The 72089-nt window shown below is 44.9% G+C and overlaps 1 protein-coding gene across 3 annotated transcripts; it reads right to left on the bottom strand.

The window, feature by feature from the left end:
- Positions 1–6694: 6694 nt before the first annotated feature.
- Positions 6695–56387, bottom strand: LOC147434972 (soluble inorganic pyrophosphatase 1-like). 3 transcript variants are annotated; one of them, XM_086491344.1, is made up of 10 exons: positions 56246–56376; positions 9924–10168; positions 9694–9846; positions 9580–9608; positions 9081–9146; positions 8297–8404; positions 8135–8200; positions 7327–7447; positions 7160–7241; positions 6695–7058 (listed from the first exon to the last, which is right to left on the bottom strand). In XM_086491344.1, the coding sequence occupies exons 3-10, from the start codon at positions 9824–9826 to the stop codon at positions 7016–7018; spliced, it is 648 nt and encodes a 215-aa protein (XP_086347470.1). In that variant the 5' UTR covers positions 9827–9846; positions 9924–10168; positions 56246–56376; the 3' UTR covers positions 6695–7015. The 3 variants fall into 3 exon arrangements, with proteins under 3 accessions (XP_086347470.1, XP_086347469.1, XP_086347468.1); XM_086491343.1 differs by having other exon boundaries at positions 9934–10168; positions 56246–56375; XM_086491342.1 differs by lacking the exon at positions 9924–10168 and having other exon boundaries at positions 56246–56387.
- Between the last annotated feature and the right edge of the window lie 15702 nt (positions 56388–72089).

A 72089-nucleotide genomic window follows, 5' to 3' on the forward strand; every position in this document is an offset into this window, starting at 1 on the left:
GAGCTGATAGCTTATGATGTTTATAGCAAGTTCTCCAAAAAAATTTGAATCTGGAACAGTTTTGACCAACCGAAGTTGAAATCTTCAGTCTGTGCAATTTTTTATAATGTTCTTTTTTTGGCAATGCTTCTTCTAGGAAAAGTGTTTGTTTAGGTCTCAGCTACCTACTGCTCAAATCTTAGCCAAAAGTCTTGATGAGATACATGGATCGCGATTCATGTTCTATTTAGATATGGAAACCAAATTTAGCATGTTGATTAGTTGCAGTGCCAGCGGTCTACTCCACCACTTAGTTTTGGATTTGGACAACTTTTCAGTCAAAAGCAAGTTTTTATGTCTGTCCTGCGATTTTTGACTATTTTCTGTGTTTGGCACTTTTGACCAACTTTTTTCAATTTTTTGCTATGGTGCCTTTTGGGAAAGTTGTTCCAAATGGTATCAGCTATCTACTAGTCGAGTGTCACCCATAGATAATCAAAGAAACATGGATTGTGATCCATGTTTGACCACATCTGAACATGAAATTTGGTCACTTGTATGTCTGCACTCTGTGGATGTCAGATTTTCACTTATTTTCAAATTTCGATCTCAAAAGGTTGAAAAGTCCCAAATTTTGATCAATTTTCAAGGTTTTTGTATCATATCTTGATTTGAGTCAGTTTTCAGTGTCAATTTCTCACCAAGTGTATGTTCAATGATGTGGAACAACTCTAGACCCAATGGTATCAGTTTTTGTTCAAAAAAAGTCACAGGGGGACATGAATCATGATCCATGTTCTTGCACCAAATCGTATGAAACTTTCCAGATTGACTATCTATGGTTTGGTTATCCTCTTTTTGCACTTAATTTTTGGTTTAGATCAGCTTTTGATCTCTGACCTTCAAATTTTCATGTTTTCAAAATTTATGGTCATTTTGTCCAAAATATGGTTTTCACCTTTCTTTTCCCTGATCTTTTCATCCCAATTTGATGGTTGTAGTTTCTACTTATCCTACTCCCAAGTATTGAAATGAAACTAGGAACAAAAAAAAAACAAAACGGTACTAAAGTCGAAATGAAAAACGGTACAGCACTCTGCCTTTGGCTATCTCACTCACAACTCTCTTTACCTCTCGAGAATAGATCTAGCAAGTTCTTGACTTCTAGACTCTATCAAGCATTAAACCTAGTGTCTAGTTGCTTCACTGCTAATGTGTAAACAGAATGAAAGACAAATCTTTTGAAAAGAATGCTCTAAAATGCGTACTAGGTCACTCACCATCTAAGGATCATTCCCCGACAACATCGTCAATGTTATCGTGCCGACGTGACAGACGTCTATAGCATAGTTATCTGGCACTAACATAATGTCAATACTCAGGAAAGTGACTCAGATGGGGCATGGAGATTCTTCGAGGTTGTCAATCTCAAGAGGTGAACCTATCAAGCTCGGCTTCGACGACCTCTATTTTTAGCTTCGATGACACACACAGGTGCATAGTGGCTCTGACGGACCATTTTGGAGCGATTTTTTCCGCGAGCGCGGCTCTTGGACGGTGATTTTGACTATAGGAAGCTAGTTGTTCTTTGCACTTGGTTTCTTATTGACGTGTATTTTTGACCGATCAGATAGTGCGTCAAATTTCCAACAGTTTTTTCTCACAAGTTGTGCGTTCTTTGTGCAGCACAGATACTGCTCATGTATGATTATGTGGGGCATTCCCTAGAGCAATTTTTTAGCATGATTTTGTATAGTCTATGCTATGTATGCATTTGCGGATACATCTTGAACTAGGTAAAGCTCGCAGGTAGCAGATTCATATGTTTATAGCATTTTTGGATAGGTACAGGTCCATAGAGCCGCTCGTCCAGGAGCGAGCTTCTTTGTCAGGTTTTTGGCATTTTATGTATACCATTTGTGGGTCTGTTTACTGAGACACTTAGTGTCTATATGCATTATGCAGTATTGGTGAGGATTTTTTGAGTTTTCAATCAGTTTTTAGGAGAAACTCTGTCGGATTTTTTTCGGATTCTCGCCATGTTCCATACATATCTACAGTTATGCTCTTTGATGTTTAGTGGTCGAATTTGACTCCCACTTTGATAGGTTTGTCAGCTTGGACACAGTTTAGTGCTCGTGTACCCACTCTTATAGGAGTGAGGATTGCATATGCTCGTGCGGCTACAGACTTTGCCAGTCACAAGTTTCACGAGTTTTTTTTGCAAATTTTTACTACAGTTTCTCTTGTGAGATGCGTTTTGAGCAAGTTTGCTCACTACTTGCATATATGGTTCTGTGTTTTACGTTCAACTCAGTTGTTTGTCCCAAATTGTATGCTTGCAGGTATAGCATATTGTGGAGCTCATTTTATGCATATGTGGGCATCAATTTTGATGCGATTGATCATGGGTTTCATGGTTGTGTAGTAATCGAGTTATATCCCACTTTGTTGTCAGTTTGACATGGTTTATGGTAGAGATTGTACTTGAGTTTTTGCTTAGTTTACAGGGAAGACTCTGTCAGATTTCTCCTAGGTTTTCTCGCCATAATTTCTTGAAATTCACTTATAGTTGCACATATGTGTGATAGTTTAGAGTCTACAGCGATGACTCGTGAGAGACGACGGTCTCATTCTTGCCGATATATATGTTGTTGGCATGTGGTCACATAGGACACATTAGGCGCCGTTGTTTCAGACTTATGATGCAACGACAGAGATCTATGCATGGTGCAAATGACGTTTTGACACATGCTAGGGTGGTGGCTTCATATGCCAGTGATGGTGATGTTATATTTTCCTTTAGCGTTCCTCTTAATTACATGTCTTTGAAAGATGAAACTTCTCCACGTTGGTTGCTAGATGAGGATGCAGCTTTCCACGTCACACAACATCGTGACTGGTTTAACACCTTCTCTAGTGAGAGCTTTGGTTGTGTGCACTTGGTCGATGGTTCGGCCTTTGACATAGAGGGTACAGGAGATGATTGCTTGCCATTGCCCAGTGGTGCATCATATACGCTATGACATGTACGTTATGTTCCTTAGCTGAGACAGAGCTTGATCTTAGTGAGATAGTTAGCAAATTTTGAGTGTCAGATACTGCTTAGAGAGCAGTCTTTCCAGATGCATTGTGGATCATTAGTGATTGCTAGAGAAGCCCATAGTGGCTTGCTATATTCTATGCATGTGTCTAAGATACAAAACGGCATGGTCTCGGTTTTGTGTTGGCATGCTTTGAGCGACAGACGACATGTGTCTCCTTCACGAGTGAGCTCCACTATGCTCACGAGATAGAGCATTTAGTTGTGTAAAACGTGCCAGTAGACTCTATAGAGACAAAGGTAGAGTGGTAGTGCTCTAGTGAGGCATAGCAAATGTTGTCAGAGTCTATGCAGGTAGAGGTAGAGCGGGTGTGCTCCCTAGAGACACAGGCAAAGATGACAGTCATGGAGTTCTTTGATATGCTCATGCTAGAGACTAATGAGTCGATGCCAGGACGCATAGTTTTGCCTATGGATGAGAGAGATGTAGCCAACCCAGTGTCGGCGTTGACACATCCATACGCAATGGATAGTCCTGTTGATGCAGTACATGCAGATAGCGCAGGGGAGGCTAGGACAACCAAGTTTGCACAGATTTTGTCAGTGTTCAGGCGTCTCATGTATGACCTACTAGTGTCGCTAGCAGCTGCAGTGGGAGCATTTGCAGCAGGGATTGTGAGTCGTACGATGACTGACAGTAGCATGATGCATAGTGGAGTTTTGCAAACCATACAGATTTGTCTGCGGGGTTTACATGCAGGCTCTAATGTGGATACGCACGCTCGTCTATCACTAGAGTCAATACGATTGTATGTAGATTGATTGAGCTAGCCAGTGGACAGAGGTTGAAAGACTCTTCCACCTGTTTTCTTGCAGATACTAGTAATTTAGCTAGTAGGACCCACTTATCGGCACATTCGTCTTTAAGTGGGAGATTTTTGGGGTAAAGGTACATGTGCCTTTCCTGACCGCTCAGGCTATGGACGCTTGCCACTAATCACCTTATTCTTGTACATATACCAATGTTAAGGAGCTCTTCACTTAGAGGCTTGCTCCATCCACACAACGGTCTATTCTCTCCTTCTCCCCTTCTCGCATGCACACACCACACCACATCCGCACCGCACACACACACTCATACGTGCACACACACTCTTCAAGGAGCACATTAACAGCGAAAAGGATGGATCTAACCAAGGACAAAACCATAGAGAAAAGGATCATAAACAACATACAAAAAGAGTGTTGTCAATTTTCTATGTACGAAAACTAGAAATTTTGTTTGTCATTGTTGTCGTGAAATTGTTGGAGGGGTTTGGATAGTTCCTCATTGTTTAAACAAAGTCGTGGTTGTTGGGTCTATGCGTTGTAACCCAACCCTTTGTCATGCTAGTTGTATTGTTGGGATTGCCTTTGTCATTGCAGACTCCTCTGGTTGTATCTGCCATCTATTATTTGAATAGCTATTGTGTTTATTGTTGGGATTGCCTTTGTCATTGCAGACTCCTCTTGTTGTATCTGCTATCTATTATTGGAATAACTATTGTGTTTATTTGGTCCTATTGTAGGGAAGAATATTATTATCCACTTTTGGGGTAGTGTGGCGTTGTTGGGTAGTCTTGTTGTGGGGAAGGATAGTGTCACCCATTGTCAAGGTAGGCTTATTTATTGGCCAATCATATTTTCAAGATGGCTATTATTTAAGGAGGAGGTTGTTGGTTAGTCTTGTTGTGCGGAAGGATAGTGTCACCCACTGTCAAGATAGACTTGTTTGTTGGCCAATCATATTTTCAAGAAGGTTGTTAATTAAGAGAACTATTGTTGAATTTCATTGTCATGCCCTTTAGCTTAGGAAAGAATTTGTTGGGGGTAAGCTCTCCTTATGGTTTCTCTTGTGTGTGTCCCCTCTACCCATGTGGTCTATCATGTGATCAAAGATTGTGATAGACCATATTTACCCATATGACGGCATGTGAATCCACGTCGAGAATAAAAGATCTCTTGTTTAAAAGGATGCCCTATTCTATCAGCAATTATATCACTAATTACCTTTTATGTGGCCTAAATAAGAAGCCTAACTATCAATCTGATGCAATCATTCACTCATTATGGCTGCATCTCAAATATATCCATCTAAAATTGGGGCATTAACCAACATTCCTAAGTGAAGCTCATGTGCCTGTTTTGTTTGTAGAACTAAATGTAAGGCTCTCTACTACAAATAGTTTCATTTTATGAGCAAAGTAGCAACCATACAAAAACCTGCAAGCTCTTAAATCATTGCATAAGGTAAAAAGAGAATCAAACATTCATATGCCATGATTTATTGTAAATTTTGGCATGAAATTTCCCATTGCTATGCCAAAGAGAGAAAACTTACAAATTGTTGCGAAGCTAAAACACAGGAAGAATTGTTTAGTCTTTTAAGGTTTTTCAATCAATGTGCCATTTTGCATTGCCTTGATGAGTGTCATTTCAATCATCCTAACAAAAATACTTTCAAGCAAGGCAAGGAGTGATAGAAAAAAGTGTTAGCTCTAGTCAACAAAGTGAATGTAGCTGGCGTAATAGACAATCAATGGTAGTGGATCAAGCAAATGAGCCATTGATGTCATGCTCAAAGCATCTGAACTTTGATAAACAATAGAAGATCAGTTAAACATACAGCTAGTTGTTTTTGTAGCAGCCAAATGGCTTGATATCTTCATCAAAAGTTAATCCAATTTCCTCTTAAGTTTTCTTAGATCATGCAAAAAGATAAAGAATTTGCACATGTTTGTGGTGTGACACTCTCAGTAACCCCACACCCCCCCACCACACAACTGCACACACACACACACACACACACACACACACACACACACACACACAGAGAGAGAGAGAGAGAGAGAGAGAGAGAGAGAGAGAGATGAAAAGTTCTTTTTCTTTTGAAAAATTATGGACAAAAGCATGTGTAAATTATTTCCAATCAATGCTAATCAAGCATGAATAGTGGTGCCTAAGAGGTTATTAACCCCTTCAAGCTTTGGTACCCCTTGCAGGGTTAGATTGGATAAAGCAAAGTAGGATTGATGTTGTAGGGTACAACTAAACTTGATTGATGAGCTAAGAAATGTGAGCACAAGGTTAACCGTTATATAGGGTATCAAGTGTGTAGTACAAAGCATATGAGTCCAAAAGACTCCTCAGTTACCTCCTAGGAAGTTGGGTTGGGCCCTCTTTGTAGGAGGCTAGGTTGGCCTCCCCTATGCGCAGCACATGACTCTTACAAGATAACTACCACATAGGCTTCGAGTAGAATACCGGGGATACACACAAAGAAGCAAAAGCATAGGCTAAAGCCAATTGAGTTTGATGCACAAGAACTACAATGAGAATCCCACGAGTACAACTAGACAAATCGCAACAAAATCGAAGGATGGGGTGGATGATTTGGTGGGAGTCTACTCTGGCCATGTCTCATAATCTTCTTGTTATAAACTTGCAATAGGTGATCATTTGGGGAGATTGGATCATGCTGAAATGTTAGGAAATCCAACATTCCATTGACACATAGCATGTGTGTTGTGTCAATACTTTTTATTGCTGATTTCTAATGTGCCTTTATGTCTTGCAAGTGATGTGAGCGCTACAGATCAATGCATGAAGCTATCCGTCTAAAAGAGTCCCTAGTCACCACAAAGAGCTATATTGCAAACTCCTTTTTTAGAAAACATTGATATCTCCTTTAAGATATTATACAGTCAACAGTGTAGGGCTCTCAACAGAATTGCTCCTGTTGCTCCTGATTTATACCTACATGATTAAAATGGAGTCCCAGAGCTTCGCTTCCTTCATCTTTTCAAGTACTCAAATTGAAGTAACTCAAATTGATGCCATATAGTATGTAACAGCATCACCTATATTATTGTGACCGTATTTGTTATCCTAGCAGCAACCGCTCCATGAGCGCCTTCCATTGTGAAGGTGTCAATTCAGTCAAGATGTACGCCCTCATCTCCTCAAACTTTCTACAATATAAGATGCATACAAGTCCCTGAAACAGCATGAGTGTAGAAAGGTCAGCTAGCAAATTCTTGAGATAGACAGAACACAATTTACACTCCGCAATTGTCGCAAGCATAGAGCACATCTTACATAGAATACTGAATGGCTTCTCGCGCTTTATCAGAGGGAAGAAACTCGTTCACAGCCACTTCCTTGTTCTCGTTCTTCTTGTCTAAGAGTGACTAGATTAAGAAAAGCATCCTCTCACATTTGAAAGTGGGCAGACTTAGTAAGCTGGAAAAAAAAATGTTGGATACAATCCTCAAAAAAACGCCTGATCTCGGCCAATCGGTGCGATGGAAGATCTGTGATGTCCTTGCATTGTCGAAATTCAGGATCATCTTCACAAACAGCTATTATTTTGTCATCTTTCTCGCCCTGCAAGATGTTGAAAGCAATAGGTGCAGTGAGTCAATTGATCACATGAAGGGCCAATTGCATAGGCAGTGTCTATCATGAACAACATCTGCAATCACAAAGCTTTGAACAAGAAAATGACCCGTTAAGCTAATATTAAGATATGAAGTAAGGAAACTACCAAAATACCCCTGAAATTTGTCGAAATTCCCAACCACCCTTGCACCAACTTTGAATGGATTAGCTTCAATATTTCTGTAATTTATCCTTTTTGACAATAAAGATCTATCTTTTATTGTCTTCGATTAAAAAGTAAGTAAAAAATTCTATTCAGCTCAAGATTAGAGGCATTTGCGTCTACATATAATTAATCATTTTCCTTCCTCTCAAGAGCCTACAACTCCATCAGGAAATTCAAAAAAATGAAGAGCATTGTGCATTTTCGGTAAAATATGAGGCAAATTTCAAAAGAAATTTGGGCATTTTGGGAATTTCAGCAAAATACAAGGGATATTCTACAATTTCAGGGTATTCTGGTAATTGTCCCTATATATAATAGCTACGATACTTTTTAAGATACAGCATAACAAAACTGCAGAAGGACGAAAGCCGAGCCACAAACCTATTAATAAATGGCAAAAAAAAAAACCAAACTTTCTGCTGGTAAAAACTTAAGAAAGCTCCCACTTTCATGAAAACAGAAAATACCTGATCAATCATAGGCATGAGACCTATTGCTCGCGCACGCAGAAAACATCCTGGAAGAACAGGCTCCTATTGGCAGGAGGGTGACATAAGTATATTTCACAGACACCATCACACCAGAGGCTTGCTAAATGAATAGCAAACTGTAACTTCGCAAATCAGTACCTGCATGATAACCAGCACGTCCATTGGATCATTATCTTCGCAAAGTGTCCGAGGAATAAAGCCGTAGTTGTGAGGATAAACCACTGAGGAATAAAGCACTCTGTCAACCTGCACAAAGTATGCTTCTCAAGTAATGTAGTTTAGAGTGGACATGATCAGACATACAAAACCGTAAAGGTCGGTGGTCGTGGGGCACCCCTTCTCCACCATACATTTACTCTGCTTTCTGAGCCAGAAAATTTGCCTACAACCGTCTGATGCTCGACACCTCAGCACCTCTGGAATTCTGCTAGTGCCCTCCAATCAGAGAGGTGCACACCTGGGCAGAAGTGATCACGGCACACCTGTACCCACCAGCTGTTGCCTGCTTATTGGCCCTCCCCCAACCTTTACATCCGGGAAAGCGGGAAAGGCTAAGGGACCTTTCCCCAATAATATTGCTCCCGCCAATGGCTCGCTGCCTTCCCACCGCTCGCCATGCGGTCACAGTAATACTGGAAAAGGTCACTAAAGGACCTTTCCCTACACCGTCAATAATTCATATTCACAGCACATGTTCAAAGAGGGGACTTGCTGATTACTGAATAAAAGAATCTATGATGTATATGCCGCCTTGGGAGGGCTACGTAGCTGAACCTTCAGGTCATGAAATATCTAATATCCCCCCTTACTCCTGCAAGGGCTTTGATGTAACATTTCTGTTTTCTTTCTAATATAATTTCTCCGCACTCTTATGGTAAAAACAAAGAGGTTAGAAGTAAAAATATGCATGTTCCAACTTTACCTTGATTAAACCTGTGTTCTTATCCAACTCATACTTGACTTTACTCCCTTTGCTAATCTCAACAACCTGAAAACAAGAATATGATCCACGAGATTCTAAAAACACTAGCCATTATCATAATTTTAAACTGCCGTCATGGCAAAATATCACAAATCAAGACATCAATACTCCAGAATGCCCAACTTTTGTCATTTATATACACCACATGAATTAGACCGCATCTCTAGCACATGACAGAGAGAAACGCTTCTAACAACATCTACAAAGAGCTCTCTTGTAAAATCGGTTAAGAGAGAAATAAGATGGAAGTTTAAATCAAACGTTTGTGATTGGTAAGGCATCACAGTACCAAAATTGTGGAGACCTAATTGGTTGTATGTTCAAAAATCTACAAATTGCGACTAAATGTTCTTCTTGGATTCTGCGAGTAGCAGACACCAAGGTGGATAACCTAATTTCATGTAGTCAAACAGTGAGTTTCAAGGAGAAAATAACTAACACAATTGAAGATATTGGGAGCTCCGCGTCCTGCAAGGTCAAAAACAAGAATTAATTGATCTAGGAACACCCAATTAGCACAGATAGTCAATCTGTCGGCTCATTAAAAGATCACCAATTTCCAGGTCATGCCAAGGATGGGCAGCAACCGCGCGGCGGGTCATGGAGGACAAGATGCGCTCATTTAAGACAGGATGAGAGGCATTGTTTTCCGGTCGGCTGGAATTACCTCCGTTTCCTGCACTCATCTTTCAGTGATGTAAAACTCCTGAAACAAGTAGATAGTATTAAACTCCAGAGCAAAGTCGACTGTATTGCAAAGCCCTTCTATTAGTGAGTGCTTACAAGTTCAAACCTTGGATGTCATTAGTAAAAAAGATCAAGATAGAGGACTTCATCAAACTTTGCCATGTCCAATAGACTTAAGTGCCGGTCAGATCAGCGGCCTTCAAAATAATTATGCATAGATAGGAAACTGGCGCTCGTTCTATCAAAATCTTCACGTGCTTTTTCGACTAGACAAGATCCCTTTTTTTTTGGCTTCTTAGACAACTTCAAGAGAGAGAGCACATGCCTAGGTGACGGATACACTACAAAATGAACATATGAGCAAAATATCAAATATACATACAAGAACATACCGATTAAATGTACAGCTTGAATCCAAAAGTACAAGTATCACACCCAAGCGTAAGTGAATGAGACTTTTCGCTATTAATGGTTCCTTTCTTATAAAGGATAGAGAACTTGATGGAGAGATAGATCTCTAATGTAGATAGGCACATCTATACAGAGAGATGGAGATCCGTTATAGAGAATGACCGATCTACATCAAAGAGATGGAGAGAGAGAAGAAGAAGAAGAAGATTGTTTTAACGTCGTAGGAAACTATCCCGAGAGAGAGAGAAATGAAATGAAATGAAATGTTATATTAACGTCTTCAAAAGGCCATAGTGACCTATGAGACCAGAAAGTTACAAGGTGGTGGATCTGATACAAAGTCGGAGTAACAAAATAACAACAGTACAAAACAAAGATATATACTATGGGATCCTAGATTGGTCGATGTGAACTAAGCAAAAAACTAAGCAAAAATGGGCGGCTTGCTGGGATAGCTGAATCACAAGAGATCTAGCATCGGTCGTTGGCGGATCTCATCAATCTCCTCCATGGTTAGTAGTCTGACCGGGCGTCGTGCATGCCTGGCCAGCGTGCTCCGAATCTTCTGACGTAGCCTCCGTCGATGCTGTGTAGTCCTCCGCAGTCGTGGGCGCCTGGATTTCCCCAGTTCAATCGCTCGGTCGATCAGTGTGCCTCTGGTGTGAGACGAGGGGGAGCTCTGCTGTGGGAGTGGCTCTTGCGGCTGTCCCGTGTCTGCTCTGAAGAAGTCTGTGATCCGTCTTTGAGACTGGCTAGCCTCGCCATTCATCAAGCTATCTCTGTGTCTGCGCAGCTCGAGCAAAAACAAACCTAGGCATCTCTGATCTTCGTATCCCATGACTCTTGAGAGTGGTCCAAAACCCTCTCTGAACAAGCAATGGAAGCGGCCTCGTATCTCGTAGTAGACGGGGCAACGGCATGTATAATGCAGCTCTGTCTCAGGCTCCATGTCACACAAGGGGCATGTCCTGGCCTCTGCTGGTACTCCGCTATATCTCCCAGTCTCAATCCGCAGCTGGTGAGAAGATGTGCGTAACTGGCCAATAGCACATCGTATCCCATGAGACAAGTGGGTGTCCATGTAACTGGGTCTCGTCACAAAACCATCTTCCGTAAGCTAGAGAAGGTGGTCTCTGTAGAAAGCCATCTTCGTGCCCAATTCCTGTGCTGGTTGTATCCATGTCCTCCTGGTGTCTAGCTGGGTCAGGTCTTGGCGGATGAGCTTGGTGACCTCTGACTGCGTAAGAGTGAGAGATGGTGCATCCAATGAGCACTGGAATGGTGGCAACCTATCTATGCTGAACCCATGCGCCTGAAACCATGATGCTATCTCCCCATACCAGCATGTTGTATCTCCTTGTATGGCTAACTGTCGAGAGGACTCAAGTGCTATGCGAGCATATCTGTCTCTAGGAAGTTCCCATGTGCGGTTTATGAAGGAGACTGATCTGGTGAGCGCCTCCACCACTAGTGGGGGGGCCGCTAGCTCTGCTCGGATAATGGCCCGTGGTATTGATGCCTTGGCTCTAATGAGCCGCGAGATCATAGAGACGAGAGGTTTCTCCATGTTCCCCCATCCATCTGTGCGACCCGGCCTCCTGTGGTGATCCAATGAAGTTCCCCATATCTCAGCCACCAAAGTGTCAAAGAGCAAGAGCTTCGTCCGGGGCTCCTGAAACTGAACCTGCGAACACATCTTCTCTAATCTACCCAGTGTTGCGTGGGCTCTAAGTCAGTCTGGTCTCTGCTGCTCTTCTGAGTGAGAATGCAGGTCCGCTAAAAACCACTCCAAGGTAAGTGTAAGCATCTGTGTACTCCACAGTCTCTGGCCGTATGTGAATGTAGGTGCTGACCTCCTGATCCACTGTGGGGTGGTATTAAATACCCTAACCTTGGTTTTACCAAGGTTGACAGACAAACCACTTTCGTAGGCAAACCTATGCAAAGCATCCAGTTGACGTTGCATTCCCTCTGGAGATTCGGAGATCAACACTACATCATCAGCATATAACAAAAGTGGAATCCATGTCCCTGCCAACTGTGCACCTCTATCACCATTGCTCTCAATGTAGTCAGAAACCTCATCCACATACATACCGAAAAGAGTAGGAGAGAGCGGGCAACCCTGCTTCACCCCAATAGTGGAGTGAACCGGTGTAGAAAGTCCCTCAGGGGTGCGTACATGCCCTACTACTGATCTGGATTCTGTACAATGCCATGATCCCCCAAATGAGCTCTGTGGGTACTCCCATTTCTTGTAATCTGCGCATCAATCTAGCTCTGGTTACTGTGTCAAAAGCTTTGCGGAAGTCCACATAGCTACAATAGATCCGTCTCCCATGAGATCTGCCTTCCTCGATGATGGCCCTGAGTGTCAAGATATGGTCAAGAGTAGAGAAGCCTCTCCTGAACCCTGCCTGCCCAGCTGCACGCATTCCTTCCTTCTCTGCCCATCTACTCAGTTGTTGCTCAAGAATGGATGCATACAATTGTGCCAGTGTGTGTCCAATCATGATAGTGCGATAATTCCCAGGCTCCATGGGGTCTCCTGACTTGAAGATAGGTACGATCATAGATAGGCTCCAAGAGTCCGATAGGCCCTCACACATGGCACGGTTAAACATAACTGCTAGAAGCTCTGCTAGTAGGTCTTTGGCATGCATGAAATGCTCAGCGACTAAGCCATCATGATCATATGCTCTCCCAGTCCTCATCCTATCAATAGCTTTCTTCACCATCTCAGCGATGAAAAAAGCACATGTGTGTGGGCATGGATCGGGGGGGGGGGAGGGGTGGCTGTCTAGGTACTGTGTACAAAGGTGATGCGTACTGACCCCAGGTCTCTGTGGAGGAAATAGCGGGGGGTAGGGGGGGGGGGGGGGGGGGGGGGGGGGGAGGGACTGCTCATGAAAGAGCCGCCATGCCTCACACGAGTCCTGACTCAAGAATAGCTGGTATAGATCCTGCTCGAGTCGAGCCAAAAAAGCCCTCTTCTTCCGCCGCACCAGGTGTCGAAAGTCAATCTGTGACTGTCTGTGAGTGACGTCCCCCAAAAGCACCTCCCTCTGAAATCTGGCTCTAGTCTGGCAGCACTCCTCATCGTACCAGCTGTTCTGAGGCATGCTCCCTGATCGGCGGCTCTACTCAGGCTGGGTGTGTGGGTATGCCTCTACTGCTGCATCATGTAATGTCTGTGTCAGTATAGTAGTTAGCTCCTCCAGAGGTCGCCCCGGGTCCTCAGTGCATAGGCGTCTGTAGATCCCGTCCATGTATACAGAATCCGTCTCCCGTGTGAAGGTGTAGCGAGTAGGGGCTGCTACCCGTGGCCTGTGTGCTACACTGAACTGGAAGGAGATGGTCATCGACACCAGAGCATGATCCACTGCCACCCCGACTGGTCCGGGCCCAACTGTGAGATACTGGATACTAGACATGAGATTCGGTTGTGCCATGACATAGTCCACTGTGCTGGCTCCATGTCTATGTGGGAAGCATGTAAAACCTCCCGCAGCAGGAAATCTCTGTAGGCCGTTCAAGATGGCCAATCCATGTGCAGTGCCCATGTCTATCAGGTGTCGCCCATACTCAGTATATTCCACATCGTGTGTAGTCTGGACAGGCCCGTCTCTACAACATCTAGCTCTCTTAGCATCTCCTTTGAAGTATCATAAAACACTGCCTGGTGATGGGCAGTCCTAGCGTTGAAGTCCCCTAGGATGATAATGTCACCATCCCTAGAGAACTCCCATATGTCATCATCCAAAATAGAGAAAGGGGACTGTCCTCTGGGTGATGCATAAACTGATGTACTCGGGGGAAGTAGCAAATAGAAAGGTAGAGACATCTACCTTTCTCTGCTTTCAGTCTCACCCACATGTACCTAGCCTGCTCATCCCTGCGGGCTATATGTATCAATGGCTGCAGATCCTCTCTAAATAACACTGCCACTCCCGCCGAGCCCCGTCCTCTGTGCTCTGAGCGTGTCTCCTGTCTGCAAGCTGTCTCCCACCTGTATCCACTGATGTGAGGCATGGATTGCCCAGGGGCCTGATGTGTCTCAGAGTAAAAGATGATGTCTCTTCCAGTAAAGCTATCCTCAAAAGCACCCACATCAAGACGCATAGATCCATTACAATTCCAGGCAGCCACTTTGAGTGTGGTCCCATAAGTCTCGCACCGTCATGTGGAGCGTCGCTCTAGTATTACCACTTTTCCATCTCGGTAAAAGGCAATCTTGCCTTTTCCCCTTGCCGCTCTAATCTCCGGCATTACTTCCTGCATATGAGCGATCTGCGAGAGGGTGAGATCATCCCCGAGAAAGATGCCAGTCTCTTTAAGAGTTGGTCTTTTCTTCAAGAAGGACTTCTTCGCTTCCATGGAGGGAAAACGGAGGATGAGAGCTCTTTCTTTTGAGGTTTCTCCACTGCTTCCATTTTTCTTTATGTTGCCCACTCTCCATGCCCTTGTGTGCGTCGGCTCATGAACCCCCATCAAAGCTGTGAGTTCTTTTACTTCTTCGTCCACATTGCCTTTGTCTTTAAGACCGCAAATTCTCACATGTAAAGCGCGCACCCGTCTTCTTTGCTCCTCCTCTAGTGTCTGATTAATGATAGTGGGTGTGGACGTGGGCGTTATCTCCTTGCCTTTTCCTTTCTTGGCCACCTTGATCCATTTCTCGGCTTCATCCGCCTTCTGTTGAGTTTTGGTAAGAACATCCACCCAAGAAGTCGTCATTTCTTTGTGTTGCTCTTCCCACTCTTTGATGGCCCGTACTTGCTTCTTGATCGTGTTGATTTCTTCGATAACTGAGGGTTGCAGTTCGCCCTCTTCCAGTGTGTTTCTTGATCGTGCTTCGGCGAGATCTTTCTTGAGTGACGCAATCTCTTCATCTTGAGTTGTCACTCGGTCTTCCAGCGTATTTATCTTGCTCTCTTGGATCAGCACGCGTCCTTCGAGCATGTTTATTGTACCCAAGAGATTGTGGTTCATCTTGGTAATGGTCTCCATCATTTCCTCTTTGCACTTTTGAATGGCATCCTCTAGGGGGTCGGCTTTATCGTTCAGCTTCCTCATGCTTGATCGCTGTCCGAAAAAGAATCACTAAACGCACGTGTGCACCCACACTAGCAGCGGGCGTGGCATCTGGGCTAGTGGGGGAACACGAGGAGGTATGGCAAGGGAGGGGCAGCGATAGAGTACGGACGAGAGAGAGAGAGAGAGAGAGAGAGAGAGAGAGAGAGAGAGAGAGAGAGAGAGAGAGAGAAGCGATAGAGTACGGGCGAGAGAGAGGGGGGGGGGGGGGGGGGGGGAGGAGAGAGAGAGAGAGAGAGAGAGAGAGAGAGATGAATGAAATGAAGTGATGTATTAACATCTTCAAAAGGCCAAAATGACCTATGAGACCAATCCGTTACAAACTGGTGAATCTGATACAATGTCTGGACACATTAAAAAAAAGGGATTAAAATGAATCTAGAAGTGCTACTAGCTGGAACTGTGTGAGTTGAGCTTTGCAGTGGTGGTTGCTCCTCTAGTGTCTGGTGTGAAGAAATCACTAATCTCTCTGGGACTGTCTCTCTCCAAATCTCCCAAGTAAACCTATCTCTGTGTCGTTGTAACTCAAGCATAGTCACAAGGGACGCCCACTTTTGGGCTTCCCATCCCCACTTTTCCGTCCGCTTGCCGTCCCGCCCTCTTTTTTACACTAAAAATCCATTTGAGCCCTGTCCCCCATCCCCACTCCTCGGGACACGTCTCCTGTGACTATTAACTCAAGTAGATACAATCCAAGACATCTCTCATCTTGATAGCTCATGACTCTGGAGAGGGTTTGAAGCCTTCTCTGAATAGACAGTGAAAGCAACCCCGTGTCTCGTCATACAGTATGCACTGACATATATAATGCATCTCCGTCTCTCGCTCTGTATGGCATAAGCGGCATATCCTGCTAGCTGTTGGTATCCCTCTGAATCTACCAGTCTCAATCTCAAGCTGGTGTGAAGATGTCCGTGACCAATGGCACACCGTAACCCATGAGTTAGATGTGTATCCATATAGCTGGGTCGAATCACAAACCCATCCCCTATGAGTTGGAGAAGATGCTCTTATTAGAAAGCCATCTTCGTGCCCAACTCCTGTGTCGGCTCTATCCATGTCCTCGCGGTGTCCAACTGGGTCAAGACTGAGAGAATGAGTCTAGTAATCTCCACCCGTGTAAGATACATCAATAGTCCATCAAGGGAGGCAAGCAATCCATGTTGAAGCCGTGTATTCCGAACCATGATGACACCTGTGCATACCAGCATGATGTGTCCCCCTGTAAACCTAACTGTTTGGAGGACTCAAGGACCAATTTGGCATCTCTCTCTCTAGTAGTGAAACCGTTTGGCTCTCACCCGAAACTTTACTTAAAACTTTAAAACACAGAGAAACTTTGCAGATAAAACCTGTAACGGGAATTGACACTTCAACACACACAGCTTGGAAGCTGGAGCGCTCCAAGCATACGCCGACAACCTGTTGGCCCCAAAGACTGGCGCCCCTTTCGGTATTTCTTTTTTCTTTAAGAGGGTAAAAAGTTACAAAGCTGAGTTGTCACAAACTGGTGACGTGGCAGGCCCCCAGATACACTCCTTGCGGCAGGACGTGCCACGTGGCAGCAAGCTCGGAAATTGCGCCGCAAAACGCGCTGACTGGCTGACGTGGCAATACCGTATAGTCCTCCGCAAAACGCGCTGAGCTGATGACGTGGCAGTCCGTACAATTTGCGGAAATTACGCTGGCTGATTATTGACAGCTTTTGGGCATAAAGCTTTAGAGTTTGAGATTTTGGGGCTCTCCTTTTTGGGCAACCCTTGTAACAATAAAAAAGTCTTTTGGGCCTCATTACTCAAAGCATCTGGACGGAGAGTCTGAGTGTGAGTTCCCAGGGACTTCCTTGTACTTTGCACACAAATAAATATAAAAAGAAATACCGAAAGAGGCGCCAGTCTTTGGGGGCCAATACCTCTTGGCACGGAACTACGCCGGGCCATGTCGTCTTTTGTGAACTGTTTTAAAGTGAATCTCTGCTGTGTCGCGGTAGAATCTAGACTTGGGGTGTCCAAGTTTGTTACAGTGGTACCAATCAGAGGGCGGCCGATTTCTCTTCTACCGGGAGATCCGATCCTTTTCTCGTGACACTTATGGATTCCAACAAGAATCAATCGACTTCTTCTACATCTGCTAATGCGGGAGGAAATCACGAAGAAGATTTTGATGATTTAACAGAGGGAAAAATACGGGCCACCTCGGCCTACTCAGTACGAACTTCAAGAGATGGAACGTTGACAGCACGCTGACGAGTGCACAAAGTAGGTGATTAAATTTGCGAAGGATCCGCAGTTTGCAAAAAAAAAATCTCAACAATCCATCGCAGAAGTGCACACGAAGTGGCAGAAAGCCACATAACCACCCATCAAACCGGCCATCAAGAAACCTCCTTCTCCGAGGATGTTTACAGAGCAAAAATTACAACAGGTGGTTCAGACACAGATCGATCAGCTTTTGGACGTGAACAACCAATCCAAAAAACAAGTGAAAAAGCACAAGAAGGGGACTAACTACCCTGGTTATGTGGGCCGTCAATCTTCTTTTGCATCTACAAGAAAGCAAAAGAAGCGTGTACGATTTGAAGGACTACCCAGTTCTTCTTCTGTTCTTCTAGCTCTTCTGATTCGAGCAAGGAGGACAGAAAAGGCAAAAGGCAAAGCTTTGAAAAGGGCAAGAAAAGGGCAAAGAAACCCAGATTTCGCCCAGTTTCTGAGAGCTCTACAGAGGAGTCATCCTCTGACAATTCTGACTCCGACGACCATATATTTTATGCAAAGAAGAAGCATTTTTACAGAGCCAACCAATATGACTTCCTCGAAGACAAAAGTAAGAAAGTAAAAGAATTCAAAGAAGCTGGACAATCGATTAAGTTTGAATCCTTTTCTGGGTTCCGAGATGCTCCGAGGGCTTTGGCCTTCATTCAACAATTTGACATAGCCTTCTCTGGAGGGCATTACTCAGAGCACTCCAAAATTAGGAGGACTGCATCTTTCTTCAAAGGAAATGCTCGAACATGGTGGTCCACTCTTCTTCTTAGGAAGAAAGCTCCAGTCAAATGGTTGAAATTCAAAAGGCTCTTTATTTCTTCTTCGCCGACTCGGAAGTACAAACGAGATATACGAACCGCTTGGAATCATCTTCGGATCACCAAGGGAGATTCTTTGAACGCTTATTGCGAGAGATTTTGGAACTCTTTTCTACCAACCTGTTCATTTTAAGATCTCTTTGAGGAACAGATTGAGCGGTTTTGTTGCGGACTCCCTACAGAAATCCGAGACTACGGCCTGGAACAAAAGTCGAATTCTATTCAAGAATTGATGGGCCATGCGAAATGGGGTTTTGCGATACATTCGGGAAATTTGACTTACCCACTGATGAGATCTTGACTCGGAGAACCCAACAAACCTCTAACAATGAAAGTAGAAAGAGAAAGAGTTTCCAAGAAAAGAAAGACAAGGATACACAACCCGGCTCACTCTTCGAGAGAGGGCCAAATACATCAAATACGGAAAGTGTTTTGGATGCGGGGAACATGGGCACATCTCCGCAAAGTGCCCCAAAAGGGCACAACAAGAACAACATGAAGACAGGCCAAAGAGTTCGAGAGCAGCAGAGTAACGTGGCAGAAAAGGCAAGATGGAGTGGTTCCAGATTGCATGGGTACTGACCCAAGCATGATTGATGAAAGTACAGAAATTTGCCGAGCTTGGGGCAAAGTGAAAGATCAAGGAGCCCTGATTTTCTTCGATGGAGGAGCCAAGGCCAACTTCATTTCACCCGAATTGGCGGCGCGGCTCGAGATTACACCCGATAGGATGGGACCACGCAGAGGCAGTTCTACCAGCACCTGGACAGGACATAGCCATTACACTTGTCATTGGCAAACTTCAGTTGCATTGTCAGGGGTATTTGGGGCAGGGGGACTTTTACATAATGCCCTTGGAAGGTTGTGACGTCCTCCTAGGAGTCAATTGGTACCATAAGAACAACGCCGTGGTCGATTATCGAGCAAAGAAAGCAACTCTGACGAACGAAAAGGGCCGAAAAATTATACTTGATGTAAAACTGAAGGGCGAGTTTGTCCATATTATATCGGCTTCGGCCATTTCCAAATTAATGAAATCCAGTCTCTTTGTTTACTTGATTTACTTGAAAGAGTTAAATGATGAACACAGAACGAACATGTCTAAACTTGATAAAGAATGCCAAGATTTTCTCCACACTCATGCCGATTGCTTCCCTGAGGGCCTGCCAGGCAAGTTGATCATCTCCTCTTGAGGATCACACTATTGATCTGATATCTGGAAGCACACGACCGAACCAGCTACCTTACCTTGTTAGCCGAGCCCAGAATGAAGAGATTATGAACCAAGTGAGAGGCCTTCTGGAAAACGGTCTTATCCAACCGAGTACTTCACCCTATTGCTCTCCGGTGTTGTTGGTTTTAAAGAAAGAGGAATCTTGGAGAATGTACATTGATTACAGAGCTCTCAATAAAATCACCATCAAGGACAGATTTTCGATTCCAAGGATTAATGATATTCTTGAGCGATTACATGGATTATTCATGATCGTTTCCTGTATTTTAGTCAGCGTCTTTATGTGATCCCTTTTCCTAGGCATGACATATTGTACGTTGAGCACGTTTCACTCATGAATGAGCACGGATGTATGCGGATTGTTCATGAAAAGCTGAAAAGTATCTATGCAAGGAAGTCACATTCCATGTCTCTTCCTTGGCACGACACAGTTGCAGAAAGAGCACATGAAAGTATGAGCACCAAGCATGGGCATTTCCGTTGTGAATTGCCACAATTGATTGCTTTAGATCAAAAGAGAAAGATTCGATCTCATTGTTTGAGTGTGTGTGGTGAACGGTTTGGCACATTGTCGCTTTGTTCATCTACATTGCATGCACAGTCTTTGAGGAAGACAAGATTTTTCCACTCACTTTACATGGAATAGGTATGTTCATGGTTTTCTGTTGGAAATGGGTTCAGGAATTTTCAGCCATGGAGATTCTTGAAGAAGAAAGGAGCATGACTCTCGACAAAGTTGAAGCATTGAAGGAGCCACAGAAGACTTTGTGTCGCTTTCGGTGCGGCCCAAAGAAGCAAGCGTTGCAGACCTCTATGAAGTTCAAGTATCGCACGACCCACGCATCAGAGTGGGCAGGCGAAGAGTCCTTCCCAAGATTCCAGACCCTGTTTGCGATCTCCCTCGACGCCATACAGTTCGGTACCAGTACCTCACATTGAAAAGGAGGGGATGTCACGTGACACATCCAACCCTATGTGTCTGTGGACAAGCTACAGCATGATCAGCGTTCAGTTCAATCAAGTCAGTCTAGAATAGAAAGTGATCTGGCACTTTTGTGAGTCTGTTCGAACTTCGCAGACCGTGCATGACCACCGTGCATGACCAGTCACTTAGATTAGATGCATATCCTCCGGTTGCACACAGCATGATCATAAGCATTCCCATCAGAATCCTTCAAGGGAATTTTCCAGTGCATTTAGCCTATTTTCCCTATTTTTGACATTTTTCACTTATTAATTTAAGTGACTTTTGTTGGAAAGTAGGTAGGGCAAATTGAGTAAGTTTGTATATAAGCAAACCTAGGCTAGCACTTTCTAGCAGAAGAGGCAGCAGGAGTACCTTGCTCAACAAGCAACTTCTCAGCAAGGCCAACCCCTGCGACTACTCTGGCGTTTTCTCCACAGAAGACCTAGCGTTTTTGCATCAGATCAGCCTTGGCGATTTCTGTACAGCTGATCAGCCCCGGCGTCGTCAAGACACAGCAGATCAGCCTAGCGTTTTGCATTTGCAGAACAACCGGCGACAGCAATAGATTTTCAGCCCTAGCATTTTTGCATCTGCATTATACCCCAGCGTTTGTAGCGCAGATAGTGTGTCGTGCTCTCTACAGTGGGTGCTCCTCAGTGCAATTTGCGTGACAATCTCACTCAAAACAAACTGAAAACAAGGAACACGAGACAACAACTGAGCTCACAGAGACACAACAGCAACAGTAGACCACAACAAATGACTCGACTATCTCAAAGAACTGATACAGACTCTGGCGTGGCAGCACACTCAGCTCCAGCCCGGGACTCTCAGGTACAATGGGGTGTCGAGGCTCAGATGTGCAGGGATGCTGAATAAGTGCTCTGTGTATAGACTCACTCTAGACGACTACATGAAAGATAATGATGCCAAATGACCCCAAATACTCATATGTACAACCATAAAGAGCCACCAACGGCTCATAAATGTCAGCCATCTAAGTCTATCCCGAAACTGAGTGGTGGTGACCTGGCCACGATGTCCACTAGACCACCGTCCGTATCCTGCCACGTGTCACTGTCCAGCCCAGAGAGTCCATCCAGTGTGAACCAGACCCAACGAACTGTACCAACTGTACTAACTGTATGTCCTGTGAAAGTGACACTGTAGCGCTGCTACAGGTTGCCCGCCACGAAACCACTCACAGTCTCGGTGAGAGAACCGCTGAAACTGCTAAAAGACTAAACTGCAATAATAAATGACTATTGTACTGTCATGGTGAAAAGACTGTCACTCATCATCCGAGAGAAAGAGTGGTCGCTATAGCTGCACTCCAAGGATCGGTCTCCGGAGGTGGAGCCATCAAATCAATGGTGGAACTTCGTTGTAGGGACTGTTGAGCTAGTAGAGGCTGCTGGGCTCTGTCCATAACCTAGCCGCCTGTGAAAGGAGCCGCCAGCTGCTGCACGACAGAGGGTAACACCTGTCCGAAAGTGAACTGAGGACGACGAGTGACACGGCCATGGTGGTGTGCCCCAACAACACTGTTGCAGTAAGGAATGCTATGCATGTGGGACGATGAAGACTGAAACCCGTGAGGGTACTGTGGACTGTAGTACTGAATTGGAGGTTGAGGCTGTGTGTATAGTCCCATGAAGTGTTGAGAAGGACCTGCAGTCTGCAATGGTGGCCCAGATCCAGTCCATCCAAACCCTCCCTGAGCCTAAGCCTGAGCCCGGGCTTGGGCCTGGACCTGAGCCTGAGCCTGAGCTTGCCGATCTCCATGTAAAAGAATTTCCCTAAACATTTGTACCTGTGCCCGAAGGTCTTCAATGATGTCCGACTTTATCTTCAAAGCTTGCTGTAGCGCGAATATTGTAGCATCCCGATCCGAGATGGCACTTTCGGCCACCTTCAGAGATCCCGCCATAGCTGCACATATGGCAGAGTGGCCCTGGTGCGTAGCAGCTAACTGTTCCGCTCCAAGCTCTATGGTGGCGATAGCATTCCTGGAGTCTTGTAATACTTTCTCCGAAAGATGTACCAGAGAAGTAGAGTCGGCCACCCCTGATGATGTCCCAAGTGGCACAGGTGGCTCACTATGAGGAGGCACTACTGGTCGAGTAGGAGCTGAAGTAGAAGCTGAGACGGGAGCTGAGATGGTAGTTGCAGGTGGTGTCAGATGCGTATGGGTGAATATTGGGAAAGGAGGTAGAGGAATCTCCGAGGGAGAAGCCGCCGATCTGTCATGAAATTCGGGAGTCGACATTGGTGGCGAGAGGGGTGGTAGGCAGAGACCGCCGCGGAAGATGTGTTACTTTAGTCTGTTGGCTCTCCGATATTGGCATGGAGATTAGAGACTCTGTTGTATCTTTGGCTACCTTTGCTTTTATCTTCTTTTTCTTGTGGATTGCATGATCAGCATGAATGTTTAGTTTTTTCCTTTTCCCTTGCACACTTCGCGTATCATCATCTACTTCGCCTGGTGTAACAGGAATACTTACAACCCACGCCAAGAGAGGGGCTGCAAAGCATTTGAAGCTGAGCTGCACAGATCTCACCTAGGTCCGAAATCTTTTGGCCCGAGACTGTAAAGATGAAAAAAGGATCTGGTGAAATCCACACAGGGTTGGGCATGGAACAAACAGTAAAGACCGTCCCAATGAGATATTGTAGTGGGTAGTTCACATTTCCCTTTATCTTCTTTGGCATCTCTAGCTAGAAAGTAGTATCTAACGATTGCCAAGATCTGTTTATTTCTATCATAGTCAGGATGATTTGTATTGAGCATTTCCTCGCATGACTGAATTGTGGCCTCCTTAGAAATCTGAGAGAAGGTTCGAGTGGCAGGCTTCACAACTGGGAAGGTTTTCATACCCATAGCATGGCCTAGCCTTGTAGCGGTGAGTTTATGACCCCTGACCTTGGGAAAGTTCTTCAGAAGATCATGAATCATCTCTATAGGAAAAGTGGTTGGGAGATCTTCAGCCAGTGCTGTGAGACCCATAGTCTGTAGTAGCTGGTCCTTGGAGAGGATTTGGTTGAGAGACGGTCGAGGTGGCTGTAGATAAACAACCAAGGAGAATGGTATGCGACTTTTCGATGTAGCCGGCCTAGCAATTTCCTGATGGATGATTTCCTGATTGCGTTTCTTTTTACCTGCTGTTTTCAAGTTTGTTTCTTTTGATGCATCCGATTCAGAGACGACTTCTGACTCCGACTCCGAAGTTGGGGATGCTTTATAACTTTCATCGCTGGCATCACTTGAAGTGAAGTCATCCACATCTTGGCTGTTAGTTTCCGAATCCTCCTCCTCTTCAGCAGAACTCAGCTGCGGAGGTGGTGGCTTCTTCATTGCTTTTCTGGAGGGTTTGCTGGTACCTGCCATGATACTTGCAATTCTTCTTTAACTAACTTATGTGCACACCTCGTGTAGAGAGACTGAAGTTTTCCAATAGAGAGCAAAAGAACGTCAGACACTGAACAAATTCCAACACTGATCCACAACTGCTTACATATCCAGACTTTCACAAAACTCCTAAAATCCAAATTGCTGAACGAAGGCGCACTATCGGGGACGCGGTCGCTTAAAAATGTCAGTCGAGTTGGTTTTGACGAACCCGAAATGGGACCAGAGATGGCCTAGGCGACCTGGTTTCGAATTTGGAACAGGTGGGCGAACTTGGAAGCTTCCGAATTGGGAACGGTGAGCGAAATTGGAAATAAGGGAAAGCACGCCTAATTGGGTGGATATGAGGGGAGGGCCAATTGGGAGGAAGGGGCGAATTGGGAGAGTGCAGGGCGAATTGAGAATAGGTCAACAATTTAATAAATTGGGAGGGGGCAAGTTGGCCAGGGGAAGGGGCGAGTTTGGAAAAAAGGGGGAGGTACGAATTGGGGAGTTAGGGGAGGGGGGACGAATTGGCAGGGGAGGGGGGCCAATTTGGTAGAGAGGGAAGGGGACGGATTGGGAGGGCAGGGGGAACGAATTGGGAGAGGGTCTAATTTGGGAGGGGGGCAAATTTGGGCAAGGCGAAATTCTGGCAGCAGGGGCGAATATGGGCGAATTTAGGCAAGGGGCGAATTCGGGCAGCAGGGACAACTTGGGCAGGGACGAATTCAGCAGCACGGCGAATTTGGGCAGGGAAAGGGGGTGAATTGGGAGAGGGCAGAGGAGGGCGAATTTGGGCAGGGAAAGGGGGCGAATTGGGAGAGGGCAGAGGAGGGCGAATCTGGCACGGACGAATTCGGGCAGCAGAGACGGACTTGGGCATGGACGAATTCAGCAGCAGGGGCGAAGTTGGGCAGGGAAAGGGGGCGAATTGGGAGAGGCCAGAGGAGGGCGAATTTAAGAGAAAGGGGAGGGGGACGAATTGGGAGGGCAGAGGGGCGAATTTGGGAGAAAGGGTAGGGGGACGAATTGGGAGGAGGGGAGGGGGGGACGAATTGAGAGGGCGGAGGGGGGGACTAATTGGGACAAAGGGGAGGGCGACGAATTGGGAGGTGAGGGGGGGACTAACTGGGAGGGTAGAGGGGGCGAATTTGGGACAAAGGGAAGGGGAACGGATGGAGAGGGGAGGGGAGGGGAGGGGGGACTAATTTGGAGGGACGAATTGGGAGGGGCCAGATAGGGGAGAGGGGTGAATTTTGGAGAAATGGGATGATTTGCAGTTACTGATGAAGACGAACACTCCGAGGCTGTGCCCCCGCCGGTGAGGATACCATACAACACTTTTGTAGAGAGGCATACACCAAAGAGCTTACCGTCCTGCTTGATTGTCCAAGCATATCCTTGAATTTTGCCCATTGTGACCACAGTGGGAACAATGCCGCGCCATATTTGAGGAAGGCCAAGCAAGGCTAAGAATTTACTTACCAAATCTTACCTGACAAGCTCCTTATATGTGGGAGACCTTGATCCCAATGCCAATGAAGCACAGTTGTATGACGTGATTACATTGTCGGGCAAATGCTGTCTACACGAAGAGATCCTTGGTTATGCCTATATGGGAGTAGAGGTAGAATGGGTGATGACTTGCAGGCGGGGGTTGTTCTTCTGGATTATAGGACCCTGTTAGTCGGTTGAGATGAGACTACAACCATAGCTCCTTGAAGTAAGTATATGCCTAAGTTTGTCTCAAAGACAGCAGAGGATGTGCTTGGAAATCACCAATGCCAAGGCACCCGATTAGGGCTTTTAAGAGTAGAGATGGTAAGGGTTTACCATCGAGACAGACAACTCTACACTACAGAGAGAAGCGTGTAAACTTAAAGAAAATATCACAAAAGAGACTAGGAGCTTAACTGGAAATACCTTAGTGTTAATGTCAACTAACACTGATGATAGAACAGATAGAACAATTAGAGAAAGAGTGATTGGATTGTAAGAAGTTGAAGACAATACCCAATTACTGAGACTGAGTGGAGAAAGGATACGTTAGGCCGAAAGATGGAAACTTCTACAAACCGAGCAGAGATTGAGACAATAACAGAACACCCGTTCTGGTGGAAAGGTAGTTGGGAGGAGAGAGATGGGATATTAGAACCTATAGATGGCGAAATCGCTGCAGACTGCTTACTCATAGTAATAGCACTTGATTCTGGAGCCATTTACCAGAGGCAATGGAACACCATCCAAAGTTACTAACTGGATTGCTCCTTGTGGCAAAATTTCCTGCACCCTGAATGGCCCTTGCCAGGCTGGAACCGGTTTTTTAGCCTTTTTCAGATACTTAGCTTGATAAAGTAGCACCAGTGCTCCTTGTGTTATTTGAGGCTTTCGGAGATGGCGATCATGCCATGCTTTGCGACGAAGCTGCTCTGCTTCCAAAGCCCGGGAAGCCAAACTTCGGCTTTCCTCCAGAAGGTAAAGACGAGAGGCAGATGCCAACCCAAATCTCCATTGGCACGCAGACTATCCACTCGCAGAGATCCTGAATTGAACTCAAAGGGTGCTATCGCTTCCAAACCGAAAGCTAATTGAAATGGGGTGTGATTGGTTGTGGCTTTGAAAGAAGTTCGGTATGCCCAAAGGGTGCCGTGGATAGCTTGAGCCCAAGTCGCAGGATGGAGATGACATGCTTTCCGCAGAAGTGCTATCAGAACCTTATTAGTGCTCTCTGCCTGCCCATTTGCTCTAGGGTAATAGGAACAAGATTTTCGGTGAAAAATCTTGTAGTTGGCAACCAAGGTTGAAATTGTTTCATTCACAAAGTGACTACCCCTATCAGGTGATTTCCAAGGGACACCCAAACCTGCACAAAATATTTTCATAGAGAAACTTGGCTACAGTAGTGCCAATGCAATCTGTTGTTGCCAGTACCTCTGCCCACTTTGTTGCATAATCTGTAGCCACTAGTAGATACTTCCGATTGCCTGGTTGGGCGGAGGGAGTAATTGGACCCACAAAATCAATGCTCCATCTCTCAAAGGGCTGCCATGCCATAGAGACCTGCAGAGGACGGTTTGACTGCTTGCTTGGTTTGGGGCCACAGCACTGACACACATCACATACTTTTACATAGGCAATTGCATCTCGAAAAATATAGGGCCACCATAAGCCACACTGGAGAATCTTCTGAGCAGTAATATGACCTGGGTAATGGCCACCAGTGGGACCACTGTGGGCATCCTCCAAAATAAACTCCACTTCATGAGGGGAGACACACCGCCTCAGAACACCATCCTGTCCAGACTTGTATAGCTGGCCCCCAATTAGTGTAAATGGCCTAGACTTCAACAATAGTCGTCTCTTCTGCAGTGGAGAAGCGTTCTCTGGGTACACGCCAGTAGAAAGCAGATGCAAAACATCGCCGTACCATTCCGGAGTGGTATCCACCTTAAAGAGACTGCTATCTGGAAAGTCGTCTGCAATCCCTATCGCTTCTTCACCCGTGTGAATGCGAGAGAGGTGGTTGGCAAGGACATGATGTTTATCGGGCCTGAGTACCACTTCAAAATCAAATTCTTGAAATAAGAGTAGCCATCTCCATACTCAACCTGCAACTTGCGACTTGTTGAGCAGATAGCGCAGGGCATGGTGATCAGTAATAACTGTGAAGTTGACCCCTAATAAATAATGCCGAAATTTTTGCAGAGCATACACAATAGCTAAACCTTCCCTTTCTATGCGTGCTTTCTTGGTGAGTAGGCGACTTGCATAGTGAACAGGGCGATCCAGGTTGTACTCCTTACTAGGCTGAGTTAGCACAGCACCCACAGCCAGTTGACTGGCATCGGTATGCACATGAAAAGGGAGAGACCAATCGGGAGCTACTAGGATAGACGCTTCAATGAGGCGTTTTTTGAGGTATGCAAAAGCTTCAGCCTCTGCATTTGACCATTGAAAGGGAACAGTAGCACTGTGTTAGGGGCTGAGCCACCTGTGCATACATGCGTATAAACCTGCGATGATAGCCTGTGTGACCTACAAAGCTCTGCACCCCTTTTGGGTTGATGGGAGGTGGTAACTTTAAGATTGCCACAATCTTCTCTAAGTCAGGTGCTAAACCTTTAGCAAACACCACATGGCCTAGAAGTGTGCCCTCAGTGACCAAAAAATGACATTTGTTAGAACTTAGCTTTAGGCGTCCCTCTCTGCACTGGAGGAAGACAACAGAGAGCTGAGCGAGGTGTTCCTCTAGATTTTCCACTGGGGTTGAACATTGAGCACTTGAGAAGGGCGAAAAATCGTCCATGAAGATGCGAAGATGATCCGTAAGCAGAGGACAAAAGGTGAGATATACCGCCCGATTGAAAGAAGGTGGAGCGTTTTTCAACCCAAAAGACATTCTAGTGTAGATAAAAATACCTCAAGGAGTCACAAAGGCCGTTTTCAGCTGATCACCTGGATGGATGCCCAACTGATTGTATCCACTAAACCCATCCATGAAACTGTACAAAACATGCCATGTTACGTCTTCGAGCACACGCTCAGTGAAAGGTGTGGGAAAACCATCTGGGATAGTTACCTTATTCAGCGCGCGGTAATCTACTCACACGAATTTTATTTGACTGCTTCTTAGGCGCTATCACCATGGGTGATAACCACTTAGAGTGCTCCACATGTACAATGATCCCTGCCTCTTGCATTTTTTCGAGCTCTGACTTGACAGCCTCTGCATACTTTGGGTTGAGCTTATAAGCTCGGCCTCTGACAGGCTTAGCCTCTTCAACCAGAGGGATAGTGTGGAGACCCAATTCTAGTGGGATCCCTTCCAAATCCTTGTAGGACTAAGCAAAAACATCCTTAAAAGAGTGAATAAAAGAAACTACCTGATCAAGTAATGCGGGATGCTCCCATAACCAAGCTGCTAAGAGGACGTGTTGAGGGTCGTTAGGGTCGCCCAGGTTGACTTTTTTGACAAGGTCAGGAGGGATAACAGTGGAGGGTACTTCAGAAGTTGAGAACTGAGCTGCCTCTTGGAGCTTCGAGACTTCATGTGCTGGTGTTTGATCAATTGGAAACTCCGCATACTCTTCTTGTAACCATCCTGGTGGAAGCTCCTCGAAGGGTAAATCTTCAGACACAGGCATAACCGAGTGCTTTTGAAGGGGCGGGGCGTCCAACCTGGGAGATGTTAGAGGGAGGGGAAAATCGTTGGCGAGTTCATGCAGAGGAGATTTTTTCCCCCTTCGGTGATGTGTTATAGGTTCCCCGAGGCCGAGGGCTTCCATAGGAGGATCATCTGAATCATGAGAATTTGGGGCTGACACACTTACTTCTTCGACTGGTCCACTGTCTGCTGTAGGACTTGGGACATTTATGTCCGCCTGAGGAGTTGGGAGAGAGAGTGTTACCGGCACAGGTGAGTTTTGAATAGAGACCACATAGCATGGCATCGAGGCGGTAGCTTCCAATGACTGCAGCAGGTCTTCGTCAAACCCGTCAGGTAGGATGGGCTGCTCAGGGTCGGGGTTGGACTGAACTGACAATGAGCTGTAATGAACCACAGGATCTATACCTCCTTCGAGCCGAATTGGTTGCATGGGGGAGCCAGGAGTATGTATCCACATGGCGTCGTTTCCCCAATCATGAAGTGCCTTAGTATGCCGCAACCATGGTCTACCAATCAGCAAAGGAAATCCTCCCTCCACCTGAGGAAGACTGACCACCACAAAATCTAAGCTAAATGTGAAGCCTTGTACCATCAGCGGCACCTTCTCTACTATGCCCACAAGGTAGACTGTCCTCTGGTCTGCCAATGTAACAGTGAATGGAGCAGGGCCGGTAGGCTGCAGACCTAAGGCCAACATAGTAAATTCTGGCATCAGATTGATCCCAGATCCACCATCCACTATGACGCCTGAGAATTGATGCCCAAGAATAGACACGGTGAGACGAGGACTTTTGTAGTCGGTGAGGGGAGCAACTAGATATGAAATCATGTAGGACTCCAAGGGTTGCACAGGTAGGTGCCCGCCACTAGGCCCTGCACCCGGGTACAGAGACTGGATGATGGAAAGGGTGTCACTTCTAAAATTTGCATCAAGTCGAAGCATGTCGTACACTGACACTTGCTGAAAAGTGTTTTTCAAGATAGACTCTGTTGTGGGCTTGTTTCCTTTGATTAGATCTTGCTCTGGTATCTTAAGCTTCTGCAAGTCCTCTACTGCTTCCATGAAAGCACCATCAATATCTGATAGAAGCGAGGTAGGTTGGCTCTTGACACAACCTGCTGGTTTGTCAGCTACTACTGGAGTTTGACTCATGTGTGTGACAGATGGAAAGATTAGACCGCCAGGGAGGCTGAGGCCAAGAGCAGCTCTTTGTGCCCGTGTGAGCACACCAGCCGGCTCTTCCACTTGCTTCAAACCATCTCGAGAGGCCACTACAAGTGTGGAAGGCGGGGCCTGTGGAATGGAGTTTACTGTGATGAGGTTAAGCTTTGGGAATTTAAACTCCTGCTGATTCTGGCTTGTGCTTGTGCTTGCAGATGTGGACGCTCGTTGTTTTGGGCAATCCTTACTATAGTGATCTTTAGCTTCAGGGCAATGTCGGCAAGGAGGGGACCCTTTTGGTAAGGGACATTTGCTCTGATAGTGTCCATACTCCCCGCACCTGTAGCACAAAATTGGCCTATTTGAGGGGCGAGGTGGTCTCGGCCCTTGCTGCATGGGACCGGACACTGACATGTAGAAGCTTTGGGGAACTGAAGGAGTACTAGCATGATAAAATCTGGGGAATGTAAAGTTGTTGTGCATACCTTGCATAGGAGGTGTTGTCAGCAGAGGTGGCATCGGGTTTTGATGGCTATATGGTGACACCATGTTTGATGCAGATGCTAGCCCTTGTTGGAGAGACGGACCTAGACTTTGTTGTATCTGCCGTAATCCCTTGATATAGTAGCAATCCTTGTCTTCATGCCCAGACTTCTCGCAGAAGTGGCAATAAGCCCGAAGGGGACAGTCTTGGGGAGGATGTCCTGGAGAGCGACACGAGCTGCACCATACCATAGCCTTAGTCTCCTGTTGAGACCGAAGCTCTTCTAGCTCTCTCTTGATTTGATCCAAAGCCTCTAGATGTGGGGGTTTCTCCTGGCGAAGAGAGATAATTTTCTCCTCTTGAAGAACGCGTTGTAGTTTTAGGGCTTCAAGTTCTCTACGCAAAGAAGTCAATGGATCAGTAGGACTTTCCAAAAACACAGAGGGGATCTCTATGTGAGAGGAGTTGTTGAACAGCTTCCTAGCCCCCTCTATCCTAGTAGCAGCTGCAATGAACTTCTCCAAAGTGAAATCGGGTCGGAGACTCTCTCGGAGTTTTTGCTGAGATGTTTTGGGAAGCGCCTTCTCCACCCACTTCTTAACCATTAATTCACCGGGTTGCTGGGGAAGCTTGGCAACCAGAGACTTAGTCTTGGTCATAAGCTTTGCAAAAGTCTCCTCTGGTTGGAGCACCATGTTGGCCAACTCATCCAACACCTTCTCCTGGTAGTCACTTGGCCTGAAAGCTGCACAGGAAATGGTTCTCTGCAATCTGGCTGTACCATTTGTCTGCTAAGCCATCCAAGGTGGATGGAAAGAGTACCAAATAAGCATCTTCCCTGTTAAGACCACGACCTCTACAGAGAGATACAAACCTCCTTGCATGGTCGTCAGCATCTTCTGAAGAGAGTCCTTTGAATGTAGGGAACTTGATGTTTACCTTGGCCAAAACGCTAGCCAACGGCTCCATGGCCCCTTGCTAAGCATGTTGCTCAGTAGGCTGCTGTAGCAGAATAGGAGAGAGCTTTACTGGAGAAGGTGATCTGGAAGATGTGGAACCGGAGGGAGAAATGGGTGATGTGGTATGTGAAGGTATGGGTGATGAGGTGGATGGACTTCTACTAGGTACCAGGGGTCGTCTTCTATTGTAGTACTTCAGAGGACTCAGTAGTGCACTTTGATGCTCGACTGACCTCCTTGTATGTGTCATGCAGCGACCACCAATCCAACCAAGCTTTGGGCAAGAAAACCTTGAACTGGCTGAAGACTGGTCTAGACTCTACTAGACCAGGTAAGTGACTAGACCAGGCTGGACCAGGACGAGGAGGACTAGACCAGGGTGGAGGAGAACTAGACTAGGGACGAGGACTGATTGGACCAGGCTAGAGATACCAAACCAATTGGACCAGGGCGAGATAGGACCAGACCAATCGGACCAGGGCGAGAGAGGACCAGACCACTACACAGTGCCAAGCAAGGTAGGCGAAGCTAGATAAACCCAACTAGCTTCAAGATGTGCATCTCACAGAGAGTGAGACTTCAGTTGAGGTCCCACCGTGATCGCCAAAATGAGAGCACCTATAGCACAGATAGTGTGTCGTGCTCTCTACAGGGGGTGCTCCTCAGTGCAATGTGCGTGACAATCTCACTCAAAACACACTGAAAACAAGGAACACGAGACAACAATTGAGCTCACAGAGATACAACAGCAACAGTAGACCACAACAAATGACTCGACTATCTCAAAGAACTGATACAAACTCTGGCGTGGCAGCACACTCAGCTCCAGCCCGGGACTCTCAGGTACAATGGGGTGTCGAGGCTCAGATGTGCAAGGATGCTGAATAAGTGCTGTGTGTATAGACTCACTCTAGAGGACTACGTGAAAGATAATGATGCCAAATGACCCCAAACGACTACTCATATGTACAACCATAAAGAGCCACCAACGGCTCATAAATGTCAGCCATCTAAGTCTATCCCGAAACTGAGTGGTGGTGACCTGGCCACGATGTCCACTAGACCACCGTCCGTATCCTGCCACGTGTCACTGTCCAGCCCAAAGAGTCCGTATAGTGTGAACCAGACCCGACCAACTGTATCAATTGTACTAATTGTATGTCCTGTGAAAGTGACACTATAGCGCTGCTACAGCATTTTGCAGATTCTCCGCGATGGAACCTCAAGAACCACCAGCGTTTTCAGTTTTCAGCCTTTAGACACCGTAGAAGAACCCCCGAACCTCGTAGATCTCACCTTCCCGCAGCAGTTCCTCGCCGCACGGTGAGTTTCCGCAAGGTTTACAATTTCAGCCCGGAAAACGCAGATTTCAGCATCTACTTTTTCAGCGCGTCTCGTCGCATGGTCGCAATCAACATCGTCATCGACATAGAGTCAGAATTCAGCAGATAAAGATTTGCAGATTTCAGCCCCTTAGCATTTCCAGATTCAGCCCGTCTCGTCGTCGTCGACATCGTCGGCAAGTCCAAGCATTGTAGAGATTTGTGCAATCATAAGTAGACTGCTCTTTCCATAGAGAGTGGGACCTTCGGAGGAGGGTTTTACAACGTCTCTGGTGTCGTATTCTCTTCTCTATCTCTCAGTCTCATGCACTTCCATTCACAGTGTCCATTCACTTTGTTTGTGTCCATTGCACTCTCTCACTAAAGGAACGGAAGGCTCTCCCTTCCGTAAGTAAAAGGAACCCTTGAGCACAGTTCGAAGCACTCATCTTGAGCAAAGTTCAAACATTCATTCCGCTGCACCTTACATACAGCATGCCACGTCAATATGTCAAAGTAATTTACAGTAATCAGGGGCAAAGTTCAAGCTTTTGAGTTTTTGGGTTTAGGCCCTTTGTCACAAATTGGTAACGTGGCAACCCTATAAGTTGTCCCAACTTATGTCCAAGTGACGAGGGGACCCCGGGGACACAAAAAAAAAAAAAAAAAGCGCTCGCAAAAAATATGTGCCAAGGCAAGATGACACAAGAATGTTGATGATGTGTCGTCGACGTATGTCACTCCAACCATCTGAAATGATTGTGCACCCAAATTGTTTCCATCCTGCCTTCACTGGAACCAAAGCCCTGTCGATCAAAGCCTTTTGCTCATCAAGCATTGTCGTGCGCATTTTCTTGTACTCTAAGCCAGTTCATGTATCTGTGGGACCAACCTGAGCAATAGCCTTCACCATCCTTTTCCATTGGTCGGTCCTCAATACATTGAAGGAGATGTTGCACTCAATAAGAGTGCGAGCAATCTCCATCTCCGCCACCTTTTGTCGCTCCTTGATCCAAGATTGAGTATGCACACGCGAGGGCAAGGTGGTCTTCCTAGGCCCTGTGACATCCTCCGTATCATTAACATCCTCAGAAAACACATCCTCAACATCTTGCATGACACGAGCCCTCTTCCTGTTAGACTGAACCTGTGCACTAGGTTCACTACTTCCCACCGTTTGATCTTGAGTGTCCGTCTCCCCAAGGTCTCCGAGAAGGGCATCATGAAGAGCATCTTGTGTAGATTGTTTTCCCCTACCTTTGTTTACTCCTGCCATTGCTGGAAATTTTTCTGCAATCAGTTCATCTTTTACAGCAGGCGGCACCTTCTTACATGCTCCACAATTGGCTGTACATCCTATTGCCGTCAAGTGTCTGACGACACGAGTGACCGTACTAGTCTTCTGCATCCCACAATACTTGCATTGCCAACGTCGTGTACCTGATCCGGATTGCCCTGGAGTCTTCACAATCTCAATGACATTAGTGTGAATGTTCCAGAGGGGGTTGGCTTCGCGAGGCATGGTGTTTTCTTTACAAGAAAGGCGCTCACAGACCTGCTCTACACTTGCTCTGCACCTGCTTTGCAACTTTTACAGAAGCGCACACTCTCTGTAAAGAGCTTTACTGAAAAAATAAAACGCTACCCTATCGCTGCAACGGACGCCACACGCGTTGGCCAAATTTTTTTAAAAAAAATACTGCACCGTACGGATGCTGTACGGACGTACCGTACGGATAGCATCAGTACGTACGTACGGTACTACCTTGCTTCTTCGTCCTGTCCCTTGATATTTTCATACCAAGTATCCTCTTTGCAACACCTAAATCTTTCATTGAAAAAGATTTAAACAGCTTCTCTTTTAGGTCTTTGATGTCCTGCATATTAGCACTTGCATCAACATACAACATTACGATGATGACTGTACGAATCTCCGCAAATCGTGCTAACGGTCGTACGATCTGCTAGAAATTACACTGACTGCTTTTTGCAAAATTTGGAAGACCAGTTGCTTTTGGAACTTATTGCTTTTGAGTTTGAAGCTTTCGAGGGCTATGCTTTTAGCAACCCTATGTAATCTTTATACGTGGCCTTAGGGGCTCACTTCTCAGAGCATCTGGACGCAGAGTCTAAGAGTGAGCACCCGCAGGCTCTCTTTGTAATTTGCACACAGATTAATATAAAAAAGAAATACCGAAAGGGGCGCCAGTCTTTGGGCGCCAATACCTCTTGGCATGGAACTACGTCGAGCCGTGTCGTCTTTGTGAACTGTTTTGAAGTGAATCTCTGTTGTGTCGCTGTAGAATCTTGACTTGGGGTGTCAAAGTTTGCTATAGTGGTATGAGAGCGCAGCCGATTTCTCTTCTACCAAGAAATCCGAATCAGTCGACTTCTTTTGCATCTGCTAATGCGGGAGGAGATCACGAAGAAGATTTTGATGATCAAACGGAGGACGAGTACGGGCCACCTCGGCCTACTCAGTACGAACTTGAAGAGATGGAACGTCAACAACAGATTGACGAGTGCACAAAGCAGATGATTAAATTTGCCAAGGATCCGCAGTTTGCAAAATTGTGTCTCAACAATCCATCGCAGAAGTGCACACCAGTGGCAGAAAGCCACAGAACCACCCATCAAGCCGGCAATCAGGAAACCTCCTTCTCCGAGGAGCAAGAATTACAAGAGGTGGTTCAGACACCAATCACTCAGCTTTTGGACGCAAACAACCAATGCAAAAAGCAAGAAAAAAAGCATAAGAAGGGGGTTGACTTCTCGGGTTATTTGGGTCGTCAATCTTGTTTTGCATCGGAAAGAAAGCAGAAGTAGCGTGTACAATTTGAAGAACTACCCAGTTCTTCTTCTTCTTATTCTGACAGTTCTTCTAGCTCTTCTAACTTGAGCAAGGAGGACAGAAAAGGCAAAAAGCGAAGCAAAAAGCAAAGCTTCGGAAAGGGAAACAAAAAGGCAAAGAAACACAGATTTTGCCCAGTTTCTAATAGTTCTACAGAGAAGTCATCCTCTAACAATTCGGACTCCGACAACCACATGTTTTATGCAAAGAACAAGCATTTTTACAGAGCCAACCAATATGACTTTATCGAAGACAAAAGTAAGAAAGCAAAATAATTTAAACAAGGCGGACAATCAATTAAATTTGAATCCTTTTCTAGGTTCCGAGATGCTTGAGGGCTTTGGCCTTCATTCAACAATTTGACATAGCCTTCTCTGGAGGGCATTACTCAGAGCACTCCAAGATTAGGAGGACTACATCTTTCTTCAAAGGAAATGCTCGAACATGGTGGTCCACTCTTTTTCTAAGGAAGAAAGCTCCAGTCAAATGGTTGAAATTCAAAAGACTCTTTATTTCTTCTTGGCTGACTCAGAAGTACAAACGAGATATACGAACCGCTTGGAATCATCTTCGGATCACCGAGGGAGATTCTTTGAATGCTTATTGCGAGAGATTTTGGAACTCTTTTCTACCAACCTCTTCATTTTAAGAAGGTCTCTTTGAGGAACAGATTGAGCGGTTTTGTTGTGGACTCCCTACAGAAATCCGAGACTACTGCCTGGAACAAAAGTCGAATTCTATTCAAGAATTGATGGCCCATGCGAAATGGGGTTTTGTGATACATTCGGGAAATTTGACTTACCCACTGATGAGATCTTGACTCGGAGAACCCAACAAACCTCTAACAATGAAAGTAGAAAGAGAGAGTTTCCAAGAAAAGAAAGACAAGGATACACGACCCGGCTCACTCTTCGAGAGAGGGCCAATTACATCAAATACGAAAAGTGTTTTGGATGCGGGGAACATGGGCACGTCTCCGAAAGTGCCCCAAAAGGGCACAACAAGAACAACATGAAGACAGGCCAAAGAGTTCGAGAGCAGCAGAGTAACGTGGCAGAAAAGGCAAGATGGAGTGGTTCCAGATTGCATGGGTACTGACCCAAGCATGATTGATGAAAGTACAGAAATTTGCCGAGCTTGGGGCAAAGTGAAAGATCAAGGAGCCCTGCTTTTCTTCGATGGAGGAGCCAAGGCCAACTTCATTTCACCCGAATTGGCGGCGCGGCTCGAGATTACACCCGATAGGATGGGACCACGCAGAGGCAGTTCTAGCGGCACCTAGACAGGACATAGCCATTACACTTGTCATTGGCAAACTTCGGTTGCATTGTCAGGGGTATTTGGGGCAGGGGGACTTTTACATAATGCCCTTGGAAGGTTGTGACGTCCTCCTAGGAGTCAATTGGTACCATAAGAACAACGCCGTGGTCGATTATCGAGCAAAAAAAGCAACTCTGACGAACGAAAAGGGCCGAAAAATTATACTTGATGTAAAACTGAAGGGCAAGTTTGTCCATATTATATCGGCTTCGGCCATTTCCAAATTAATGAAATCCAGTCTCTTTGTTTACTTGATTTACTTGAAAGAGTTAAATGATGAACACAGAACGAACATGTCTAAACTTGATAAAGAACGCCAAGATTTTTCCACACTCATGTCGATTGCTTCTCTGAGGGCCTGCCAGGCGAGTTGCCCCTATCTCGGCTTGAGGATCATACCATTGATCTGATATCTGGAAGCACACGACCGAACCGGCCACCTTACCGTGTCAACCGAGCCAAGAATGAAGAGATTATGAACCAACTGAAAGATCTTCTAGAAAAGGGTCTTATCCAGCCGAGTACTTCACCCTACTGCTCTCCGTTGGTTTTAAAGAAAGACGGATCTTAGAGAATGAGCATTGATTACAGAGCTCTCAATAAAATCACCATCAAGAACAGATTTCCGATTCCAAGGATCAATGATATTCTCGACTGACTACAAGGATCCTCTTGTTTCAGCAGGATTGATTTGAAAAGCAGATATCATCAGATCTGAATTGGGCCGGGAGATGTCTACAAGACAGCCTTTCGGACGAGCTTCGGTTTATATGAATTTTTGGTGATGCCTTTTGGCCTTACCAATGCTCCAGCGACTCTCAACCGAATGATGGATAGGATTTCCAGAGAATACAAATCTTTTGTCGACACTTTCTTTGATGACATTATAGTCTTCTCCAAGGATGAGGCAAAACATAGACACCATCTGCTTCAGGTCTTTGAAGCATTGCAAGATCACAAGTTAGTTATCAATGCCAAAAAAAGTGAATTTTTCTTGCCGGAGATACACTTTTTGAGACACATCGTCTGAAGAGCAAGAGTACAGATGGACCAGGCCAAGATTGAGACTATACGTGATTGGCCCGATTTGAAGAATGTTCATGAAGTTAGAAGCTTCTTGGGCTTATGTTCTTACTATCGGCAATTCATTCGAAAGTTTGCAGAGGTAGCTTCCCCTTCGCACATTCTGACACAGAAAGGAGTCCCTTTCTTGTGGGGACCCACAGAGGTGACTGCCTTTCAAACATTGAAAGAGAAATTGACTACGGGACAAGTATTGACTGTCACGTGACACATCCAACCCTATGTGTCCGTCGACAAGCTACAGCATGATCAGGGTTCAGTCGGTCCAGTCAGTCTAGATTAGAAGTGATCTGGCACTTTTGTGAGTCTTCGTAGACCGTGCATGCCCAGTCACTTAGTGTAGATGCATATCCTCTGGTTGCACACAGCATGATCATAAGCATTCCCTTCAGAATCCATCAGAATCAGTCAGGGGAATTTTCTATTGCATTTAGCCTATTTTATCTATTTTTGACATTTTTCACTTATTATTTTTAAGTGACTTTTGTTGGAAAGTAGGTAGGGCAAATTGAGTAAGTTTGTATATAAGCAAACCAAAGCTAGCACTAAATGGCAGAAGAGGCAACAGGAGCCAAGCTCAGCAGGCAACTTCTCAACAAGACCCCTTGGCGGTTTCCCCCTCCAAGCAAGAACTCCCATCCCTCTAGCGTTTTCTCCAGAAGAACCCTCGCCTAGATCTGCATCAGCATTGCATTTTCAGCATTTGGATCACCGCCGGAAAGCCTCTTGCCTTAACGTTTTTGCATCAGCATCATCGCCAGCAGAACCCAACAAGCTAGTGTTTTTGCCTACCCCAGCGTTTGCAAATTTGCAGCGTTTTCAGCAGGTATGAGCAGCGTTTTTCAGCCATGAAGAGCCTGCAATTTCAGCCCTAAAAAAGTAGCAGATTCAGCCCGGAAAGACCATCAGTTTTCAGCCTTTAGGAACCTCTGTTTTCAGCCCTAAACCTGCAGAATTTCAGCGACAAAGACCCACAGAAACAGTCCCCCAAATCAGCGTTTTTAGACTAGTCGCAGATTTCAGCCCATAGCGTTTTTGGATAGCAGTAGAAAGATTGCAGATTTCAGCCCTTAGGTCGACTTCGTCATCACCGTCGTCATCGTCGACATACTCTAGACTTGCATCAATCTCATGCATACCATTTGTACCAAATTGTGCAATCATAAGTAGACCACTCTCGCCGACGAGAGTGGGGCCTTCGGAGGAGGGTTTGACAACATTCTGGTGTCGTATTCTCTTCTCTATCTCTCAGTCTCATGCACTCCATTCACAGTGTCCATTCACTTTGTTTGTGTCCATTGCACTCTCTCATTAAGAACGGAAGGCTCTCCCTTCCATAAGAACAAAAGGAACCTTGAGCACAGTTCGGAGCACTCATCTTGAGCGAAGCGCAAACATTCATTCCGCTGCACCTAACATTGGTATCAGAGCTTTGGCAGTGTTCTGTATCACTCAAGGAAAGAACCACAAGAATCACAAGAATTTTTTTTTTGCTTGTTGAGGTCGCACGAACCCAAGTTCGCTTGGGCGTGTCGATTCCTAATCGTGTTTTTGAAGAGTGACAGGAATCCCCGGAAAGAAGGGCTTGTCCAGCCTCCCCTTGTGTCTCTTTTCACTCATTGAGAGCGGACCATGCACTTAGCGGCCGGCCATTCGACGTGAGGTGGGAAAAAGCAACCTTGGTGTGAGCGCAAGGCCGCCAAGGGGTGCGCCCGCAGAAAGGAGTAGAACTCGGGTGAAGAGAAGATCCTTCTCAAACGCGGTTTGCAAGCGAAAGAAAACCTCAAGAACCCAAGACGCCCAAGAACCCAAGTTCCTCGTGAACTTAAGAACCCAAGAACCCACGACTTCAGAATGGTCATCACTTGAAGCAGAATGGATACTTCGCTTGGAAGTGATGAGCATGAGAGAGGCAAAGAAGAATTTTCCCCACCAGGAGGTTTTTCCGACCCTTCCCCATCTACGTCAAGGATTGCGCTAACTCCTATGGAGGAGTTGGAGTTGATGTTTATGGAAAGGAATTTAGAACACGAAGCAAGAAATGCAGCAAGAATGGCAGAAATGAAACGAAGACACGCAGAAGACAAAGGAGAAAGAGAAGCAGAAAGAAAGGCAAGACAAGAACAGAGAGACCGACACATGCAGGAGTTCTTGCGACTCTTTTCTCACGTGCCGGCACAGATGCAAGAGATTCAGGAGACGGAGACTCTCTCAGTCTCTTCTTCTTCAAAGCATGACACGCAAGATTTGCATGATTACGAGAAGCATGATGATGATTTGATTGACAATGATGAGCATGATGATTTGAATGATAATGACCAGCATGATAATTTGCATGATCAAGATGTGATTTCTCACAAGCATGATGAGTTGCATGAAGATATGTGATTGTTCACAAGGATGATGTGTTAGTGGATGCTTTTTCTAGCAAAGCTAACCTCGTCGTAGATTCGATCAATCACGAAGAACCGATCTTGGCTTTCGAGTCGAGGTCCAAAGAACCCCCACAGGACGATTCGATCATTCAAGAAGAACCGATCTTGGCTCTCGAGCCTAGATCCAAAGCACCCTCACAGGAAGTATTATGTGTTCGCATGATTGATACACACGCATTGTTCGAGTGTTTCATTCGTGATCGTTTCCTGTATTTTAGTCAACGTCTCTATGTGATCCCTTTTCCTAGGCATAACATATTGTACATTGAGCACGTTTCACTCATGGATGAGCACGAATATATGCGGATTTCTCATGAAAAGTTGAAAAGTATGCATTTCAGGAAGTCACACTCCATGTCTCTTCCTTAGCATGACACATTTGTAGAAAGAGCACATGAAAGTATGAGCACCAAATATGGGCATTTCCATTGTGAATTGCCACAGTTGATTGCTTTAGATTATAACAGAAAGATTCGATCTCATTGTTTACGTGTGTGTGGTGAACGGTTTGGCAATCCGTCTTTTTGTTTATCTACATTGCACGCACAGTCTATTAGGACGACAAGATTTTTTCCACTCACTTTACATGGAATGAGTATGTTGATGTTTTTGTGTTGGAAGTGGTTTCAGGAATTTTCAGCCATGGAGATTCTTGAAGAAGAAAGAAGCATGACTCTCGACGAAGTTGAAGCATTGAAGGAGCCACAAAAGACTTTGTGTCGCTTTCGGCGCGGCCCAAAGAAGCAAGCGTTGCAGACCTTTATGAAGTTCAAGTACCGCACGACCCACACATCAGAGTGGGCCGGCGAAGAGTCCCTTCCAAGATTCCGGATGCTATTGGCGATCTCCTTCGATGCCATATAGTTCGGTACCAGTACCTCACTTTGAAAAGGAGGGGATGTCACGTGACACATCCAACCCTATGTGTCCGTCGACAAGCTACATCATGATCAGGGTTCAATCAGTCCAGTCAGTCTAGATTAGAAGTGATCTGGCACTTTTGTGAGTCTATTCGTAGACCGTGCATGCCCAGTCACTTAGTGTAGATGCATATCCTCTGGTTGCACACAGCATGATCATAAGCATTCCCTTCAAAATCCATCAGAATCAGTCAGGGGAATTTTCCAGTGCATTTAGCCTATTTTACCTATTTTTGACATTTTTCACTTATTATTTTTAAGTGACTTTTGTTGGAAAGTAGGTAGGGCAAATTGAGTAAGTTTGTACATAAGCAAACCAAAGCTAGCACTAAATGGCAGAAGAGGCAACAGGAGCCAAGCTCAGCAGGTAACTTCTCAACAAGACCCCTTGGCGGTTTCCCCCTCCAAGCAAGAACTTCCATCCCTCTAGCGTTTTCTCCAGAAGAACCCTCGCCTAGATCTGCATCAGCGTTGCGTTTTCAGCATTTGGATCCCCGTCGGAAAGCCTCTTGCCTTAACGTTTTTGCATCCCCATCATCGCCAGCAGAACCCAGCAAGCTAGCGTGTTAGGTGCAGTGGAATGAATGTTGTATTTTCTCAAGATTAGTGATCTTTATTGCTCAAGGTTCCTTTTAGTTCTTAGGGAAGGAGAGAGCCTTCCGTCTTATGGAGAGTGCTATGATCACGAACAAAGTGAGTGGATATTGTGCGTGCAAGTGAATGAGACTGAGAAAAGGAGAGTGAAGAGATACGACACCGAGAGGTTGTAAAACCCTCCTCCGAAGGCCCCACTCTCGTCGGCGAGAGTGGTCTAATCTTTGATTGCACAAGGTGTACAATGCGAATGCAATGGACTGATGCAATGGGACTATGCCGATGACGACGACAGTGATGACGACGGTGACATGATGGCTGAAATCTGAGATCTTCTAATTGCTGAATTCTGGGACTGTTTCGGTGGCTGAAAATGACTGTTTTGGCTGCGTTTTTATGGCTGAAAATGGGGGAACATCTGCAACCGTCTAGGGGTTGATCTGTTACTGTGTCATAGGCTGAAAACTGCGAGAATCCAATTGCTGAATTCTGCGTTTTTTCTACCACTGAGCTGGCGTTTTTGACAAGGATGAAAAAACGTTGAATCTACAAGTGATGCTGGAGTTTTTGTCAAGGTTGAAAAACGTTGGCTGGGATGTATCTGCTCAGGTTGGAAAACGCCAGGCAAGAGGACTTGTAGGCGATGGCTTGCTGGGAGGAAACGCCAAAGGGAAGGAGTGGATGGCGAGGGTCTACTGCTGAGGGGGGTTACTGCTGAGAAGTTGCCTGTTGAGCGGGAAGCTCCTGCTGCCTCTTCTGCCAGAAAGTGTGAACTTTGGTTTGCTTATATATTAACTTAGCAAAATTGCCCTACCTACTTTTGTTGGAAAGTCACTTAAAAATAATAAGTGAAAATCCCAATAATTAGAAAAATAGGCTAAATGCACTGGAAAATTCTCCTAACTGATGCTAATGGATTCTGATGGGAATTCCGATGATCATGCTGTGTGCAACCGGAGGATGTGCATTTATGCTAAGTGACTAGGCATGCACGGTCTACGAATAGACTCACAAAAGTGTCAGATCACTGCTAATCTAACTTGACTGAGCTGACCGAACCCTGCTGTGGTGTAGCTTGTCCACGGACACATAGGGTTGGGATGTGTCACGTGACATCCCCTCCTTTTCAAAGTGAGGTACTGGTACCGAACTGTATGGCGTCGAGGGAGATCGCCAACAGCATCCGGAATCTTGGAAGGGACTCTTCCCCGGCCCACTCTGCTGTGTGGGTCGAGCGCTACTTGAACTTCATAAAGGTCTGCAATGCTTGCTTCTTTGGGCCGCGCCGAAAGCGACTCAAAACTTGCTTCAACTTCGTCTAGAGTCCTGCTTCTTTCGTCTTCAAGAATCTCCATGGCTGAAAATTCCTGAAACCATCTCCAACACAAAACCATGAACATACCCATTCCATGTAAAGTGAAGGAAAAAAATCATGTCTTCTCTAAAGACTATGTATGCAATGTAGATGAACATAGAGATGGAGTGACAACCCATTCATCAAACACATGCAAACAATGCGATCGAATCTTTTCTGTTTGATCAAAATCAATCAACTGTGGCAAATCACAATGGAAATGCCATGCTTGGTGCTCATACAATCATGTGCTCTTTCGGGAACTGTGTCACGCCAAGGAAGAGACATGGAATGTGACTTCTTGACATACAGACTTTCAACTTTTCATGAACAATCTGCATACATTCATGCTCATCCATGATAGAAACGTGCTCAACATGCAATATGTCATGCCTAGTAAAAGGGATCACATAGAGACGTTGACTAAAATACAAGAAACGATCACGAATGAAACACTCGAACAATGCGTGCATATCAATCATGCGAACACATAATACTTCCTGTGAGTGTGCTTTGGATCTAGGCTCGAGAGCCAAGATCGGTTCTTCTTGAATGATCGAATCGTCCTGTGGGGGTTCTTTGGACCTCGACTCGAAAGCCAAGATCGGTTCTTCGTGATTGATCGAATCTACGACGAGGTTAGCTTCGCTAGAAAAAGCATCCACTAACACATCATCCTTGTGAACAATCACATATCTTCATGCAACTCATCATACTTGTGAGAAATCACATCTTGATCATGCAAATCATCATGCTGGTCATTATCATTCAAATCATCATGCTCATCATTGTCATCCAAATCATCATGCTTATCATTGTCATTCAAATCATCATGCAAGTCATTATCATTCAATTCATCATGCTTCTCATCATGCAATTCCTGTGTGTCATGCTGTGGAGAAGAAGAGACTGAGAGAGTCTCCTTTTTCCGATTTTGTTGCATCTATGCATGAGCTTGAGAAAAGAGTCGCAATAACTCTTGCATTTGAGCTTTGTTCTCGCGATAAAATTCTGCTTCTATGACTGCCCTTCGTTCTTGGTACTTACGCTCGATGGCTGCCATATCTTCTTCGTAGGCTTTTCTTTCTGCGTCTCTTTCTTAGTCCAACTCCTCCATAGGAGTTAGTGTAATCTTTGTCGTAGATGGGCAAGGGTCGGAAAAACCTCCTAGTTCTTCGCCTCTCTCATGCTCATCACTTCCAAGCGAAGTATCCAATCCGCTTCGAGTGATGACCATTCTACAATCGTGGGTTCTTGTGGTCTTGGGTTCTTAAGTTCACGAGGAACTTGGGTTCTTGGGGGTCTTGGGTTTTGAAGTTCACAAGGAACTTGGATTCTAAGGGGTCTTGGGTTCTTGAGGTTCTTGAGGTGTTCTTTCGCTTGCAAATCGCATTGGAGAAGGATCTTCTCTTCATCCAAGTTCTACTCCTTTCTGCGGGCGCACCCCTTGGCACCCTTGCGCTCACACCAAGGTTGCTTTTTCCCACCTCACGTCGATTGGCCGGCCGCTAAGTGCACGGTCCGCTCTCAATGAGTGAAAAGAGACACAAGGGGAGGCTGGACAAGCCCTTCTTTCTTGCGATTCCTATCACTCTTCAACAAAACACGATTAGGAATCGCCACGCCCAAGTAAACTTGGGTTCGTGCGATTGAAACAAGCAAAAAAATTCTTGTGGCTCTTGTGGTTCTTTCCTCGAGTAATGCAGAACACTTCCAAAGCTCTGATACCAATGTTAGGTGCAGCAGAATGAATGTTGTATTTTCTCAAGATTAGTGATCTTTATTGCTCAAGGTTCCTTTTAGTTCTTAGGGAAGGAGAGAGCCTTCCGTCTTATGGAGAGTGCTATGATCACGAACAAAGTGAGTGGATATTGTGCGTGCAAGTGAATGAGACAGAGAAGGAGAGAGAAGAGATACGACACCGAGAGGTTGTAAAACCCTCCTCCAAAGGCCCCACTCTCGTCGGCGAGAGTGGTCTAATCTTTGATTGCACAAGGTGTACAATGCGAATGCAATGGACTGTGATTGCACAAGGTGTACAATGCGAATGCAATGGACTGATGCAATGGGACTATGTCGATGACGACGACAGTGATGATGACGGCGACATGATGGCTGAAATCTGAGATCTTCTAATTGCTGAATTCTGGGACTGTTTCGGTGGCTGAAAATGACTGTTTTGGCTGCGTTTTTATGGCTGAAAATGGGGGAACATCTGTAACCGCATAGGGGCTGATCTGCTACTGTGTCATAGGCTGAAAACTGCGAGAATCCAACTGCTGAATTCTGTGTTTTTGCTACTGCTGTGCTGGCATTTTTGACAAGGCTGAAAAAACGCTGAATCTGCAAGTGATGCTGGAGTTTTTGTCAAGGCTGAAAAACGTTGGCTGGGATGTATCTGCTGAGGTTGGAAAACGCCAGGCAAGAGGACTTGTAGGCGATGGCTTGCTGGGAGGAAACGCCAAAGGGAAGGAGTGGATGGCGAGGGTCTACTGCTGAGGGGGGTTACTGCTGAGAAGTTGCCTGTTGAGCGGGAAGCTCCTGCTGCCTCTTCTGCCAGAAAGTGTGAACTTTGGTTTGCTTATATATTAACTTAGCAAAATTGCCCTACCTACTTTTGTTGGAAAGTCACTTAAAAATAATAAGTGAAAATCCCAATAAATAGGAAAATAGGCTAAATGCACTGGAAAATTCCCCTAACTGATGCTAATGGATTCTGATGGGAATTCCGATGATCATGCTGTGTGCAACTGGAGGATATGCATCTATGCTAAGTGACTGGGCATGCACGGTCTACGAATAGACTCACAAAAGTGCCAGATCACTGCTAATCTAACTTGACTGAACTGATTGAACCCTGTTGTGGTGTAGCTTGTCCACGGACACATAGGGTTGGGATGTGTCACGTGACATAGCGTTTTTGCATACCCCAGCGTTTGCAGATTTGCAACGTTTTCAGCAGGTATGAGCAGCGTTTTTCAGCCATGAAGAGCCTGCAATTTCAGCCCTAAAAAAGTAGCAGATTCAGTCCAGAAAGACCATCAGTTTTCAGCCTTTAGGAACCTCTGTTTTCAACCCTAAACCTGCAGAATTTCAGCGACAAAGACCCACAGAAACAGCCCCCAAATCAGCGTTTTTAGACTAGTCGCAGATTTCAGCCCATAGCATTTTTGGACAGCAGTAGAAAGATTGCAGATTGCAGCCCTTAGGTCGACTTCGTCATCACCATCGTCATCGTCGACATAGTCTAGACTTGCATCAAAAACATGCATACCATTTGTACTAGATTGTGCAATCATAAGTAGACCACTGTCACCAACGAGAGTGGGGCCTTCGGAGGAGGGTTTGACAACATTCTGGTGTCGTATTCTCTTCTCTCTCTCTCTCTCAGTCTCATGTACTCCATTCACAGTGTCCATTCACTTTGTTTGTGTCCATTGCACTCTCTCATTAAGAACGGAAGGCTCTCCCTTCCATAAGAACAAAAGGAACCTTGAGCACAGTTCGGAGCACTCATCTTGAGCAAAGCGCAAACATTCATTCCGCTGCATCTAACATTGACTTTGCCGGATTTGCAAAAGTCATTTGAAGTATATTGTGATGCTTGTGGTCGTAGTCTGGGTGCGGTCTTAATGCAAGAAGGCCATGTCATTGCCTATGAGAGCCGATTGTTTTTAAGGCCGGAATTGACAGCATAGATTTATGAGAAAGAGCTTTTGGCGGTTATCCATGCTCTTACTCAGTGGCAACATTACCTACTCGGAGCCGATTTTACGGTCTTCACTGATCATCAGAGTTTACGCTACTTCTTGTCACAGAAGCAGCTTTTGGAAAAGCAGATGCGGTGGGCTAACATCTTGTCACAATTTCAGTTCCAATTGTCCATGTTCAGGGACAGAAGAACTTGGTGGCAGATGCTTTGTCCCGGAAGCCGTTAGTCTTGGCTATTTCCGCGATACATTATAGAAGCTTGGAGGACATGATTGATCAGTACACCACAGATCCAGATTTTTCAAATGTATTCACTCAAACACAGAATGGGGAGGTAGTAGCACGATATTCCATACGGGATGGATACTTGATGAAGAAAACGATGTTGTGCGTTACACAGCCGTTGAGGGAAAAGGCTCTGACCGAATGCCATTGTCCACCTTTTACGGGTCACTACGGAATTGACACCACCTTGAAAGGTGTGGAGCGTTACTTCTTTTGGCCGAGACTCAAGAAGGATGTGAACGACTTTGTACGCAGTCGCTTGGTATGCCAAAAGGTCAAGTTTGACAGGCATAAAGCACAAGGATTATTACTGCCTTTACCCATTCCCACCCGCCCATGGGAAAATATTGCTATTGATTTCATTTTTGATCTCTCGAAGACACAGAGTGGGCATGATGGCATTTGGACTGTCCTCGACAGATTTAGCAAGCAAGCTCACTTCATTCCTTTGAAGAAAACAGTCAAGCCAGATCATTTAGCGAGACTGTTCATTGCACAGATTTTTAGATTACATGGCATGCCTGAGACAATCGTCTCTGACAGAGATCCCCGATTCACAAGTTTGTTTTGGAAGGCTATTTGGGAGAACATTGGCACACTGTTGCAGTTCTCGTCAACATTCCACCCGCAGACAGATGGGCAATCTGAGATTCCAAATTCAGTCATACTGGATTTATTGAAGTCTTACATTTTTTATCAGAAGACTCGATGGGAAAAAAATTTGCCCTTGGTAGAACTTGCCTACAATAACACTTCACTCTTCGACGGGGAAGGCGCCATTTGAAATCATTGAAGGTGCTCCAAAGATTCCATCCTTAGCACAAAAGATAAGATTTTTGAAGCCGACCAGTACACGAGGGACTTAGACATTGCCTTTGCCAAGGTCCGGGAGGCTTTAACGAAATCTAAGGAAAGACACAAGAAGACAGCAGATCGACACCGTCCCGATTTGAAATTAACGGAAGACGATTGGGTGCTCTTACGTTTTGAGAAGGCAAGCCTAATAAAGAAAAAGGAAAAGGAGCGGCTTTTTCCAAGGCATAGCATGAGATACTATGGCCCTTTCCAGACAAAAGAAAAGATAAATGATGTCTCCGTTAGACTGAAGCTGCCCGATACTTGGAAGATTCACAATGCATTTCATGTGAGTCTATTGAAGCCTTTTAAAGGCGATGTGCCCGATGATGGAGAGCCAAATGAGCAACTTGAAGTGAAGAAAAGCGAGAAGATACTCGTTCCAGAACAGATATTGGCACACAAGGATAGAAAGATTAAAGATAAAGTCATTAGGTGGTTCTTGGTTAGATTCAAAAACTATCCTGAATTGGATGCGAAGTGGATAGAGAAGGAGGACCTAGCAGATACTCCTCAAATTTTGGAACTTTACCTTGAAGCATTCAGTTTAGCATAGTCTACTCCGATAGAACCCCGATTTCCAAAATATGTTGTGTATCAAGATGGTAGCGGTTTTCATGCATAAAACGCAGCCTAAGCCTGCAGACACACAGCGTTTTCAGCCCTCGATATCAGCAGCCAAAAACGCAGATTTCACCAGATAGAAAACGCAGCAGAATTCAGCCTAAGTGGTTGCAGAAGTTCCCCCAATTTTCAGCCCATAAAAACGCAGCCAAAACAGTCATTTTCAGCCACCGAAAGAGTCCCGAAATTCAGCAGTTAAGAGGATCTCAGACTTCAGCCATCAAGTCGTCATCGTCATCACCGTCATCGTCATCGACATAGTCCAAGTTGCATCAGTTCATTGCATACGCATTGTACCACTTTGTGCAATCAATAAGTAGACCACTCTCGCCGACGAGAGTGGGGCCTTCAGAGGAGGGTTTTACAACGTCTCCGGTGTCGTATCTCTCTTCTCTCTCTCTCTCTCAGTCTCATACACTTGCACGCACATCGTCCATTCACTTTGTTCGTGATCATAGCATTTTCCACTAAGAACGGAAGGCTCTCCCTTCCATAAGAACTAAAAGGAACCTTGAGCACAGTTCGGAGTCATTCCGCTGCACCTAACATTGGTATCAGAGCTTTGGCAGTGTTCTGTATCACTCAAGGAAAGAACCACAAGAACCACATAATTTTTTTTGCTTGTTGAGGTCGCACGAACTTATGTTCGCTTGGGCGTGTCGATTCCTAATCGTGTTTTGTTGAAGAGTGACAGGAATCCCAAGAAAGAAGGGCTTGTCCAGCCTCCCCTTGTGTCTCTTTTCACTCATTGAGAGCGGACCATGCACTTAGCGGCCGGCCAATCGACATGAGGTGGGAAAAAGCAACCTTGGTGTGAGCGCAAGGCCGCCAAGGGGTGCGCCCGCAGAAAGGAGTAGAACTCGGGTGAAGAGAAGAGAAGATCCTTCTCAAACGCGGTTTGCAAGCGGAAGAAAACCTCAAGAACCTCAAGACCCTCAAGAACTCAAGAACCCCAAGAACCAAGACCCGCAAGACCAAGATGCAGGATTTGCATGATTGTGTGAAGCATGATGATGATTTGATTGACAATGATTTGCATGATGATTTGAATGACAATGATAAGCATGATGATTTGATTGACAATGATTTGCATGATGATTTGAATGACAATGATAAGCATGATGATTTGATTGACAATGATTTGGATGACAAAGACAAGCATGATGATTTGCATGATCAAGATGTGATTTCTCACAAGCATGCTGAGTTGTATGAAGATGATGTGATTGTTCACAAGGATTATGTGTTAGTGGATGCTTTTTCTAGCGAAGCTAACCTCGTTGTAGATTCGATCAATCACGAAGAACCGATCTTGGCTTTCAAGTCGAGGTTCAAAAAACCCCCACAGGACGATTCGATCATTCAGGAAGAACCGATCTTGGCTCTCGAGCCTAGGTCCAAAGAACCCTTACAGACAGTATTATGTGTTCGCATGATTGATACACATGCATTGTTCGAATGTTTCATTCGTGATCGTTTCCTGTATTTTAGTCAACATCGTTATGTGATCCCTTTTCCTAAGCATGACATATTATATGTTGAGCACGTTTCTCTCATGGATGAGCACGAATGTATGCGGATTGTTCATGAAAAGCTAAAAAGTTTGTAAGGAAGTCACATTCCATGTCTCTTCCTTGGCATGACACAGTTTCTGAACGAGCACATGATAGTATGAGCACCACGCATGGGCATTTCCATTGTGATTTGCCACAGTTGATTGATTTCGATCAAACAGAAAAGATTTGATCTCTTTGTTTGCATGTGTTTGATGAACGGGTTGTCACTCCGTCTCTATGTTCATCTACATTGCATACACAGTCTTTAGAGAAAACAAGATTTTTTTCCTTCACTTTACATGGAATGGGTATGTTCATGGTTTTGTGTTGGAGATGGTTTCAGGAATTTTCAGCCATGGAGATTCTTGAAGACGGAAGAAGCATGACTCTAAACGAAGTTGAAGCATTGAAGGAGCCACAGACGACTTTGAGTCGCTTTCGGCGCGGCCCAAAGAAGCAAGCGTTGCAGACCTTTATGAAGTTCAAGTACCGCACGACCCACACATCAGAGTGGGCCGGCGAAGAGTCCCTTCCAGGATTCCAGATGCTCTTGGCGATCTCCCTCGACGCCATGCAATTCGGTACCAGTACCTCACTTTGAAAAGGAGAGGATGTCACGTGACACATCCAACCTTACGTGTCCATGGACAAGCTACAGCATGATCAAGGTTCAGTCAGTCCAGTCAGTTTAGATTAGCAGTGATCTGGCACTTTTGTGAGTCTATTCGTAGACCGTGCATGCCCAGTCACTTAGTGTAGATGCATATCCTCTGGTTGCACACAACATGATCATCAATATTCGCTTCAGAATCCATCAGATTCAGACAGGGGAATTTTCCAGTGCATTTATCTTATTTTCCCTATTTTTGACATTTTTCACTTATTATTTTTAAGTGACTTCCCAACAAAAGTAGGTAGGGCAATTTTGCTAAGTTAATATATAAGCAAACCCAAGTTAGCACTTTCTGGCAGAAGAGGCAGCAAGAGCTTCCCGCTCAACAGGCACCTTCTCAGCAGTACCCCAGCCCTTGGCGTTTTTGGAGCTCCCAAACCTTGCCATACCCCTTAGCGTTTTTGGATACACACATCAGCCAACGTTTCCCTTGCAGTCACCGCCGGCAACAGCAAATCCTCAACGATTCCACCTTGCATCATCGCCATCACCTTCAGTTGTGTAGCATTGTTGCAGATCATCGCCGGCATCACATCAGCCACATCAGAGTTTTACTAACGCTAGGAGTACCTTCAAGATGGTAGCGTTTTTCATGCATAAAAACGCAGCCTAAGCCTGCAGACACAGCGTTTTCAGCCCTCGATATCAGCAGTCAAAAGCGCAGATTTCAGCAGATAGAAAACACAACAGAATTCAGCCTAAGTGGTTGCAAAAGTTCCCCCAATTTTCAGCCCATAAAAATGCAGCCAAAACAGTCATTTTCAGCCACCGAAACAGTCCAGAAATTCAGCAGTTAGAGGATCTCAGACTTCAGCCATCCAGTCGTCGTCGTCGTCATCGGCATAGTCCAAGTTGCATCAGTCCATTGCATACGCATTGTACCACTTTGTGCAATTAATAAGTAGACCACTCCCGGCGACGAGAGTGGGGCCTTCGGAGGAGGGTTTTACAACGTCTCTGGTGTCGTATCTCTCTTCTCTCTCTATCTCTCAGTCTCATACACTTGCACGCACATTGTCCATTCACTTTGTTCGTGATCATAGCATTTTCCACTAAGAACGGAAGGCTCTCCCTTCCATAAGAACTAAAAGGAACCTTGAGCACAGTTCGGAGCAGTCATCTTGAGCAAAGCGCAAACAATCATTCCGCTGCACCTAACATGTATGACTTTATGAACTGGAATTCCCGAGAATGAAAATTATTGATTTGTACTTGACTTGTTTAAGTGCAAGAACTGAAAGACGAAATGACTGCAACATTTCGGTCGAATAAATCTCTACAGACATGATCAATAAGGATTAGTTAATCGGGCATTTGTGAGATCCCGACTGGATCTAGATGCGATTACTAAATACGTTGCCGATTAATCATGGTCTGAGATTTGGAATGAATTTGTATGTGATTTTTCATGTGATGTCATGTGATGTTCGGTGATGTGACTGTCGATTTGTACAAGTGCTAGATGTGTTGTGTCTAGTGCGTCAGTACTAACAGTCAATGTCTACTAAGACAGTTTATGGCCTCTGTCTGTTTTGCAGGCGGAATCAAGGGCAATTACAATTCTTTCAAGAGGGGGACATGTCACAAACTAGTGACGTGGCAACCCTATAAGTTGTCCCAACTTATGGCTATAAGTTGTCCCAACTTATGGCCAAGTGACGAGGGGACCCCGGGGACACAAAAAAAATAAAGCAAAGCAGCTGCTAACGTGGTTGGCGTACGGATTTCCGCAAAATACGCTGACTGTACGGATCTCTGCAAATCACATTGACTTCCGTACGGATCTGCTAGAAATTACGATGACTGCTTTTTGCAGAATTTAGAAGACCATTTGCTTTTGGAACTTATTGCTTTTGAGTTTGAAGCTTTTGGGGGGCTCTGCTTTTAGCAACCCTATGTAATCTTTATAAGTGGCCTTAGGGGCTCACTTCTCAGAGCATCTGGACGCAGAGTCTGAGAGTGAGCACCCGTGGGCTCTCTTTGTACTTTGCACACAGATTAATATAAAAAGAAATACCGAAAGAGGCGCCAGTCTTTGGGGCCAATACCTCTTGGCACGGAACTACACCGGGCCGTATCGTCTTTTTGAACTGTTTTGAAGTGAATCTCTGTTGTGTCGCGGTAGAATCTTGACTTGGGGTGTCCAAGTTTGTTACACCCTTGGCCGGTTGTTATGTCCCGCTTACAGGAGAGGAGATCTAGACTGACACGATCGGGATAGGTGCCCAATGTCCGAGCGGATGTAGTGTGAACCAGGCCAATGTGGCCGGTCACTAATTAAAAAGGAGGCCAAGACCGCATTTGCAAGGAACGACCCCCACTGGCAGACTGCCAATGTTTAGCCCATGAAGCTAGGAGTGTGTGTAACAGCCTTGGACATCCCATGGCACGTCCTCACATTTGTGGCACCCAGTGACACCCACGATCAAAGAAAATAAGGGCTTCTTGAATCATGAGCGTGAATCATGTGAAGGTTCTCCAATGATGCCAAACGTCAGTAGGAGTCGGTGATTGTGATTGTTATTATTATTGGTGTCGATGTTATTGTGGCTGGTGTTGTTGGGATGAGTGGGAAAATTGCAGATGTTATTGCAAGGGAAAGTACAATCGGTACGGGAAGGTTAGCGTGATCACATCAAAGGTGACAGTGGAAGATGCAATGAAGAGAAGAACTAGCTCGCGATCCGGTCGACACCTCAACTCCAATCTAGAACACCTACAATGTACAATGCCACATACATCAACAAGGCACCTGTGGAGGAGAGAGATCACTAAGATTGATAGAAACAAGACATTAGAGAGAGAGAGAGAGATCTGCGAAAGGCTCTCCATGCTAATAACAAGCTGCTCATACAAGTGATCAAGGGTGGTCCGGCATAAAATTGACATGTGGATAGACCCGAGGTACACACAACTGCGATTGCTACTTACGCCAACTGCGATTGCCAACTGTGCCTGCACTCGAGAGCAGTGACACGGCCACAACAATGGGTAGCACCCCTAGAAGCTCTGGGAACAAAGCAACATGCAACTTCTCCTAGCTGGAAGGCAGACCTGAATGGAGAAAGAGAGACGGGCCTCAAGGCAACCATAAGAGCATGGCTGCCCTCTAGGGAATCTGGGATCTCTCCTCTCCATGCCCTCCACAAGTTGTCCTGAGGAAAAACCCTAGGGATGAGAACCTCCTGCTGCCCATTGCAAGGTGTGGGAAGGCTGCCGGCGTTGGAGATGAACAACACCCCCAAGGCTGCCCAAAAACGCAAGAGAAGCAGATGCCAAAAACGCTAGGCATTCTGCTTTCTCTGCTGCCCATTGGCCTCCTCAGCATGCCCACTTGGGCACCCAAGGAAGGACCCCCCCCCCCCCTCTAGGGCTGGTCTACACTACCTAAGGGTTCTCCCCCTGCTCACCTATATAACTCCTCTAGGAGGCTGCCAGACCCAGACTCCCAGCCCTCAGGCCCATTGCCTGAGGGTGGTCTATACTAATAAGGGTTCTCCCCCTGCTCACCTATATAACTCCTCTAGGAGGCTGCCAGACCCAGACTCCCAGCCCTCAGGCCCATAGAAAGGGGCAAAACTGCACCATAGTCCACTCGGGGAAAAACACCTAGGGAAACTAGAGCCTACATGGCCATGAAACTGAGCCAAAACCCAGAGCTAAACATGGCTAAGCACATCCCGACATGAAAAACCTACCTCACACTGGGCACAGCCACAAAACAGCCCTCGCTCCCTAACACCTATTCCTGGGAGAAACTAGGACCAACTGGACAAATCCAGAGAGATCTACTTCTTGTCAACCCATGTTTCTGTTTTCTGAGGACAACTTCATTTCTTTTAAGGTGTTCACAAAGGTCAGCATCAATAAACAGTATTTGTTACTGGCAGGGAAAGGATTGAATACATTGCAAAGGGTGTAGTTAAAGTTATCAAAGGCAAAATCAGGACACCAAGCCTGGTGCCAGCAGCAGCTTGAATGACCCCTAACTTCCAAGGCTCCTTTTAAGGCCACCAAGCTGTTATCATGACCACAACGCAGCCAGTTTGATCTACCTTAATTGACCCACATGGCAGCCTACAAAGTGGGTGTTTCTTTTATCACTTCCTTGAACCTTCACGTGCCTACTACTGGCCAAGAGGGATAGGAAGGCTCTTTCAGCAGCAGCCAACATGGAATACAAGAAAGAATCAGCACACTCGGATTGGAGCTGCTTGGAAAGCACTTATACTTTTTGGGCCAATATGCAGAAGTAGAAAAGGCGATGTTTAATCTTGTGCTGGCATCATAGGCAAAAGTTTCAAACAACCATGTGCATACTCTTTGATCAAAAACAGCCACACAAATGGATGCAGCTCTTTGTCAGCATCTATGTAAGTATGTAAGGCGTACATTATTTTTAGCATCGACACACAAAAGTCCCTGTAGAAGTGCATACACAAGCTGTGTCACTTGACATGATAAAAAGCCTAATTCCATTCAATAACCCCACACAAATGGGTGCAGCTCTTTGTCAACATCTATGTAAGTATGTAAGGCCTGGGTACCGCACTCTTTTAGCATCGACACACAAAAATTCCCTGGAGAGTTGCATACACAAGCTGTGTCACTTGACATGATAAAAAGCCTAATCGCATTCCGTAACCAATTATGACATATCTATGCATGTCTCACAAGATTCTGAATTTTATTGGTCTCGAAAGTGTCTGGGCCTTTGCCTCCTATGAGCAAAACACATTCCACCTTCAGAACCCACGCAACAGGGATCTATAAAATTTTCACGAGGCCTTCAGAGTCTTCAACCACGAGCATTTGCAAAACTCGCATATGCATGTGTATGGCGTCACAGACACTCTCTCTCTCTCTCTCTCGCTCGCTCGGACGCACCTCGTTGAAAAGAGCTATCGCACGGCAGCAGGGAGGCAGTAGGCTGCTGCCAAGAAGGAGCTCCAACAATTGTATGCAAGCTCCCTTTAAATCCTGACGTGTAAAGTTCTCTTACCTGAATATATATATATATTATATATATATATATATATAATATTTACATGTAACATTTTGCAATGAGAATTCAGCATTTACATTTATCCCTTGAATATATTATTTTAACGTGAATGCGTGTGAGTGACACTTGGCCCAAAAAGCAATTGACATTTCAATTACCACTTCCAGAACCTTATAATTTGATGTGCATTGTATATTGTATACTAGTGTGTGACCCGCGAGTTGATGCGACCAAGAAAAGCATGGCCATTGGGTCACACACATACACATATCTGTAGGTGTGTGGATGTGCACAAGCAAGGATGGTGTACTTTAGTCTCTGTCATCACTTTAAAAAGATGGCAATTCCCTCTCTTTTTCTTATTAGTTCTTGAGATCAAGACTTGTTGAATATATCTTTGTCTGTTTGGATTATTCTTAATAAAAAATCGCTTCTTCTCCCCCCTCCCTTCCCCTCTCCCACTCCCCCCCTCCCTCTTCTCCCTCTCTCTCTCTCTCTCACGTGTGTGCACACACACACAAAGTTTTGAGTTCAATACTTGTTGGGTAGATCTTTGGGATCCCTCTCAGGGAATAAGAAAAGGAAACTATAATAACAATTGAGTGTAGGAGATTGGTTATCACAATTTCCTTTTAAAATACCAGGTCTTAAGTTCAAGACTTCTCAGATAGAGTTTTGAGGTCTCTTGATGTGTTCCTATGACTTAAAAACTTCTCTCTCTCTCTCTCTCTCTCTCTCTCTCTCTCTCTATATATATATATATATATATATATATTATATATATATATATATATATATATATATATATATATATATATATATATATATATATATATATATATATAATATATTATATTTATATTTATATTTATATTTATATTTAGTTATTTATTTATTTATTTATTTATTTATTTATTTATTTATTGTTGTTTGTTTGTTTGTTTGTTTGTTGTGCGCCTTCAGTTGGAAGAAACCATTGTATTGTCATGTTTTATTTCGGTCCCATGGGTCATATTTGACCTCAGTGGACGATAATACTCTCTCTCTCTCTCTCTCTCTCTCTCTCTCTCTCTCTCTCTCTCTCCCTCGAGGGATGTCTTAGTTTTTTCACTCCACTATTGGGGTGAAACAGGGTTGTCCACTCTCCCCTACTTTATTTGGTATTCATGTGGATGAAGTTTCAGAATATATTGAGAGGAGAGGGGACAAAGGAGCACATTTAGCAGGGACCTGGATCTCATTCCTACTATATGCAGATGATATTGTGTTGATCTCAGATTCACTAGAGGGAATGCAGCAACATTTGGATACATTGCACACATTTGCTAGTGATAGCGGCTTATCGATGAACCTTGGCAAGACCAAGGTTATGGTGTTTGACACCACACCACAGTGAGTTAGGCGATCTGCACCTACCTTTGCAAATGGTCAGAAGATGGTGGAGTATACAGATGCATACACTTACCTTGGTGTGGTCTTTAGTGGCCCAGTGTTTTCTTTGAGGAGAGCAGCAAAGACTAGGCTAATGAGAGCATATGCGACTTTAGGGAAGATGGAGAGGATGTGTTCGTAGGTTCAGTTTTAGGAACCTCGAACGAAACTATGGCTTTTTAATACTTTGGTCACATCAGCTATGCTTTATGGGGTGCAGATTTGGGGGCCATCAGTGGACTACTATAGCCGGGCTCACAGTACTGATGGATGGAAGTGCATGGAGAGGCCTCTGGTCTCTATGATTTCTTGGATGATTAGGATCAAGCCCTCTGTACCACATGAGATTATCCATGCAGAGCTTGCTGCTCCACCACTTGTCATTGAGGCACTCACCAGATCCGTTTCTTTCATGCACAGTATCCGGGATCTCCCAGAGATAGATATGCCCATCTAGATTTGGAGTCTTCTCGACAGCTTGCCTCACAGGGAGACGCCTCTTGTTGGTATGCACAGATGACAGCTTGGTTCAAGCTGCATGGTTTTGACATGGATAGACTACCCCCTTTCCAGTATCACTGGACGCACCTTCCTTGTCTCTAACACCACTCAACTCTTCAGACAGGACTTGATTCAGTTAGGCACTAGGAGGACATGGATACAGGTATGCGTGTGCTTGGAACGAAGATGGATTTCTACAGAGAGCATCTTCTTTAGCTTATAGAGGATGGTTTTGTGATCAGACCCACCTACATGGACACTCATCTACCCCATGGATTACGATGTGCTATTGGACACATGCGCACATCGTCAGATCCATTAGAGATTGAGATTGGTAGATTCAGAGGAGTACCCACAGAGGCTAGGATATGTCAGCTATGCCATATAGAGCCAGAGATAGAGTTACATCACATTTGTCACTGCCCAGTCTACTATGAGATACGAGGCCATTTACACTTGCCTATTCAGAGAGGGTTTTGGACCACTGGCCAAAGTTATGAGATATCAAGATCAAAGATGCCTTGGGCTATTTTTATTGGAGCTGCGCAAACATAGGGAGAGCCTCTTGAGGAGACCAGACATTAGGAGACACTCACAGAGGGAGATCACTAATTTTTTCAAAATACATGCGTGACATTCAGATGAGTAGGCATCACAATAGACTTCAGAGTCCACCTGTACTAGAGGTACTGAGACTGACAAGGCCAGTGAGCTTGGGAAATCCAAACGCCCACGATTGAGAGGGTCATTGAGACATCGGTGGAAGCTGCATCAAAGGGTGTGGACTATTCTGGCACAACATGAGAGATGCCCAAGTTAGACCACTCATGTAACAATTAATGGCCTAATAACTTATGTGTAGCGGAAATTAGCATGAACATAGTGGGCATTTCATTAGAATAGATTCCTAATGAGAATTACAAGAGTGCTTGGGTGGAGAGAGCAACAAAAAGCATAACACCTAGTTAGATAGCATCGAAAATACTTTCAAAAGAGAGAGAAATTAAGCTATTGACAACAGTTGAGGACCGGATTTTCATGGAGCCGGTCCCCCCTCCAAAAGGCTTTGTATTATGGTTTCTCCCATCAAGAGAGACATTGTACAATACAATTCTTTGTGTTCCTTCAAGACTAGCTAGTGCAATGAAGATGGAAACTTCATGCACTAAGCAAAACACTTAACAAACACAACTTGAATTATCCCCGTTCTCATACCCAAGACCTCACACACCTTCGAAGATGGTGAGAGCTAGCAGGGTATGAGAGTAGATTGAGAGGAAGAAGGAGTATCTTACGAGAAAGATGTACATCTCCTCACATAATCACTCATATGTAGCATAGCTTAGCTTAGTAATTAGCTTGGTAGAGGAGATGAGCATGCATTGAAGCTTGGCTCTTGGTTGGATTTGCATCCACATGCCAAGAGAGTGTTGATGTAGGCTTCTATCTCACAAGCTTGGAGTAGGTGATGAGTTCTCCATTAAAGCTTGGGAAGAGATAGTCTTCTCTTTCTTCACACATGAGCTTGTGTGAGTGTGTGTGTGATAATGCCTTGCAAAAATCAGCCCCCCTCTCTCTCTTGGGCGAGCCCTCTTGCTAATTGCTCTTGCTGAAGCCTCATTGGCCCTCCCCAAGTCAAGCCAATTACAATTAAGCAGCATAAGTGATAGCCTTCTGACATGTGTCCCCCTTTCCCCTTTTGTGAGAGCTTTAGGTAATTAAATAATTAAACTAAACTCTCATTGGACCCCTTTGCCTCCTGGCCAATAGGAATCAGGCAAGCCATGGGGCTCCTGAATGCTCATTGGACCCCTTGGGAGACTGCCCAATAGTCTTCTAGGAGACTTAATTCTCATTGGTTTCTTTTATTAAATGTTTTTAAATTAATTAAACTAGATTTACTCTAGCTTAATTCTCATTGGTCCACTTCAAGGGTCATCCAATAGAAATTGGGCACACCTTGTGGGCATCTGGCCTAGGGAGCTGACATGTGTCCCTCATTCCCTTTGTGTAAAGGGAGCCTGTGTGTGTGTGTGTGTGTGTGTGTGTGTGTGGCTTTCTCTCTCATCCCCTACCTTTAGGGCTCGCCCCCTCCCATGTAGGGATGTGCAAAGACTTTGAGGGCACACACAAAGCATCCAATTTTCCCTAGGGTTGACCTTTGGACACAACCTTTGAATTTTGGAACCTTAGCATTTTGGAAGTCTTAATGGGCTGAACCTTAGGGTCTTTTTAGCCCATTGTTGCACATGGCTCTTTTGCAGATGGCCCCCCCTTTGGATCCCTATTTTCCCTCCTTTGGATCCCTACTGTGGCCGGTCTGCTAGCTTAACCAATATTCTAGCTTTTTTCTCCCCTGGCCTTCCCCACATTAAATGATCAGTTTAATATGAGAAAATCATTTAGGAGAATTAGATATTGATTATTATGACATTACCTCTCTCTTGAAATCATAGTCGTCCTCGACTATGGTGTAGAGAAGATAAAGCATGTTCATGAGTCCTTTTCTTAGCGGGTAGAGGATCCCTATCTTACCCTACGACATCATTCCACAATGGATGACTAGTCCATTTGGCGCTTGAGAGCCTGAGGCTGCCGCAAGCATGTCTGCACATTAGTCCTATCAGTCTTCCATAGTAGAGTGACAAGCTCTTCTTGGTGTTTGGGAGACGTCGTCTCCGCAAACTTGATCTAAGCATGCATACTACTTCATTTTTGTGCACAAATAAAGAAAAAGAGAGTCTTATAAGACAAAAATTTTGTTCATTTTTAACATTCTGTACATTTGCTTACTCTTGGGAAGCATTGTAAGCATTGACAAGGTTTAGGTTATCCTTTAATTGTATGCCTTGCATCTATCTAGCATCTTCAAAAGGATAATTCTTAAACTTAATAAGATATTGTCGGATAGTCTTACCGCCTCTTAGACAGCACCTCTTCTTGGTCCTCGATCTCCGGTGGGTCTTCAATAGTTGGTACTTGAGGTGGCTCTCCTTTGTAAGGCTTTAATAGGCTCACATGAAAAGCATTGTGTATGAGCCAATGATTGGGCAACTTGAGTTGATAGGCCATCTCATTGATTGGCCTAAGAATCTGAAAGGGACCATACTACCTTTTTGCTAGTTTAGCATAGTACTTTTGGTGACCCGTAGGATTTTTGCCCGTTGTGTGCCTTAATCGAGCCTTGGGAAACTTTAACAAGACCCAATCGTTTTCTTTAAAGGCTTGGGCTCTTCTGTGCTTGTCAGCAGCAGCCTTTTGCCTTTGCTGTGAGATAGAGATAGCATCCTTAATCTTTTGGAAAGATTCTTGTAGGTCTCGGCTATACTCATCTGCAGCGAAGATCTTCCCATGTACCTTAAGTAGCAAGGGACTTTTTGATCTTCCCTCAATTACCTCGAAAGGTGCTTTTCCCGTGGAAGTATGTACAGTGTTATTGTAAGCATACTCCACTAAGGGTAAGTACTTCTCGCATTGGGATCTTTGATCTACTTCCGTTACATAGGCTTTTAGTAGATCGAGAATGGTTAGGTTAGCTATTTCACTTTGGCCATCAGTTTGTGGATGATATGCCGAAGAGAAGTTTAGCCTTGTTCCTAAATTCTCAAAGAGACCCTTCCAGAAATTACTGGTCATTCTAGGATCTCTATCCGACACTATGGACATGGGCAAGCCATGGTACTTGAAAATTTGTGAAATAAAGAGGGTTGCCATTTGATGGGCTTTGATAGTCTTTTTGACAGGTATAAAATGAGCTTGTTTACTAAACCTGTCTACTATCGTCCATATTCCCGTATTCCCATGGATAGACTTAGGCAATCCAAAGATAAAATCCATGGATATGCTCTCCCATGGTGAATTAGGGATTGGCAAGGGTTGAAGCAATCCAAGTTGCTTCCCTCTATCAAATTTTGTCTTTTGGCATACCACACATTTGGAAACATACTCTTGTATGTCCACTTTCATGGTAGGCCAATAGAAATATGTTTCAATTCCCTTTAAGGTAGACTGAATCCCTCTATGCCCCGCATAAGGTGGAGCATGAGATTCATACATTGCTTTCTCACGTAGTGAGTTAGTAACGCATAGTCTATTTCCATAGAGAAGATAACCATCTTGTAAAGTAAATGGTTCTTCTTTCTTCCCTAATGCAAGGGCTGAAATCACATCTCTAAAATTGGGATCAATAGCATACTCATCTATCATTGAAGATAGATCATTGTGAGTTGCTATGGAAACCGCATTCACTCTCGGCCGTCTTGAGAGTGCATCAGCTACTTGATTATGCTTGCTAGCAATGTGAGCAATATGAAAATGAAATTGCGAAAGGAAATTTGCCCACCTCATTTGTTTGTCGGAGAGCTTGGTCTGCGTCATGAAGTATTTAAGACTTTGGTGATCCGTTCACAGAATGAAAGGAGTCCCCAATAAATAGTGCTTCCATGAATCTAAGGCATGTAGAACTGCAAGGAGTTCCTTTTCGTATATGCCTAGAGCTTGCTCAACAGGGTCGAGCCTTCGACTCTCATAGCCTATGGTGTGCCCTTCTTGGAGCAAAACAGCTCCAAGGCAATCACCACAAGCATCGCATTGGACCTCAAATGGTTTTGAGAGATCCGGTAGTGTAAGCACAGGTTGAGAGATAAGCTTTTCTTTAAGATTTTCGAAAGCATTGTTCTCCTTAGCAGACCATGTATACCTAACGCTTTTCTTTGTTAGGTCATGTAATGGTCCCGCAATTTGTGAGAACTTTTCTATGAAGCGTCTATAGTATGCACACATACCTATGAAGCTTCTTAGTTCATGAAGATTCCTTGGTTTAGGCCATCCTTTTATTACCTCTAACTTGGATGGATCCATTTGGATGCCATCTTGAGAGATAATGTGACCTAAATACTGAATCTCTTGCAAGAAAAATTCACTTTTCTTTCGATTAACATAAAGTTTATTCTCTCTTAAAACTTGAAATATTACCTAGAGGTGTTGCTTGTGTTCCTTCAATGAATTAGAGTAGATGATAATATCATCAAAGAACACTCCATTGAAGGTTCGATGAGGCCTGAACAGCTTCTCCATCAAGCGGTTGAATGTGGCTGGTGCATTGGTCAAGCCAAAAGGCATGACAATGTATTCGTAAAGACCAAATGTAGTACGAAATACGGTCTTTACAATGTCTTGATCAACTATCCTTATTTGATGATAGCCACTTTTTAGGTCAACCCTACTGAAGTAGGTCGATCCTTGCAGCTTATCAAATAGGTCTTCTACCCGTGGAACGGGAAACCGATTCTTGATAGTGATCCTATTTAGTGCTCTATAGTCGACACACATACGATATGTGCCGTCTTTCTTTTGCACTAATAGCAAAGGTGAGCAAAATGGAGATGAGCTTGGCCTAACCATACCCTTCTCAACTAACTCATGCACTTGCCGCATAATCTCCTCTTGTTGAGCTTGAGAAACTCTATAAGGAGGTTTATTAGGCGGTGAACTTCCTGGAAGAAGTTCAATTGCATGGTCATCATTACCTCGTTTAGGAGGTAGCTCACAAGGGATGTCGTCAATAAAAACATCTTGAAACCCCTTGAGAAAATTGGATAACTCTAATTCCTTTTGGTTGCTTTTATTTTCTTTTGCTAAAGCATTAGGTTCATTTTGAGAGTCTTTAACAAAAATCATGTACACGGAAATAGAGCTCTTTATTGACTTGTTGAAAGCTGGTGTATGTACAATGGGGATGGTGTTACCCATTTCCTTAGCATCTATATACATGTCTTTTTCCCTGAACTTAAAGGAGATTCTCCTTTCAGGAAATTTAACATCGGCAGCCAGGCGGTCAAACCATGGTGCCCCTTGGATTACATCCTCATGCTTGAGAGGAGAGATAAAGAAATCTTCTTTGTCCACATAGCCTTGGACATGAAGCCTCAATTTCCCGATTAAGAGAGTGACTGAAGCTTCTTGCCCCTTGAAGGAACTGTCTGCGGGTAGGACATCTCCCATCTCGTAGGATTGTATTCCTAGCTTGGTGGCCAACTCTATAGATATAAAATTGTGAGTAGAACCAGGGTCAAAGAGAATAAAAGCATCATGTTCTCTTACCTTTCCCCAAGCATGGCATAGAGGAGATCCTTTGTGGTGAGTTTGGTGAGTCTCCTCCTCTTGGATTTCAACCAAGGAAGCTCTTGTAGGTCATGAGGGCAACAACTTCCCGGGAGGTCACCCATCCCAGTACTGTTCCCGCGCATATGCGCTTAACTGTGACGTTCCACAAATTGGTCTAGCCATCCAGACCCCAAAACCTTAAGGTGTTAGGGACCTCCGGTCTAACCAATTTATGCAAGCCTCATAGATAGACACCACTTTGTCACCACAAGTTGGGCTTACCCCAACAATCGCCCCCTTAAGCCAAACTTGAGACTTTCCCGTCCCCTTGAGTACCAACGTGTTCCGCCTTTTTCTAGGCTCAGAGGTTGAGAGCTTCAACGTAGCCGGGAGCTAGCTCAGAGGTTGAAGTCAACATCAACATGTCCTGTTCCACGGACTCGGAGGTTGGACTTTGAACCATGGCTCTGATACCAGTTGTAGGTCATGAGGGCAACAACTTCCCGGGAGGTCACCCATCCCAGTACTGTTCCCGCGCATATGCGCTTAACTGTGACGTTCCACAAATTGGTCTAGCCATCCAGACCCCAAAACCTTAAGGTGTTAGGGACCTCCGGTCTAACCAATTTATGCAAGCCTCATAGATAGACACCACTTTGTCACCACAAGTTGGGCTTACCCCAACAGCTCTAGGAGGATCTTGGCGGTTGTTCTTTTGGGGACAAGCGCGGTACGCATGCCCTTGTTCACCGCACTTGAAACACCGGTTATCCTTACGATAACGCTCAAGCTCTTCAGGAGAGAGTTTATTCTTACCTTTGTAAACTCCCTTCTCTTTAGCTTTGTTGGAGTTGCCCTTAGGAAACTTTTGGACATTGTCCCTCCCCTTAGGCTCATTGGAACCCTTGTTTTCCGGGGGCTTATTATTTCTTTTTGCCCCCGTTTGGAAATTGATTCGAGAGGCGACCATAGTGTGGTGTATTACCGCCGATATGGTACGTGGTCTTTGGGAGTTGACATACTCCGCCATTTCTTCGGTTAAGCCCGCACAAAATTGTTGCTTTTGCTCTCCAAAATCCAACTTTTTGAAGACAGTGGCTTTGAGTTGTAGGTCCCAAAACTTGTCTACATATCTGTGGATAGATTCATTGGGAGAGAGCTTTAAGCTTCACCATTTGGTGAGTACTTTGTCTTTGGCATCGGTGGCCAAAAACTGCTTCATAATGGAAGCTCTTAAAGCTTTCCATGTTCGTGGAGCTTCACCGTTGGCTCGTAGGCTAGACCACCATTGTCTGGCGGACTTTTGAAAGTGCATAGCTACATGGCGTAGCTTAGAGGACTCCGTGAAGCCCTCATCTCCAAACGCCGCATCGAATTGTTCGATAAAGGCCAAGACTTTGTCCGTAGCACCAAAGGTACCATCATAGGTAAGGAAAGAGATGCTCTTCCCTCCCTCTTTGAATTTCTTCAACTTGGACGACCTCTTCCATGCGGCATAGGATTTCCTATGGCCTCTTCTTTTTGATGGTTCAAAGGTTGCACCATCACTTTCTTCAGAAGGTGAAGAATTTAGAGAAGGTGGAGAAGAGGGTGACCTCTTTCTCGCCTCTTTCTTGTCTTGATCTTTGTCGTCTTCACCATAGCTTTCATAAGAGAAAGAGGATGAAGAAGATGGAGAAGAGGGTGTCCTCTTTCTCGCCTTTTTCTTCTCTTGCTTTTTATCATCCCTCTTTGAATTATGGCGTGGAGAAGAGTGTGATGGTCTTCTCCGCTTTGGTGGTGATGGAGAGCATTTAGCCCGCCGTCTTCGTGGAGCCATCTCTGCCGAGGTGGCGGGAGACTCGCTTCTTTCTCGTTCCTTCGGTGGAGGCTCTTGAGTTCTCCTTTGGGAAGGAGATGCATCATCAAGAAGTAAATTCTTGAGCCCTTCATATGGATTCTCTTCTTCTTCCCGAATCGGAGAGAGACCTCTTTTGGTAGTCTCACAAGGAGGCTTCCTAGGTGTTCTCTCGTCGTGGTGATGAGCTTGGAGAATCCCGTGAGCACGGAGCTGCCGTTGCACTTCACTTTGGAGAGATGGATTGCCCATGGCTTGTTGAAGCCTAGAAACAAGATAGTTAACAAGCATTGAAGCATCATTAGTAGCTTGCTCATGAGCAAAATCAAAGTTATCAACATTAATTTCACTTTCTTTACTATTGTCATCCATTCTAACAACTTTTAGGTGTAAACTTTTTAGGTGTACTTTGGCACTTCAAGCCCTAGTTGCTACTCCTCTTTACCCCTTTAGAAAAAGCACTCAAGCTACTGTACCCGCGGCTCGAATACCATTAATTGCAAGGAATAGCAGAGAGGGTCTTTCGACACCAAAACAGCATCGGCTCCTGTCAAGCTTCTAATAGCTCAATAGTGGTTAAGCCGTAGGCAAGCCCCATAGGACTCCACATTAAGACCATAGCTCTCGACGGTGATGCCCCGTTAACTGCACAAAGGCAAGCGCACTGCAAGGCTGAAAAATCCCTATTCTACTTACTCACAGGCAATTAATAATACCAACCATTTGTAGCTAGCTTGAGGACCTCCTTCTTGAGCAAGAAAAGAGAAACCTTGAGCTCTGATACCAATGTAACAATTAATGGCCTAATAACTTATGTGTAGCGGAAATTAGCATGAACAAAGTGGGCATTTCATTAGAATAGATTCCTAATGCGAATTACAAGAGTGCTTGGGTGGAGAGAGCAACAAAAAGCATAACACCTAGTTAGATAGCATCGACAATACTTTCAAAAGAGAGAGAAATTAAGCTATTGACAACAGTTGAGGACCGGATTTTCATGGAGCCGGTCCCCCCTCCAAAAGGCTTTGTATTATGGTTTCTCCCATCAAGAGAGACATTGTACAATACAATTCTTTGTGTTCCTTCAAGACTAGCTAGTGCAATGAAGATGGAAACTTCATGCACTAAGCAAAACACTTAACAAACACAACTTGAATTATCCCCGTTCTCATACCCATGACCTCACACACCTTCGAAGATGGTGAGAGCTAGCAGGGTATGAGAGTAGATTGAGAGGAAGAAGGAGTATCTTACGAGAAAGATGTACATCTCCTCACATAATCACTCATATGTAGCATAGCTTAGCTTAGTAATTAGCTTGGTAGAGGAGATGAGCATGCATTGAAGCTTGGCTCTTGGTTGGATTTGCATCCACATGCCAAGAGAGTGTTGATGTAGGCTTCTATCTCACAAGCTTGGAGTAGGTGATGAGTTCTCCATTAAAGCTTGGGAAGAGATAGTCTTCTCTTTCTTCACACATGAGCTTGTGTGAGTGTGTGTGTGATAATGCCTTGCAAAAATCAGCTCCCCTCTCTCTCTTGGGCGAGCCCTCTTGCCAATTGCTCTTGCTGAAGCCTCATTGGCCCTCCCCAAGTCAAGCCAATTACAATTAAGAAGCATAAGTGATAGCCTTCTGACATGTGTCCCCCTTTCCCCTTTTGTGAGAGCTTTAGGTAATTAAATAATTAAACTAAACTCTCATTGGACCCCTTTGCCTCCTGGCCAATAGGAATCAGGCAAGCCATGGGGCTCCTGAATGCTCATTGGACCCCTTGGGAGACTGCCCAATAGTCTTCTAGGAGACTTAATTCTCATTGGTTTCTTTTATTAAATGTTTTTAAATTAATTAAACTAGATTTACTCTAGCTTAATTCTCATTGGTCCACTTCAAGGGTCATCCAATAGAAATTGGGCACACCTTGTGGGCATCTGGCCTAGGGAGCTGACATGCGTCCCTCATTCCCTTTGCGTAAAGGGAGCCTATGTGTGTGTGTGTGTGTGTGTGTGTGTGTGTGTGTGGCTTTCTCTCTCATCCCCTACCTTTAGGGCTCGCCCCCTCCCATGTAGGGATGTGCAAAGACTTTTAGGGCACACACAAAGCATCCAATTTTCCCTAGGGTTGACCTTTGGACACAACCTTTGAATTTTGGAACCTTTGCATTTTGGAAGTCTTAATGGGTTGAACCTTAGGGTCTTTTTAGCCCATTGTTGCACATGGCTCTTTTGCAGATGGCCCCCCCTTTGGATCCCTATTTTCCCTCCTTTGGATCCCTACTGTGGCCAGTCTGCTAGCTTAACCAATATTCTAGCTTTTTTCTCCCCTGGCCTTCCCCACATTAAATGATCAGTTTAATATGAGAAAATCATTTAGGAGAATTAGATATTGATTATTATGACAACTCATTGCGGAGGACATTGATGAGCTCCGCCAAAGACCAATGTTGGATATCATAGGATAGGATATTGATTCCAACATCTCAGCCTTTCATTTCATCCCATTTCATTTCATTCCTTTTCACTTTAGCCCAGTTCAGTTTCAGTTTTTCAGTCTTTTACACAGACATTGTATCAGATTCACCATTTGTAAACTCTTTTGTCTCATAGGTCCCTTTGGCCTTTTGAAGGCATTAATATATCATTTCATTTCTCTCTCTCTCTCTCTCTCTCTCTCTCTCTCTCACACACACACACACACACACACACACACACACACACACACACACACACACATTGGTGCTCCATGTGAGGGTGTGGCAGTATTTCAACAAGTGTGCCATTCCTCTCTTTGCATAGCATGTCCTCGAGGTGGTGAGAGAGTGATCATAGATGTACTACGCATTCAGCCTTTCTACATCCGTTCATAATCTTGCGTTTTAGACCTTTTTGAGATTCCCAATGTTTAATAAACCAAGGTTATTGTATTTTTGCCCCTAAAATTGCAACTTCTCAGCTTACCTCAAAAGAAATCGACAAAATTTTGCAAGTTTTAATTTAAATACCATTCTTCAAATTTTTACCTAAAATCCAAAAGAATTTTATTGCACCCTTATTTATTTTAAATTTTTTTTGTAAAATAAATATTTTAGGCAAATCCTATTTGAAATCTCTCTCTCTCTCTCTCTCTCTCTCTCTCTCTCTCTCTCTCTCTCTAGCATGCTCACGTTGTCCCATATTCGGTGTAGGTAGTGCCAATTCGACTCCGAGGCTATCTGAATCTGGCCCTTTGCACAAAGCTATAATGTACAATGTGCATATCCTCAGGGTAGAAGGATAATGATACATGGAGGTGCCAAGTGCGAGGTTCTAGCTCAACATTACGCGATGCATGGACGCTTCAAAGTTCGGCATTTTTTGAAGCTCAAGTATAAATTTCGTGGCTAGATGTGCATTTGTGTACAAAGAAAAGGGGAGTTCCTTATGGCCTTATAAATATAGATAGAGTACTAACTTATTTGACTTTACGCTGCACAACTCTAGAACTCTATAAGCCTTTTCATTTTCTAGCATCTTAGCTCCAAAAAGGGAGTTCCTTATGGCAAAGTAGAACCACTGTAAATTTTATACTTACCCTAATGTCATGCCAAGGGTAGGACCAGGCATAAGTTAAGGGGTCCTACTTGCAAGGGCCAAGGGCTATAAGTAGAGAGGTTGGGAGGAGAACATCGTGTCAGTCCATCATTTGGCCTTTCACTGGTATCAGAGCTCAGGGAAGGGAGAGGCTATGGAGGAAGGAGAAAGGTTTTGCATGGTTGCATAATATCTCTCTCTCTCTCTCTCTCTCTCTCTCTCTCTCTCTCTCTCTCTCTCTCTCTCTCCCCCCTTCTCACATTTACTCTTTCTTTGGCCCTCAAGGAAGAAGAAGGGCGTGTATGCTTTGGCATGCCGAGTACAAAAGAAGGGAGGCCGTGGGAAGCATGGCTTCTCCATAGACCGAGAGGTTGAAGCCGGGTGCAAGTTGCAACGCGTGTGTAGAGACCCTTGGCAAGGGGTGGGCGTCTGCAGCAAACCATGTGTCGGGAACGAGGAGGAAGTCCACCTGCACAAAACGGCGCACAGATGGACTTGTTGGGAGCACGATGCCCTGCTAAGCATCTTTCTTCATGGGATGGAGGCCTGGTGAGCGACAACGTGAGGGCTTGGAGAAGTGTTTTCTCTGCGCAGCGACGCTGCAAGCCATTGCTTCTTTGAAGCAAGCGTTTTTTTTTAACGAAAAAAAATTAGGTTTTGGCCACGCAGCCCCTGCAAGGGATCTTTCCCACATGAAGGCAAACAGTGGCCCGCAACGAAATAGGATTTACTTTAAGTTGTGGGCATGCATAGACATGCAAGGGCCTCCACAAAGGGATCATCATTGCATGGCCGAGTGCAACAAGGACTCACATGAACTCACTATTGGGTAGGCGGTCGGATTTTGGAATTGAGAATTCATAGGCAAAATTTCCCAGGCAATCAAGGCAAGTGCGCACAAGTACTCGTGAGGTATGCAATAGTGTCTGATTTTGTTGCCAAGTTTTTTTTTTCCTCTCTCTTTTTCATGACCCTCCTATGGTATGTCTCTGGCATGACCTTGCTATGTGCATTGTCATGAATCTTTTTTTATACTTGTGCAACTTCAACACTCCTTGAGACACAAGCAAGGCTTGTGATCATTCCCACATGATTTTGGTTTTTGAACACACTGTCCCAACCATTCATAGTCCACAAGGCTTGCGCGCACAATCATCTTGTTTCAAAGCACGATAGTGTTTGGGGTTACAATCAACTGTCAAACACGTTTGCTAGGGCATGGCTCCTATGCAAGGTGTATGCCATTGATGCGGTTTGGCAAGGACCACCCCTTGTGTTACCTAGCAAAGAGGGAACGCAAGGCTTTCAGGAGCCTGACTCTACACATTGGATATATAATCACAACAAAGATGTTGTCGCTTGCCAGGGAGCAGGCACCATAAGTACATGCAGCAGTGGTAAACATTGATATCCATATCTCCAAGCTGAATCCAATGCTCATCTATAGATGCTATCTCTATCAATGTTGGGCACTCTCACGATTCTCAAAAAAGTGCACGATTTGGCAAGGCTGATTCTCTATGAAATTTTGACAAGGTTGATTCTTCTCTGCTTGGACACATGTGTGTCAACAAGCGTACCTGTTTTCTATGAGCATTTACTATCAGTTTTGTCTCCTTGTACTGATAGACTTCTAGGAAGCAAGACTTAGCTCTACGATATACTGTGTAGCAGTTTCCAAAGTTTGGAATATGCTATCAGCATACGACCTTAGGAGTCTTTGCAGCATGTCTGCAAGTTTTCTCAATAGAGATTGGACTAAACCACAAGAGGAAGGCATGTGCGGGACATCCAACAGCTCTCAAGTTATTTGCATATCTGGCTATGAGCCAAATTCGGGTGAACTACCAGAAACCTAGCCATAGGTGGGGACAAGGTTAGTACATTCCACGTTATGTTTTTTCTTGTCTATGTTTTCCTTTTCATTTTGGAACATATTCTCTGTTGTGCACAACCACAGTGCTTGGACACACTCCATAAGAAGTCGTTGTACAAAGCAAAGTGCTTTGACGGATTTCATGTGAAGCACGACTTCTCTTATGTGCCAATGTATTATCAATTGAGTCCTTCAGATCAATGATAATGGCACACATCTTTGGCACTATGTGGATATAACCTCACAGTTTACACTACGGTGCACTGTGATATATCCATGCTAGTGTAATCGTGCAAAGCACGTATACCAGGGGCTTGGGATTGTCATTGACACCAAGGGCTTATTATTCTATTTTTAGTTTGGTATGCATGGCATACTAGTACGATGACCGTACAACACCCATCATTGC

The sequence above is a fragment of the Adiantum capillus-veneris genome, chromosome 19 (assembly GCF_014529385.1).
Source record: "Adiantum capillus-veneris isolate H3 chromosome 19, ASM1452938v2, whole genome shotgun sequence".
NCBI lineage: Eukaryota > Viridiplantae > Streptophyta > Polypodiopsida > Polypodiales > Pteridaceae > Adiantum > Adiantum capillus-veneris.

Coding starts and splice junctions, on each gene's coding strand:
- LOC147434972 (XM_086491342.1), bottom strand. CDS start 9,826: ATGAGTGCAGGAAACGGAGGTAATTCCAGCCGACCGGAAAACAATGCC. Junction 9,147..9,579: donor CTCCCAATATCTTCAATTGT/GTTAGTTATTTT, acceptor TCTTGTTTTCAG/GTTGTTGAGATTAGCAAAGG. Junction 7,242..7,326: donor CAGGCGTTTTTTTGAGGATT/GTATCCAACATT, acceptor AGTCACTCTTAG/ACAAGAAGAACGAGAACAAG.